Source organism: Pelecanus crispus, chromosome 6, assembly GCF_030463565.1.
Source record: "Pelecanus crispus isolate bPelCri1 chromosome 6, bPelCri1.pri, whole genome shotgun sequence".
In the NCBI taxonomy this organism is placed as follows: Eukaryota; Metazoa; Chordata; class Aves; order Pelecaniformes; family Pelecanidae; genus Pelecanus; species Pelecanus crispus.
Window position 1 is genome coordinate 1,827,459 of NC_134648.1, and position 63,125 is coordinate 1,890,583.

General features: G+C 69.0%; 8 protein-coding genes and 1 pseudogene across 14 annotated transcripts; 4 read left to right on the forward strand and 5 right to left on the reverse strand.

The window, feature by feature from the left end:
- Positions 1-2,746: 2,746 nt before the first annotated feature.
- On the forward strand, positions 2,747-8,961 carry PLEKHG3 (pleckstrin homology and RhoGEF domain containing G3). Its single transcript, XM_075712237.1, has 16 exons — positions 2,747-3,028; positions 3,132-3,232; positions 3,343-3,412; positions 3,525-3,571; positions 3,638-3,788; positions 4,470-4,604; positions 4,698-4,880; positions 4,990-5,082; positions 5,170-5,256; positions 5,388-5,421; positions 5,508-5,615; positions 5,734-5,859; positions 5,949-5,987; positions 6,117-6,124; positions 6,235-6,426; positions 7,294-8,961. The coding sequence occupies exons 1-16, from the start codon at positions 2,747-2,749 to the stop codon at positions 8,959-8,961; spliced, it is 3,324 nt and encodes a 1,107-aa protein (XP_075568352.1).
- Positions 8,962-11,420: 2,459 nt separating this feature from the next.
- On the reverse strand, positions 11,421-30,538 carry SPTB (spectrin beta, erythrocytic). Of its 2 annotated transcripts, XM_075712261.1 has the most exons (36): positions 30,524-30,538; positions 26,233-26,430; positions 26,001-26,152; positions 25,605-25,778; positions 25,402-25,487; positions 25,239-25,319; positions 25,020-25,135; positions 24,695-24,807; positions 24,432-24,619; positions 24,232-24,349; positions 23,385-23,543; positions 23,007-23,309; positions 22,683-22,833; positions 21,725-22,592; positions 21,509-21,646; positions 20,668-21,427; positions 20,379-20,581; positions 20,211-20,301; positions 19,993-20,139; positions 19,613-19,876; positions 19,202-19,417; positions 19,026-19,115; positions 18,649-18,924; positions 17,540-17,670; positions 17,059-17,263; positions 16,604-16,978; positions 16,247-16,491; positions 16,020-16,158; positions 15,859-15,943; positions 15,562-15,758; positions 15,348-15,457; positions 14,910-14,988; positions 12,891-13,060; positions 12,637-12,810; positions 12,502-12,544; positions 11,421-11,579 (listed from the first exon to the last, which is right to left on the reverse strand). In XM_075712261.1, exons 2-36 carry the CDS (start codon positions 26,378-26,380, stop codon positions 11,421-11,423), a joined length of 6,954 nt encoding a protein of 2,317 aa, XP_075568376.1. In that variant the 5' UTR covers positions 26,381-26,430; positions 30,524-30,538. The 2 variants fall into 2 exon arrangements, with proteins under 2 accessions (XP_075568376.1, XP_075568377.1); XM_075712262.1 differs by lacking the exons at positions 11,421-11,579; positions 12,502-12,544; positions 12,637-12,810; positions 12,891-13,060 and having other exon boundaries at positions 14,734-14,988.
- A 1,687-nt stretch (positions 30,539-32,225) lies between these two features.
- Positions 32,226-34,009, forward strand: CHURC1 (churchill domain containing 1). 4 transcript variants are annotated; one of them, XM_075712339.1, is made up of 5 exons: positions 32,226-32,264; positions 32,367-32,502; positions 32,661-32,663; positions 32,888-32,958; positions 33,565-34,009. In XM_075712339.1, the coding sequence occupies exons 1-5, from the start codon at positions 32,226-32,228 to the stop codon at positions 33,655-33,657; spliced, it is 342 nt and encodes a 113-aa protein (XP_075568454.1). In that variant the 3' UTR covers positions 33,658-34,009. The 4 variants fall into 4 exon arrangements, with proteins under 4 accessions (XP_075568454.1, XP_075568453.1, XP_075568452.1 ...); XM_075712338.1 differs by lacking the exon at positions 32,661-32,663 and having other exon boundaries at positions 33,565-33,662; positions 33,774-34,009; XM_075712337.1 differs by lacking the exon at positions 32,661-32,663.
- Positions 34,010-34,682: 673 nt separating this feature from the next.
- GPX2 (glutathione peroxidase 2) lies at positions 34,683-35,359 on the reverse strand. The gene is made up of 2 exons (XM_075712306.1): positions 35,135-35,359; positions 34,683-35,033 (listed from the first exon to the last, which is right to left on the reverse strand). Exons 1-2 carry the CDS (start codon positions 35,357-35,359, stop codon positions 34,683-34,685), a joined length of 576 nt encoding a protein of 191 aa, XP_075568421.1.
- Positions 35,360-37,355: 1,996 nt separating this feature from the next.
- Positions 37,356-41,471, reverse strand: RAB15 (RAB15, member RAS oncogene family). The gene is made up of 7 exons (XM_075712309.1): positions 41,348-41,471; positions 39,385-39,445; positions 39,179-39,239; positions 38,999-39,076; positions 38,817-38,906; positions 37,591-37,656; positions 37,356-37,511 (listed from the first exon to the last, which is right to left on the reverse strand). The coding sequence occupies exons 1-7, from the start codon at positions 41,469-41,471 to the stop codon at positions 37,356-37,358; spliced, it is 636 nt and encodes a 211-aa protein (XP_075568424.1).
- A 3,786-nt stretch (positions 41,472-45,257) lies between these two features.
- On the forward strand, positions 45,258-49,360 carry FNTB (farnesyltransferase, CAAX box, subunit beta). The gene is made up of 12 exons (XM_075712274.1): positions 45,258-45,338; positions 46,271-46,335; positions 46,582-46,654; positions 46,935-47,026; positions 47,476-47,622; positions 47,735-47,818; positions 47,931-48,017; positions 48,095-48,224; positions 48,363-48,495; positions 48,811-48,922; positions 49,015-49,129; positions 49,250-49,360. Exons 1-12 carry the CDS (start codon positions 45,258-45,260, stop codon positions 49,358-49,360), a joined length of 1,230 nt encoding a protein of 409 aa, XP_075568389.1.
- Positions 49,361-50,601: 1,241 nt separating this feature from the next.
- Positions 50,602-53,431, reverse strand: MAX (MYC associated factor X). Of its 3 annotated transcripts, XM_075712311.1 has the most exons (5): positions 53,369-53,431; positions 53,162-53,188; positions 51,738-51,845; positions 50,905-51,028; positions 50,602-50,815 (listed from the first exon to the last, which is right to left on the reverse strand). In XM_075712311.1, the coding sequence occupies exons 1-5, from the start codon at positions 53,402-53,404 to the stop codon at positions 50,628-50,630; spliced, it is 483 nt and encodes a 160-aa protein (XP_075568426.1). In that variant the 5' UTR covers positions 53,405-53,431; the 3' UTR covers positions 50,602-50,627. The 3 variants fall into 3 exon arrangements, with proteins under 3 accessions (XP_075568426.1, XP_075568427.1, XP_075568428.1); XM_075712312.1 differs by lacking the exon at positions 53,162-53,188; XM_075712313.1 differs by lacking the exon at positions 51,738-51,845.
- Positions 53,432-53,986: 555 nt separating this feature from the next.
- UNC93B1 (unc-93B1 regulator of TLR signaling) lies at positions 53,987-56,792 on the reverse strand. The gene is made up of 11 exons (XM_075712281.1): positions 56,694-56,792; positions 56,468-56,609; positions 56,228-56,381; positions 55,992-56,153; positions 55,788-55,917; positions 55,609-55,702; positions 55,383-55,507; positions 55,122-55,304; positions 54,767-55,040; positions 54,402-54,520; positions 53,987-54,274 (listed from the first exon to the last, which is right to left on the reverse strand). Exons 1-11 carry the CDS (start codon positions 56,775-56,777, stop codon positions 53,987-53,989), a joined length of 1,755 nt encoding a protein of 584 aa, XP_075568396.1. The 5' UTR covers positions 56,778-56,792.
- Positions 56,793-60,035: 3,243 nt separating this feature from the next.
- The window catches only part of LOC104030677 (aldehyde dehydrogenase family 3 member B1-like), an 8,806-nt pseudogene continuing 5,716 nt past the window's right edge, over positions 60,036-63,125 (forward strand).

Consider the following 63,125-nt stretch of genomic DNA (forward strand, 5'->3'; position numbering starts at 1 on the left):
GGGGTGGAGGATCCTGGTGAGCCGTGGGGCAGGGCTGTGGGTGCTGGGAGATGCCTGGGGCAGGCACCCATGGGGCTGGGGGGGACCCTGGGCCCAGCCGGGGGTGCAGGACAGAGGCTGCGGCGCGTGGGGTGACCCCTGGGTGCGTGCCAGGGGGCTGGGACCCCCCGCTGCGTGTAGGGTGGGGGTGCCCTGTGCCCCTCCGGCAGGATTAGGTGGCTCCCGGCCACGCAGGACACCACGGGTGCCGGGCACTAAGAGGCTTTGGCAGCCCCGTGGGGTCGATGCCACCGTGTCCTGGGAGCACGGTACCACCGGCACGGGCTCCAGTCCCGCCGGGATACGGCATCGCAGCTATCGTGGTGCGGGGTCACTCCGCCAGGACGTGGGCACCCCCGTCGTGCCGGATCGCCTGCGGCACTGCGATGCCGTGGGCAGGGATGCCAGCACCCAGCTTGTCCCCGCTGGGCACCGGCGGTGCCAGCCGGGGCCGGGAGCGACGGCCGTGGCCGCGCCGAGCCGTGGCAGCTGGGCTGGAGCCGGCAGCGACCTTCGCCGTTCCCAGGGCCGCTGGGATCCTGGAAAATGCCTGGAAATGGTGAACCGCCTTCCCTTATATGGCTCCACCGGGCTGGCCCTCCTCCGGCCCCGCTTGGCCGGCTGCCCAAGCCAGCACCCCCAGCCTGCCCGCCCTCTCCTCTCCCGGCGTGCCGTGCCATGCCGGGGCCCTGGGAAAGCGCCGTGGGCTGTGCCTTGCTCCCCGTCTCTGGCGCAGGAATGTGCAACCAGGCCGGCGGTGCCGCGGTGGGGAGAAAATCCCACCTCCCTTGCGCCGGCACCGGTGGCTCGGCACAGCCCCGACCCCTGCCTCAGTTTCCCCAATGCTGGGGAGTTTTGGGGACCCACCGTGCTGGAGCTGGCCGGCAGCCCCCTGGCATCCTTGCTTGTGCCACCAGCAGCACCCGGGGGCCGCATCCAGCTCGGCACGCCGGCGGGGTGTCCCGGTCCCCACGGCGGGGCTGGGGGTGCTGGGGGTCTCCGGCAGCCCCCCGCTCCGGGGGGAGCAGCCGTCCTGCCACGGGTGAAGGTCGGGGCTAATCCCCACCTGGAAGGCGGCGGGCAGGAGCCTGGGGGCTCTGGCCGGCCGCGTGCCCACCGTGGCGGTGCCGGGGGGGTAAGAGGATAAACCCCCCCCCTGCCCCGTGGGGCGGGCCGGCGGTGGCCGGGGGGCCGAGGCGAGTGGCCGCCGTCCCTGTGACGTGGGGCCGGCGCCGTAATCCCGGCGCGCTGAGCGGATTACGGCGACCGGAGGTGGCCTTCGGGGACGAGTCGCGGTGCCCGCAAATCCCTGGCCGGGCGTCACGTGAGGGACCCCCCACCGCCACCGGGGAGCCGTCCCCCTGTGCCAGGCAGGGCGTGAGCCGTGCCCCTGTCTCCCCCCCAATGCCACCCCCGCGTCCCCTCTTGTCCCCCCGCGGGGACCCGGTCATGGGTGGGGATGGGGGTCGGACCCTGCCGTGGGTGGGGGCTTGGGGTCTCCTGGCCCCGGTGTCCCCGGCGGTACGGGGTGGCCGTAGGGCTGGGTGCCCCCCCCCCAGTGCCAGGGTTCCTGTGGGGCTGGGTCCCCCCCAGCCCGAGGTGGCCGTGGGGCTGGGGCAAGGCTGAAGGATTTGGGGATTGGGGGGGGGCTGCTCCCCAAATCACCCAGAGCCGGCTGCCCCACGGCAGAACCAGCTGCGCCGGCACCTGGGGACCCGGGCTGCGGCACAGCCTGGGGATACGGGGCTGGGTCCGACTTGGGGGGCCCCGCGGTGGGTTTTTGGGGTGCTCCTGGCTTGCGCGGGAAAGCCGTGGGGAGGGCGGCGGAGCGAGGCCGCGCGCCATGGCGGGTGCAGGGAGGAGCTGGAGGGAACCGGCCTGACCGGTTCGGTGCCAGCACCCCCAGTGCCGGGGGGCTCAGGCGGCCCCGCTGCCGGCACGTGGCCCGGCTGAAGGTCACTGTCCCCGGGGCCACCCGCCTGCCGGGGTGAGTGGGCTCGCTGCCCTGCCGCAAACCGTCCCTCTGCCAAAAAGCATGGCGGTAAGCCCTCGCCGCTCCGGCACGCTTTGCCGCTGGCGGTCGGTTTTCGGGTGCCCCAACTGGGTCGGTGGCACCGAGCGGTTTCGGTGGCACCGAGCGGTTTCGGTGATATGGGAGGATCCCGGTGCCGTGGGCGAGCGGCCGGTGGCACCGGTGGTCCGGAAGGGTGAGCTGGTGCTGAGCTCACCGGGAAGGTGTCCCGCGGGCGTGGCGGTGACGCACGGCCCCGGCGCGGGGTGCCGGCGGGTGGGGGCTCAACGCGGCGATGGCGCTGGTCCCGCTCCGGCACCTCCTCCCGGAGCACGGCCCCCGGCTGCTGGGGTACATTACCCGGCTCTGGGGTAAGGGCGGGGGGGGCGAACCCCCAAATTTGAGGACCTCCACGGGTGGGAGGCCTCGGTGGGCTGTGCCAGGATCCGACTGGGCCGTATCCGGCCTTGGCCGATCCGTAGCCGGGGATTTTGGGGTTGGGGGATGCTGGAACCCCCCGACTGGAGTGTTTGGCCATCAGGTCAACCCCGGGGGCTCTTCACCGTGAGGAGGTGCGAGCCCCCCTTGGCCCCAAACGCTGCTGGGACCTCGGGGGGTGTCCGCACCCCCTAACCACCCCCCTGTCCACCCTCCCCAGACCTGCCCTGTGCCCTGCCGGTGCCGGGGGATGCCGGCATGCCGGTGCCCACCTGCCTGCAGCACCCTGCCCTGAGCCCGGTGCCGGAGCCCGGCCACGCCATGGAGGAGCCGGCCGGCGGCGGGGCCGAGCCGTGGGCCGAGGGGCTGCGCAACAACAACAACAACGCTTCCCTGGGGGGGTGGCCAACCGGCCGCGGCGGGCACCCCTTGGCACCTTTCGGCGGCCCCGGCGCCGAACCCAGCTACCTGGGGCGGGTGGTGCTGGAGATCGTGGAGTCGGAGCGCACCTACGCCCGCGACCTGCGCAGCATCGTGGAGGTGAGTGCCGAGGGGGGACACCCCCCGCCATCGGATGGGGTTTGGGGGGAGCCAGCTGGTTGCACCGGTGCCGCCGCCGCCGCCAACCGTGGGTGCTCGGTAGGGTTACCTGGGTAAGATCATCGACGCGGAGGAGCCGGTGCTGCGGCCGGAGCAGGTCAGCGCGCTTTTCGGCAACATCGAGGACATCTATGAGCTCAGCAGGTGGGTGCTCCCGGTGCCGCCGGGGCGGCGGGCACAGCCGGTGCCACCCCATCCCGCGGCTGGGGCCGGGGGGGGGGCTGCCATCACCCCGTCCCCTCTGTCCCCCCTAGCACCCTGCTGCAAAACCTGGAGAGCTGCGCCAGCGACCCCGTGGCCGTTGCCGTCTGCTTCGTCACCCGGGTAAGGGCGGGCGCAGCGGGGGGCACCGGGGGGCACGTCACCGGGGGGGGACATCACTGAGGCAGGGACACGGGGCTGTGCCGGGCTCTCACCGCGCTCCCCTTGCCCGCAGAGCCAGGAGTTCACCATCTACACCCAGTACTGCAACAACTACCCCAGGTGAGTGAGGGGGGCACGGGCGGGCAGGGGCGCGGGCAGGGGGCTGAGCCCGCTCCCTGCCCGCAGCTCGGTAGCGGCGCTGGCTGAGTGCATGAGGAGCAAGCCGCAGGCTCGGTTCCTCCGCGAGTGCCAGGAGCGGCTGCGGCACGCGCTGCCGCTCGGCGCCTACCTGCTCAAGCCCGTCCAGAGGATCCTCAAGTATCACCTACTGCTCCAGGTGAGCCGGCGCCCGGCGCGGTGCGGGCACGTGGCAAGGCGTGGCGTGGGCAGCCACGCGGGGTACTGGCACCCGGCGTGGTCTGGGTGCCCGGCATGGCGTGGGGATGCGGCAGAGCACGAGTTCCTGGCACGATTCAGGCAGCTGGTGTGGCACAGGCACCCGGCACAGCCTGCGCGCCTGGCATGGCACGTTTTCTGGCGTGGTCCGGCTACCTGGCGCAGCACGGGTACCCGGCATGGCACAGCCTGGGTGCCTGGCATGGCACCTTTCCCTGGCACAGCCTGGGCACCCGGCATGGTGTGAGCTCACGGCATGGCACAGGCGCTTGGCATGGTCTGGGGGATGGCGCGGCACAGGCACCCAGCATGGCACATCTCCCTGGCATGGCCTCATCGCCTGGCTTTGCGTGGGCACCTGGCATAGTCCAGGCACCCGGCATGGTATGAGCTCACGGCATGGCGCAGGCGCTTGGCATAGTTTGGGGCATGGCACGGCGCAGGCACCCAGCACGGCACATCTCCCCGGCACAGCCTGGTTCCCTGGCACGGCGCGGGCAGCCGGCACGGCACATTTCCCTGGCACAGCGCACACACCCAGCGTAGCACGTAGCCCGCTCCCCACGGCGTGGCACCGAGCACCGCGTCGGTGCCGCCGCGACACCGCGTCCTTTACCGGCAGGAGATCGCCAAGCACTTTGAGCACAAGTCGGGGGACGACTACGAGGTGGTGCTGGAGGCCATCGACACCATGACCTGCGTCGCCTGGTACATCAACGACATGAAGCGCAAACACGAGCACGCCATCCGCCAGCAGGTAGGCGCCGGCGGCGCGACGGGCGGCACTGGGCTGGCACCGCCGCGGCGGCGGGTGGCCGGTGACGCTCCCGTCCCCGGGGGACCTGGGCAGGAGATCCAGTCGCTGCTGCTGGGCTGGAAGGGGCCGGACCTGACCAGCTACGGGGAGCTGGTGCTGGAGGGAACCTTCCGGGTGCAGCGGGTACGCCACGAGCGCGCCGTCTTCCTCTTCGACAAGACCCTCCTCATCACCAAGCGCCGCGGAGACCATTACGTCTACAAGAGCCACATCCCGGTCGGTGCCGGGGGTCCGGGGGGTGCTGGGGATGGGGGAACCGAGGGGGTGCCGGGGATGGGGGGCTTGGGGGGGGGGTGCATGGGGTGCTGACGGCCTCTCCCCGCAGTGCTCCTCGCTGATGCTGATCGAGAGCACGCGGGACTCGCTCTGCTTCAGCCTGGCGCACTACAAGCACGGCAAGCAGCAGCACAGCCTGCAGGTAGGGGGGCACGAGGTGGGGGGCACCTTAGGGAACCCCTGCCCGGCCCCACTGCCCTCCCTGTTGTCCCCCCACCCCCAACCCCAGGCCAAGAGCGTGGAGGAGAAGCGCCTGTGGACCCACCACATCAAGCGGCTGATCCTGGAGAACCACCACGCCATCATCCCCCAGAAGGTGAGGGCAGGGCGGGACGGGCACCGCGGTGGCACCGGGGTCCCACCGGCACGGCGAGGCGGGGCGGCGGCCACACCCCGGCTTCACCCCCCCCCCCCCCGCCGTCTCTCTCCATCTTCCCTCCGCCCCAGGCTAAGGAAGCCATCCTGGAGATGGACTTGTTCTGTGAGTGCCGCCAGCGCCCCGCGGTCCCCTCCCTGCCCTCGCCTGTCCCCTCCCTTGCCCCCCAGCGTCACCCCCTGTGCCCGCAGACCCCCCGCGCCTGCCCCGCTGCAGCCCTGAGCACCTGAAGAAGAGCTGGTCCTGCCAGCCCCTGGGTGACACCGCCGCCGAGCCGCGCCAGGGCCGCCGGCAGTCCGGTGAGAGCCGCGCACCCCCGGCATCCCCGCCGCCGTCCCTTCCCCGGGGCGAAGCCGCGGCCGGGTTGCGCCGGTGCCCGCGGGGACGGTGGGCTGACGGGTGTCTCCGTCCCCGCAGAGCCTTTCCAGCACCGGGACCGTGCGGACACGCTGCCAGACCAGCTGCACGGGCACACGGGGCGCAGGCAGTCGGGTGCGGACGCCGGCGGGGACCGGGGACCCCAGTTGGGGTGGGGGGGGCTGGGTGCCGGGCTGGGGATGCTGGGGATGGGCTGGGGGACACGGGGACGATACCACCGTCGCCCAATTTGGATGCCTGGCTTCTCCCCGCAGAGCCCGCCAAGCAGATCCTGCGGCAGCTGGGCGAGCAAGGTGAGCCGGCACGGCCGCTGGCACCGGTGGGGCGGGCAGAGGGGGGCCGGGGGCTGGGTGGGCAGGTGGGGGTGCATTTTGGGTGCTGCCCACCTCCTAATCTCCACGTTTCTCTCTCCCGGCTGGCAGGGCTCAAGGTAAGGCTGGGGCGCAGGGCGGGTTGGGGTGCCCGGTGCCCCCCAGCCCTGGCACGCCGCTTGCCGGGGGGGGGCACAGGGTGCTGAGCCCAGTGCTCGCCCCCGAGTAGCATGCTGGCAGCGACGGGGCTCTCCTGGAGGTGGGGGAGCCCCCCCTGCACCCCAGAGCCTGGGCAGCAGCTGAGGGCGTAGTGGAGGAGGAAGAGGAGGAAGAGGAGGAGGAGGAGGAAGCTATGGGCAAGGACTGCCAGGAGGAGCTGCCCAGGGCCGGGGAGCTGCTGGTGGAGCCCCAGGAGGAGCAGGTACCCGCTCCGGCCCCCTAAACCCCAGGGAGGACCCCCACTGTGCCCTGCCACCCAAGGCACCCCGCTATCACTCCTGGGGCACCCCATGTTGCTCCCAGGGCACCCTGCATCACTTCCAGAGCACCCTGCATTGCGATCGGGGCACCCCACTTCACTCCTGGGCACCCTGCATCCTTCCTGGGCACCCTGCATCCTTTCTGGGGCACCCCACATCACTCCTGGGTACCCCATGTTGCTCCCAGGTCACCCTGCATCACTTCCAGGGTACCCCAATGTGCTCCCAAAGCACCCCGCATCACTCCTGGGTGCCCTGCATCCTTCCTGGGGCACCCCACATCACTCCCAGGGCACCCTATATCACTCTTGGGGCACCCCGCATCCTTCCTGGGGCACCCTGCATTGCTCCCAGGGCACCCTGTATCACTCCCAGGGTACCCCGTGTTGCTCCCAGGGCACCCCCCATCACTCCTGGGTGCCCTGCATCCTTCCTGGGGCACCCCACATCACTCCCAGGGCACCCCATGTTGCTCCCTGGGGCACCCTGCATCCTTCCTGGGGCACCCCGCATCACTCCCAGGGTACCCTATATCACTCCTGGGGCACCCTGCATCCTTCCTGGGGCACCCTACACTGCTCCCAGGGCATCCCATATCACTCCCAGTGTACCCCATGTTGCTCCCAGGGCACCCCCCATCACTCCTGGGCACCCTGCATCCTTCCTGGGGCACCCCCCATCACTCCTGGGCACCCCGTGTTGCTCCCTGGGGCCACTGTGGGATCCTCAGCTGTGGCTTGGCCAGTCCTGCTCGGAGCAGCCGGGGGGTCCCCTCCAGCCCCTGACACCCCACATTTGCTCTCGCCCAGGCTGGGAGGCACCCGCCGGTGCCGGAGGGACCCAAGCGGCCGAGCAGCTGGGGGCCGGGGACCTGCGAGAAGGTCAGTGCGGCCCTGCAGTCCCTGCCCAGGAGTCCCGGGGCACCCAGCACCCACCTGCCCACCCCTCCGCAGGCCGACAGTGCCGTGGAGCACCCCGAGGGGCTGGGGGCACCCGAAGCCCCGTCCTCGGCAGGGACCCCAGCACCGGTGCTGCCCGGCGGGGAGGGGGAGCCGGAGCACGCTGCGGAGGATTTGCAGGGGTTGAGCAGTGAGGAGGAGGAGGAGGAGGAGGAAGAAGGAGCCGCCAGCAGCATCCTGCCGCCCTCGGTGCTGGACCAGGCCAGCATCATCGCCGAGCGTTTCGGCGGCGGCGGCAGCTTCTCCCGCCGCAGTAGCCTGGCGCTGGAGGGGCCGGCGGGGCGGCCGGCCAGCTGCAGCGGCAGCGTCCTCAGCCTGGACGGTGGCCCCCCGCTCGAGGCCGGGGAGCCCGGGGACTCCCGCAGCACCGTCCCCTCGCCCGAGCCCCTCGCCGGAGCGCGCCGGGAGTCGCTGCTCTCCAGCCGGGACCGCTTGCTCCTCGACAAGATCAAGAGCTACTATGGCCACGCCGAGCACCAGGACGCCGGCTTCAGCGTCCGCCGCCGCGAGAGCCTCTCCTTCATCCCCAAGGGGCTGGTGCGAAGCTCCGTCTGCCGCCTCAATGGACTCCCCCGGCCCCCGGCGAGCCCCGAGCCCCCTGCCCAGCCGGCGCCGGAGGGGCCCGAGGTATCGCCGGAGGGGCCCACGGCATCACCAGCGGGGCCCATGGCATCGCCGGAGGAGCCGTGCCGGGAGAACGGGCTGCAGGCCCCCGAGCCGCTGCTCATCCTGGAGGAGGACGACGTGGGTGCCGTGGGCGAAGGGCTGCCGGCCGGGTCGCCGTCGCGGCGGCGGCTGCTGCTGACCCCTCCGCACGCCGGCACCAAGGTGTACCAGCTGGCGCGGCAGTACAGCCTCCGCATCAAAAGCCGCCGTGCTGGTGCCCGACGTGCCCCGGCGCAGCCGGAGGAGAGGGACCCGTGTGCCAGCACCCCCTTGGCTGTGCCGCGGGGCCGGGGACCGGCGGCGTTGCCCTCCCCGGGTGCCCCCCGCAGCCCCCCGAGCCCTGGCAGCGCCGAGCCCTTCACCTGGCCCGACGTGCGAGAGCTTCGCGCCCGTTTCGGCGCTCCGCGGCCCCCGCCGGTGAGCCGCAGCCGCTCGGCGCCCGAGGGGCCGTGCCGGGGTGGCCGGCCGGCTGAGAAGGAGCGGGGCAGCGGCCGGAGCCGGAGCGCCGAGGCGGCGGGGGGGTCCAGCACCCCCGGGCCGGTACCGGCGCGGCATGGCAGCGACGGGGCACTGTGGGTGGCAGCAGAAGCCCCCCTGGGCTCCGGGCAGCAGGTGCTGGTGCTGGAGCGGCTGCCGCCCCCCACCGAGCCCCCCACCTACGTACAGATCCGCTCGCCCACCACCCGGGAGAAGATCTGCTTGAAGGCGGTGGTGGAGCGCTGCAAAGCCTACCAGGCCTCCGAGGAGTACCGGCGACGCTGCCCCGAGCCCCCCGACGCCTCCGAGCCCCCTCGCCCCGGCCTAGTCAGGGACCTGCGGCAGAAATTTCAGACCCTCGACGCCGCCAGCTAGGTGGGTGATGGGGACCTTCCCGCGGACCCCAGGGAAAGGAGCACCCCATGGACCCCCAACCTGCCCGGGAGGAGGAGCACCCCATGGACCCCCAACCTGCCTGGGAGAAGGAGCACCCTATGGACCCCCAGCTTACCTGGGAGACAGAGCACCCTGTGGACCTCCAACCTGCCTGGGAGAAGGGGCACCCCATGGACCCCCAGCTCACCCAGGAGAAGGGGCACCCTGTGGACCTCCAGCTTAGCTGGAACAAGGGGCACCCCATGGACTCCCAACTTGCCCAGGAGAAGGGCACCCCATGGACCCGCAGCTTACCTGGGAGACAGAGCACCCAATTTACCTGGGAGAAGGGGCACCCCATGGACCCCCCCCAGCTCACTTGGGAGACAGAGCACCCTGTGGACACCCAACTTACCTGGAAGAAGGGGCACCCCATGGACACCCCCCCCCTCAGCTCACTTGGGAGACAGAGCACCCTGTGGACCCCCAACTTGCCCAGGAGAAGGAGCACCCCACAGACCCCCAGCTTACCCGGGAGAAGGGGCACCCCATGGACCCCCAACCTACCTGGAAGGAGGGGCACCCCATGGAGGCCCAGCCTGCCCAGGAGAAGGAGCACCCCACGGACCCCCCCAGTTGCTTGGGAGAAGGAGCACCCTGGGGACACCCAACCTGCCCAGGAGAAGGAGCACCCTGTGGACCTCCAACCTACCTGGAAGAAGGGGTACCCTGTGGACCCCCCCAACTTGCCGAGGAGAAGGAGCACCCCATGGACCCCCAGCTCACCCAGGAGAAGGAGCACCCTGTGGACCTTCAACTTATGTGGAAGAAGGGGCACCCCATGGAACCCCCAACTTGCCCAGGAGAAGGTGCACCCTGTGGACCCCCAGATTGCTTGGGAGATGCAGCACCCTGGACACACTCAACCTGCCCAGGAGAAGGGGCACCCCATGGACCCCCAGCCCACCTGGGAGTGGGAGCACCCCATGGATCTCCAACCTACCTGGGAGAAGGGGCACCCCATGGACCCCCAACCTGCCCATGAGAAGGAGCACCCAATGGACCCCCAACCTGCCCAAGAGAAGGGGCACCCCATGGACCCCCAACCTGCCCATGAGAAGGAGCACCCAATGGACCCCCAACCTGCCCAAGAGAAGGGGCACCCCATGGACCCCCAACCTGCCCATGAGAAGGAGCACCCAATGGACCCCCAACCTGCCCAAGAGAAGGGGCACCCCATGGACCCCCAACCTGCCCATGAGAAGGAGCACCCAATGGACCCCCAACCTGCCCAAGAGAAGGGGCACCCAATGGACCCCCAACCTGCCCAAGAGAAGGGGCACCCCATGGACCCCCAGCCCACAGGAAAAGGGGCACTCTATGGACCCCCAACCTGCCCAGGAGCAGGGGCACTCCATGGCCCCCCAGCCCACAGGGGCACCCCGCACCCCTCCCCGGCGCCCAGCACCGCGCCCGGCTCGCTTTCACATCTTTATTAGAAAAAAAAAAAAAAAAACCAACCCAAAAAACCCCAAACTGAACCAAAAAGTTCCTCTCTGGTCGCCCACTCTCCCCCCCACCCCAGGGTGGCTCGGCTCGGTCATGGGGTGCGGGGGGGGGGGGGTCCCCCACCCCGGCAGCACCGGTGGGGGCACGGGGTGCTGGGTGCGGGAGAGGGGCGAGCAGCGTCCCCCGTGCACCCACGGGCCGACGCTCTTTGGTTGGTGCCCGTGGGGGCCGGGGCTGCCCCCTCTGCACCCACACGCTGCGGGGGGGCGGGTTATGGCTTCGGGGAGGGGGGGGGGCACCCACAGCAGCCCCCTGCGTGGGTGCTGCGTGGGTGGGGGGGCATGCACGCGTGTGGGGCACGCACGCCCCGTGGCCGTGCGTGCGGAGGGGGTGGGTGCGCCTGCATGCAGGGACACACGTGTGCACACGTGTGCATGCAGGGACACGTGTGTGTGCGCACGCGCGCGTGGGGCTGCTGCGCACCCCTGGGCGCACACGCGTGTGCACATGGTGCGCGTACCCAGGGACGTACGTATACATCTGTGGTCACCTCCGCGTTGGCGCGTGCGTACCCTTAAGCGTGGAAATGGCTGTATATATATAAATACAAAAATATATATACACACACACACACACATGTGCACACAGGCACGTGTCGGACGCACACGGGCGCGCTCGTGTATGTGCCGCTGTACGTATACATAGACGTGAGCCCCCGCGGGCGCTCGTGGAGGTGAGGGGGGGGTGTGCACCTATACGGGCCCCTATAGCGTATCTATATGGGCCCCGAAGCCTTGGCACCTGCCCCTATAGACCCGGCCGTATGTACGGGGGGGGGGGGCACACGCGCAGGTCCCTATGCACGCGTGGCCGCCGGCACCGCCGGTGCGACGGGTGCCCGGGCACGGGGTGGGTGTCCCCGCCGCCCGCCGCCGCGGAACAATGGGGGGTTATTTCTTTTTTGGGAAGAAGCTGAACCGTTTCTCCTTGTCCTTGCGGGGCAGAGGGGGTTCGGGGGGGGGCAGGGGCAAGCTCTGCGCCTTCCCCTGGCTGCTCCGGCACTCGGTTATCGCCGCGCTCAGCCCCTGCAGCCAGGCCTGCAGCTCCTCCTGTGGGCAGGGGCAGGGGCTCGAGGGGGGCTCCCCCGGCCCCCCAGCACCCTTCCCAGCCACCCCCTGTCCCTCGGGGCAATGCCGGTTGCCCCACGATGGCCCCCTGCGTGCCGCCAGCGTCCCACCGTGTCCCGATGGCCACCCCACGGGCAGTGCCAGCCACCCCCTGTGCCGCTGGGCGCTGCAGCTGGTCCTGGGCACTGCTGGTCCCCAATGTGTCCCCCTGGACATCTCTGGCCACCCCTGTGTCCCCCAGGCATCATCAGCCACCCTGGGTCCCCCTGGCTCTGTTGGCCACCACCACGTCCCCTGGCCACCACCAGCCACCCTGGGTCCCCCTGGACACTGCTGGTCCCCCCATGTCCCCTGGGCATGGCTAGTGTCCCCTGGCCACCACCAGCCACCCTGGGTCCCCCTGGGCACTGCTGGTCCCCCCATGTCCCCTGGGCATGGCTAGTGTCCCCTGGGAACCACCAGCCACCCTCTATCCCCCTGGGTACCATTGGCCACCCTGGGTCCCCCTGGGCACTGCTAGCCACCACCATGTCCCCCTGACCACCGCCAGCCACCCTGGGTCCCCCCCGGGCACTGCTGGTCCCCCCGTGTCCCCTGGGCATCTCCAGCCACCCCCATGTCCCCTGGGCATGGCTAGTGTCCCCTGGGAACCACCTGCCACTCTCTGTCCCCCTGGGTACTATTGGCCATCACTATGGTCCCTGGCCACCACCAGCCACCCTGGCCACCACCAGCCACTTTGGGTCTCCCTGGGCACTGCTGGTCCCCTCTGTGTCCCCTGGCCACCACCAGCCACCCTGGGCACTGCTGGTCCCCCTCTGTGTCTCCTTGCCATGTCCAGCCCCCTCCCCATGTCCCCCCATCACCGCTGGCCACCCCGTGTCCCCCCAAGGGTGTCCCTCACCTCATCCTTGCCGTGGAAGAGCCACTCGCTGCCATTGCTGAGCCTGGGGACAGAGCGCGGGTGCCGGTGGGGCGCGTGCCACCCCGTGCCGTGCCACCCCGCACCGTGCCACCCCGCGCCGTGCCAGACCCTCACCTGAGTTTGAAGACGTGCTTCTTCTTCTTGTAGCCGGCGGCCACCTCGCAGAGGGCGTCCCGCAGCCCCAGGGGCTCCTCGCCGTGGCAGGGCAACCCCAGCGCCCGGCTTTTGGCGTCCTTGAAGAAGGCGAGCTGGCCGCCCCGCAGCACGCAGTACCGCGTGCTCCACGACCTGCCGCCACATCGCCCCGTCAGCTCAGCACGCGCCGGCGCTGCCGCCACCACCGCTGCCGCCGCCGCCGCCGTGCCTACCGGTTGGATGCCCGTTTGGTGGCTGCCTCCAGGTCGTGCTTGCGGCCGAGGTAGCCCTCCAGCTGGATGCTGCAGCTGCGGGCTGGCAGCGTGGCCGGCTCCTCCGACTCCTCCCGCGGCAGCCGTGGGCTCGGCCACGCCGGCTCCTCATCGCCCGTCGTCCGCGCCAGCTGCCGCAAAGCAACAGCCCCGTTACGCCGCGGTGTCACCTCCTGCCACCAAAACCCGCATCCTGCCGTCGCGTCCCCTCCCTCCGCACATGGGGTCCCCTGTCCCCAGCGGGGGCTCACAGTCCCCAAGCCGGTGGCGGGTGCCAGCCGGGGGTGGGTCACCCCCGGCTCTCAGTGCCGGTGACCCCACCAGCTCCAGTATGCTGGTGGCTATGGGAGGACCCCAGCGAGCTCTGGGACCCACACTCTGGGTGTCAGGGCCCCCCCCAGATTTGGGGTGATGGGGTTGAGCCGAGCCAGGCAAGCACCCCTGGAAGCCACCCTGCTGTTGTCCCCCGCCCAGGGGTCTTGGGGACAACGGGGGATGCCAGCGGGCAGACGGCTCCGGTCAGGGGCCACGGTGCCCGGCAAAGGGGATGCTTGCCCAGGGGCAGTGGCTGGGTGCCACAGGACGGGGGCTCGGCCAGGGTGGGTGCAGGGCCGGCGCACGGCGATCCCGGGGTGCCTGTCCCCTCCTCCTGCACCCGGGGACGGCCCCAGCCCCACGCCGCCGTGTCTGCCGGCACCATGGGGAGCACGGGGAGGTCCTGCCGTGTGTCCTGCCGAGAGGGATGGGACTGTCCCTGGCAGCTGGGAGGTGACCATGTCCCCAAGCAGGCAGGGAAGGATTGTGTCCCCGAGCAGGCAGGTGGTAGTCTTGCCCCCAAGCAAAGGTGGCTCCTGTCCCCAAGCAGGTGAAAGCGGCCGTGTCCCCAAGCAGGCAGGAGGGGACCCTGTCCCCGAGGAGCCAGAAGATGCCCGTATCTTCAAGCAGGCAGAAATGATCTTGTCCCCGAGTAGGTACTCAGGGATTCTGTCCCCAGGCAGGCGAAAGTGATCTTGTCCCCAAGGAGCCAGAAGCTGCCCATGTCCCCAAGCAGGCAGAAGAGGCAGAAGGCGTTCCTGTCCCCAAGCAGGCAGAGCAACCGGAAAGCAATCCTGTCCCCGAGCAGGCAGAAGGAGCAGAGCTCGGCAGCGAGCACAAGGTGGCTGGCACACGGGGTGACGATGCCCCAAGGGTGGCAGTGCCCCGTGGGGTGACGATGCCTCACAGGGTGACGATGCCGCGTGGGGTGACGATGCCCCACGGGGTGCCGATGCCTTGCAGTGTGCTGATGCCCCGTACAGCGATGGTATCTCTTAGGGTGACGATGCCTCGTGGGGTGACATCCCCATAGGGTGACGATGCCCAAGGGATGACGACGTCCCAAGGGCCACGTGCTGTGGGGCCAGCCAGCTACGCCGCTGCGGCGCATCCGTGGGCAGCTCTGCCCAATGTCCCTTCCGTGCCGGAGCAGAGCCGGCCCCGCTCCCAGGGCTGGGTGCTCAGAAAGCCAGCTGCCACGTGGCCGGGGCCGCGCGGTGTCCCCGTGGGTTTCTCCCGGGATGCACGCTGCCTCGCCGACAGCAGAGGACGGTGGCTGGGATCTGCCCGCCCCAGGGCAGACGCTCCAGCTCTGGCTGCTGTCCCGATCCCAGAGACACCCGTGCACCCATGGGTGCCAACCTCTGCCAGCTGCCCCGAGCCTGGTCCCGGGGAGCAGGGGTGCTCCGAGCCGCTGCAGAGGCCCCGCGGCCGCCCCAGGAGCCGGGGTGAAGGGGAAGGTGCAGCACCTGCGTGCCCACCCGACCTTTTGGGGGTCATTTAGCATTTATTCAACTCAAGGCAAGGAACAAGGCAAGGGCTGGGGGTGCGGGGAGCTGTCGGCATGCCACGGTCACGGTCATGGGGTCTGCCAGGAGTCTGTGGGACATGCAGGGAGACTTTTTTTGCTGCTGGGGAAGGAGAAAGCTAAACTTGACAACTGACCGGCTCTGGTCCGTCGGCTGTGGGCGGAGAGGCATCCCTCATGCTCACACCCTTCCTCTTCTCCTCCTCCTCCTCGGACCTGCGGCAGGGAGGCAGCCTGCTCAGCGTCCCCGGCAGAGCGCGGCACCCCCAAAATCCCCATCCCAGCCAGCTTGCCGGGGAAACGCAGCCACGGTCCCGCAGGGACCTGAGCCTGGCTGCTGCTCTCCCGTCGCCCCCAAGGGATGAAAGCCCCGGCACGGTGGGGCTCAACCTTCATCTCAGCTCTTCACCTGCATCGATTTACTGCTCCGAAAGGGCAAATTGCTAAAAAAAACCCCTTAATGCTTTGAGAAGACGAATGCTGGAAACGATGCCCAGGAGCCGGCCAGGTGCCACAGGCTGCCCCTGCCCAAGATGCTGCCGCGGCCGCCTGGGGACGGCACCAGCATCTCTTACCCGGCCTCCAGCTCCCCGTCCAGATCCAGGCAGTAGTCGGGAGCCTCGGAATGCATCACCCCATCCCGTGCCAGCCCCTCGTGCAGCGTCCGCCCGCCCAGGAGCTCCAGCTGCCGGGGAAGGGGGGGAAGGCGTTAGGGGCTGGCGGGGATGTGGGGTGGGGAAATTGAGGCAGGGCCGGGACCAGGCATGCCCCATCCCAAGCCTTCCTCACCGTCGTCAGCTTCCTCAGGGCAGCGATGCGCTCCTCCCAGGTGGCCGAGGACTTCTCAAAAGCCTCGTGCCGCTTGAGCAGCTTCTCCACCGCGTCCACCGTCTGCCCGTAGTCGCTGCTGGCCAGGTAGGGCTCCTGCGCCATCAGCCACGACTCGGCCACCGAGGCGTCCCGGGAGAACTGGCACACCTCCAGCACTGCGGGCAGGGACGGGCAGCGCTCAGCCCCCTGCCGCCACCGCCGCCACCACCCCCCCGGCCAAGCCGCGGTCCCCTCCGGCACCGCCGGCGCACTCACGAAGCCGCAGCCGGTCCCAGCGCCGCTCCCACATCTCCATCATGGCTTTCCTCTTGTCCACCAGCTCCATCAGCTTGGCCTTGATCTGCGAGGGGACGCCGTCAGGCAGGGTGACCCCGGTGCCACCGTCCCCACCGCGCCCCGGCCCCAGCTGCCCTCACCTCAAGCGAGTCTTGGTGCTTGCGCTGCAGCAGCTTCTTGCCCAGCTCGACGCAGGCAGCAAAGCTCTTGCCCCGGGCGTCCACCTCAGCCCTGATGCTCTGGTGATACTTCATGAGCAGCTCCACCGAGGAGACGTCCCTGGAGACAGAGAGATGCCGGCGTCGGTGGTGGCATCGGTGCTGGATCCCAGCAAACGGCGCCGGGTGCTCGCCGGGCGCAGCCATACCTGGGTTTCTCCTGCGTCTCGATCTGCCGGATGGTGCTCTCCATCCAGGAGAGCAGGTCCCGTGCCATGCTGAAGAAGCGATGCTTGTCGGCCGTGTCCACCAGCCGGGCCCGGCGCCCGCTGCATGCTTCCAGCAGCGCCCGCAGGGCTCGTGCCACCTCCTGCTCCTGCTCCTGGATGCCGGCCGCCTTCTCCCCGGCGTAGGCGGTCTGCAGGCGCGCCGCTGTCTCCCGAAACTGCTGCACCTGCCCGATGGAGCCAGAGAGCTTGGGGGGATGCCGATTGCCGCCGGGAGGATGCCGATTGCCGCCGGCGGCACTGCCGAGCATCCCTGCCGGCTCCGGGGTGCAGCCTCACCTGCGCCTCCAGCAACTGCAGGTCACGCTCGAAGGCACTGTGCATGCGGTGGAAAGCCTCCACCGTGCCAGCATCCTCGCCCAGGTCCTGGGGCAGCTCCTGGCGCCGGGCGGCAATGAGGGCCAGCAGCTCGGCGCCATCGTAGAAATACTTGTGCAGGTCGTAGGAGGCGGCGAGGAGCTGCATGCGGGTGTCGATCAGCTCCAGGAGGTCGGCCCAGCTCTCGTTCAACCCGTCCTTCCACTCAGCCATGGTAGCCGCCTCCGTGTGCCCCGCGTCAATAAGATCCTCGATGGTCAGGTTCACCCGGTCCACGCGTTCCTGCCCCACGCTGCCCGTCTCCCGCGCGAACTCCCGAAACTTCTCCCGCAGGAGCTGCACAGGGGAGATAAGAGTGGAGTTTGCCAACCTAAAACCACACGCCAGCACTGCCACGCCTGCCCTGGCACCCTCACCGTGACGTGGTCCAGGTCCTGCCCCAACTCCTGGGAGGAGGCGACCACATCGCGCTCGGCGATCCATTGCTCCAGGTCCTCCACCTCCCGCTTCAGCTGGAAGAGGTGGGACATGTTCTCCAGGCGCCGGCGGCGCTCCTCAGCCGCCTCCTTCAGCCCCGCGTAGTGCTTGTCCACCTGGCCCTGCAGCCGGATGATCTGCTCCCTGCGTGGCCCCGGCACACAGACACCCCAGTTCTCACCCAGGAAAAGACGCCCCTGACCCATCCGTGTTGCCAACTGGGTGGGTTTTTTTTGGGGGAGGGACCCACTCTGTGCTCCCCGCATCCCTTTGCCACCACCTCCCCGATGCAGCCGGGCCAATGCCGCCCAGCTGGAGCAGCCAACGACACCAGAGCTCCAGCCAAACCACCCACCCACCTCGGTGCAGAGGGCACGGGGCTGCCCCGAGGGACAGGGGACACGCAACAGTGGCACCTACCCCTCAGGGTGACCAGCAGAGAGCAGCTGCTGAGCCCTCCCCGCCAGCGCCTTGATGGTTTGGCCGTAGTCCTCGATGGACCGCTGCTGCCGGACCTGTCTCTTCAGCATCACCAAGCCGCTCTCCTCGTCCTGCGGCACGGCAGACACCAGTGTCCATCGGCACCCGGCATGGCCGTGGGACGGGGACCGGGGTCCAGCCCCTGCACCCACCCTGCGGGCATGCCCTGCCTCTGTCCGGTGCAGTGGGGAGCAACGGCGAGCTCAGCAGGGTATGGCATGGCACAGATAGCATGGCGTGGGGTGGTGCGTCATGGCACGGCTTGGCACAGGATGGGATGGCGTGTAATGGCATAGCATGGGATGGATTGCCACGGCCAAGCATGGCATGGCACGGGATGACCGATAATGGCTTGGCATGGGGTGGCGTGGATGGCACGTAACGGCACAGCATGACATAGCACGGGGTGGGGTGTAATGGCATGTAATGACACAACATGGCACGGGACGGACAGCGTGTTATAGCACAGCATGACATGGCATGTAATAGCATGGCATGACATGCCATAGGATGGCATCTAACGGCATGGCACGGGATGGATGCCATGTATCATAGAATCATAGAATCATAGAATCGTTTAGGTTGGAAAAGACCTTTAAGATCATCCAGTCCAACCATTAACCTACACTACCAAGTCTACTCTAAGCCAATCAAACCATGTCCCCAAGTGCCACATCTACCCGTTTTTTGAACACTTCCAGGGATGGTGACTCCACCACCTCTCTGGGCAGCCTGTTCCAATTCTTGACCACCCTTGCCGTAAAGAAATTTTTCCTAATTTCCAACCTAAACCTCCCCTGGCGCAGCTTAAGCCCATTTCCTCTGGTCCTAATGGCACAGCATGGCACGGGATGGCGTGTAACGGCACGGGATGGCGTGTAATGGCACGGGATGGCGTGTAATGGCACGACACAGCATGGTACAGGATGATGCTTAACAGCACAGCATGGCATGGCCTGGGTCGACATAGGATGTCGCAGCACGGCAGAGCACGGTATGGCACAGAGCCCTCCCAAAACACGGGGGCACCCTGCGGAGCCACCCCTCACCTTCGGCTTCTCCTCAGCTCCCATGAAGAGCTCCTGCTCGCTGACCCAGGCCTCGGCCTCACCGGCGTCCAGGTAGTACTGCTGAGCCTCGCCGGCCTCCCGCAGCCGCTGGCGCCGGGCAGCCGCCTCTGCCTGCAGCGTCTCCCACAGCCCTCGCAGCTCCCGCACCCGTGCCTCCAGCTCCCGGCTCAGCTCGCCGCCGCTCGCCGCCGCCTCGCCCCGGCTCAGCACCTCGGCCAGCCGGGGGGCATGGCCCGCCAGCTCCTTCTGCAGCGTCTGCCGGCAGGGTGGGCGGTCACGGCGGGGCTCACCCATGGGATGGGTGGTCCCAAGGGACCGGCCGGGGCGGTGGGTGCCACCGCTGTACCCAGGCTCACCTCGTTCCTCTTGGCCAGGCGCTGCACGCTCGGGAGGTCGGTGCCATGCTCTGTCGACCTTGCCAGCGGCAGCCGCTCCTGCACCCACAGCTGCGGGCAAGAGCACCTGCTGAGCGCCATGCAGCACCCACGGGTGTCCCCGGCACGCCAGACCCCGCCACGGTGAGGATGCTCACCGTCTCATCCTCCAGATCCCGCCCAAGCTGGTACATGGCCTTGGCGGTCTCCAGCTCCTTCCTCCTGTTCCCCAGTGGCTCCAGCAGGTTGAGGAATCGCCGCCGGAGCCTCTGCTCATGCTCGTCGGCATCCGGCACATCTCCGGCAGGGGTGGGCCCCTGCCACTGTAGCTCCTCCAGCTCCTTCATCCGTTCTCCCACTTGCTCTTCCAGCCTCTGGAAGGGAAAAACCACGTGAGCTGGGGGGCAGAGCCGGGCCAGGAACCAGCCAGCCCCGTTTGGGGACAAGACCCGGCATGGCAGACCTCCCACCCCAAAAGCGGTGGCAGCGCACCCCTACCCAAAGGAACGGGTGAGGTGCCAACACCCTCCCACCCCCCCAGCCGCTCAGCGGGCAGTGCCACCACCCACCGTCTGCCTCTTCAGCAGCAGGTTGGTGGCGGTGAGGTCCTTGGGCTGCTCGGTGGCACGCAGCTCTTCCTCCGCCCGCCCCAGCCAGCTCTCCAGCTCCTCGTAGCTCCGGGCGTACAGCATCGAGCGGTTGGCCTCAAAGAGCCGCCGGCCCTTCTCCTCAGCGGCGTCGCGCAGCCCATTCCACCGCTCCCGCAGCTTGTCCAGCTGCCGTGCCACCACCTCGCTGTACTGTGGCTTGCGGCTCGCCAGCTCCTTCCCCTCCTGCCGGCAACACCAAAGAAGTTGGTGGTCACCGTAGCGCGGCTCCATGCCGGCACGGGGACCTCCCACCCAGCCGGCGGGCAGCGAGGCTTCCAGGCACCGGTGCCGGCACCCACCATCTCAAGCTTCTCCAGCCAACCCTGGTTGCGTGCCAGCTCGGCCATGAACGCCTGGTGCTTCTGCCACTTGCCATGGAGACCGTGGACTTCACCGTAGGAGGCATCCTGCGCCGTCAGCATCTTTTCCTCCACCCAGGCGTCAAGCTGCGGGCGAGGGGTGTCAGGGATCGGCCGGTGGGGACCCCCTGGCGCCACCAGCCGTGCCGCGTCCCTACCTCCCGACAGCTCTGCAGGAAGGTCTGCAGGTCGTGGTTGTCCTGCAGCAAACCCGCTGCCTCCTCCACCTTGGCCACAACAGCCCCATGCCTGGCAGGGAGACCGGAGACGGGCAGCATCAGCCCCGCTGCCCGCACGCCGCCCTCCCGCCTGCCCGCCGGACTCACCGCTCCTGGAGGGCCTGGCACTTCTCGGCGATCTTCTCGGCAAAGATGTTCCCCTCGGCCATCAGCTTGGTGCCGGCGGCCACCGTCTCGGGGACCTTCTCGGCGCTGCTCTCCACGCCCGCGCGGAAGTCCTGGAAGCGGTGCAGAGCGGCGACCGAGCCCTCCAGCGTGGCGGGCAGCTCCAGGTGGGCCAGCGTGTACTCCTGAGGGGGCACGGCGGGGGGTCAGCGCCTTTTTGGGGCACCCATGAACCGGGGACCCCCGCTGGGACCCCGCCTTGGGCACCCACCTGGTTGGTGAGGAGGATCTCCGCCTGCTTGGCGTCGCGAAGGAACTCCTGGAAGCCACGGCACTGGGCGAGGAAGCGGTGCCGGGCTTCTGCCATCTTGCCCAGGGTGGCCCAGCCAGCCTCCACGCCGCGCAGGCGCTGCCGCAGCCCCTCGTACTGGGGGTCCGTCTGCTCCCCCACCACCCGCTCTCCTGCCTCCACCAAGGCGTCGAAGGCGGCCGCGTGCCCTTCCGCGTCCTGCCGGGCGGCTTCGTGCCGCTGCAGCAGCTCCTCCGCCTCGGCCAAAGAGGCCGGCACCTCGTCGGCGGCCGCCACGGCTTTCTGAGCCCCGAAAAGCCAAGCCTGGAAGTCATCCAAGTCCTGCAGGAAGTGCCGGAGCTGCCCGGCTTCCCCCAGGGAGGCCGCCTGCTCCCCCAGGGCCTCCTGCAGCTCCTGCCAGGCGGCCACCACCGCCGCCAGCCGCTCGGCCACCTCCCCGGCCACCTCGGGCCGTTCCTTGGCCAGCTGTTCAGCCTGGGAGCGCAGGACAGCCAGGCGGCCCTCGGCAACCGCCAGCTCCCTCTCGATGCCATAGAGCTTGCGTTGGGTGGCCAGGATGCCGGCCAGGTCCTGGCCCAGCTCGGCGGTGGCCTCGACCGCCCGAGCTTTGCTCTGCAGCCATTGCCGGGTCTCCTCGCACTCCAGACGGTAGTTGAGGAAGCACAGTGCCGAGCCCACCGCCCGGCGACGCTCAGACACCAGATCCTTGAACCGGCTCCACCTGCGGGGCAGAGGCGAGGATAACGGGGGATGTGGCTGATGGGGACCAGCCCAACCGCCCCGGCGTCACCCACCACCGTACCTCTCGTTGAGCTGCTCCCGGCACTGCCGGACCTGGGGGCTGCGGGGGTGCCCGCTTGCGAGCAGCCCGTCGGCTGCCTGGTTGACGGCGGCGACCTGGGAAGCCACTGCGGCCATCTCCTGCTCCAGCCCATCCAGCCTGCGGGGACGGCCGGGCTGAGAACGGGCCACACCTCGGGACACAGCACAGCAGCACCGCCGCGGCGGGAGCCCTTACCTGTGCTGCGCCACGTCCAGGTCCTCCAGCGCCTGAGGGACCTCCCGCTGCCCCAGCCAGGTCTCCTTGGCCCCCATCCAGAGGTGGCAGGCTTCACTCTCCCCAAAAACGGTGTAGAGGTCAAGGGTGTCCTGCAGCTGGCAGCCCCGCCGCTCGGCCAGGGCGGCCACCTCGGCATGCAGCTCCCGCAGGGCCACCAGCCAGCTCTGTGCCTCAGGGCCGGCCCGCAGCTCCGGGGGGAAGCCCTCGGCTTGCCGGGCCAGCCCGTCCAGCTGCTCCCGGGCAGCCGCCATCTCCTCCAGCAGCTCCTGGTGCTGCCGCAACAAGGTGCGGGTGTGGGATTCGTCCTGGCCCAGCTCCTCGGCGGCCGCCCGCCGGCGGGCATCCCGCAGCCCTTCCGCCAGCTCTTCCGCCTCCGCCTGGAACTGGAAGAAGCCCTCGGCCTCGCGCAAGCCTCGCCGGCGGAAAGCCGCCAGCTCCTCCAGCTGCGCCCACATTGCCCGCACCGCCGCGCTCCGCTCCCGCAGCTGGCCGGCCGCCTGGCCCGCCGCCGCCAGCCCCTTGCCCATTGCCAGCGCCCGCTCCAGCTGGCCACCCCGGCTCCGCAGCTCGGCCTCGAAGGCGGCGTGCCGGCGCTGGAGCAGCAGCACGCCTGGCAGGTCCTTCCCAAAGTCCAGGGAGGAGTAGAGCTGCTCCTGCTCCTTGATCCAGCCTTCCGCCTCATCCAGCTCCCACAGGCAGGTCCAGAGGGACCGGGACTGCTCCAACAAGGCTCTCCTCTGGGCCATCAGTGCCTGCAGCTCCTGCCAGCGCAGCTCCAGGTGGCTGACACGGTCCCGGATGACTTTAGGGTCGCAGGGACGGTAGCCTGGCCAGGGAGCGGGGCAGGTACCTATCAGCAGGGCGTCCCGGCTTCCTGCGGCTGTGCCGCGGTCCTGGGGCATCCTGGCGTGCCTACCCGCAGTGTTGGCGAAGCGAAGGGCAGCAGCACTGACGGCCCGTGTCTTGTCTGCCTGCAGGGCCATGTCACCCTCCAGCAGCCGGTGGGTCTGCAGCAGCTCCTCTGCCTCCAGAAGGTGCTTCCCGGATTCGGGCGATGTCAGCTGTACCTGTGGGAGAGCCCTGGCCGTCACCCACCACCGGCTCCAGCAGATGGAACCACCCAAAAGCCACCATCAACATGCCAGCATCTCACCTGCCTCCCCAGGGGGGTCCCACCAACGCCCTGCCCGGTGGGAGCAAGGCACCCCACCCATGGTGGCACCCAATGCCCGCAGCTCACCTGGACCTCATCCATCCAGTCGATGCTGTGGAGCATCTCTTGGAAGAGGTGCTGCAGGGTGAGGTTCATCTCCAGGCGCTGACGCCGGGCAGCCAGCAGCTCCAGGAGCTCCTCCCAGAGCCGCAGGATGTTGTCCTTGCGCCTGTTGATGCGCTGGATGTCGTGGTAGCCCTCCACCTCCAGCTCCTTCGCCACCGCCTCGATGGCCTGCACCCGTTCCTTGTAGGCAGCCGTGTCTGTCTCGATGGCTTCGTGCTTCTTCTTGGCCGCCTCCACTGCCGGCAGGTCCTGGCCAAAGTTGTCCTGCCCCAGCACAAAGCCCATGGTGAGGCTCCGGTGGGGTGCCCCGGTCCCTGGGGTAGGTGTCCCCAGTCTCACCTGGGCCACCAGACGCTGATTTTCGCTCAGCCAGGCCTCCCGCATGGCCGCTTTGCGGTCAAAGCGCCGCGCCAACTGCTCCAGCTTCTCCTGCCGGATGAGCTCGGTGCGCAGTGCCAGCTCCCGCTCATGCTCCGCTTTCTCCAGCTGCTCCCAGGCCTGGGGGAAGGCAGTGGCGCCGGATGGGAGTGGCACCCATGCCCCTCCACCCACCTGCATCTTGTTCTGCTGGTGAACCCCAATGTGCCCCATGGCTGTGGGAGGGTGGCTGGAGGAAGCCAGCCTGCCCTGGGATGGACCCGACCTGCCCCAGGATGGACTCGATGTGTCCCAGGATGAATCTGAACTGCTGCGGGAGATGGACCCAACCTGCCCTAGAACCCTTCCCAGGATGGACCTGAACTGCCCCCAGGAGATGGATCCAACTTGCTCTAGAGCAGACCCAATTTGCCTTGAGATGGACCCAAACTGCCCCAGGAGATGGACCCAACCTTTCCTAGGACCTGAACTACCCTGGGATGGAACCAACCTGCCCAGGGAGATGGACCCAACCTGCCCTAGAACCCTTCCCAGGATGGACCTGAACTGCCCCCAGGAGATGGACCCAACTTGCTCTAGAGCAGACCCAATTTGCCTTGAGATGGACCCAACCTTCCCTAGGACCTGAACTACCCTGGGATGGACCCAACCTGCCCCGGGAGATGGGCCCAACCTGCCCTGGGACAGTAAAGCCCCCAAGGACACTGGGGGAAGAGCTGTCCCCAGATTGCAGGGTGCCGCGGGAGCAGCCGCGTGTCCCCGTGGCACAGCACGACACATGGCCAGGCTGCCGGGATGGGCCCCGTACCCGGTTGATGTCAGAGACCAGGCGCCCCTCGTGTGGGGTGTAGACACGCTGGTTGTTGGCTCGCATCCGTGACTGGATGGTGAAGAGGAGCACCTCCAGGTTGCCCTTCTCCTGAAACCTGCCCCAGAGAGAGCTCAGCCCAGGGCACCCGTAGGTGCTCACCACCACTGTGCGGGCACAGGGGGCTCGGAGGTGCTTACTTGGGGGGCTTCTCCACGGTGCGGTAGGTGCTGAAGGCTTGCAGCTGGTGCTGCACCCCGGCCAGCGAGTTGGCGAAGCTGTGGCTGTTGAGGAAGGCGATGGTCTGCTCGATCCAGGTGAGCAGGTTGGAGGCCAGCCCCCCGTAGCCCTCGATCATCCGCTCCGTCTCCTTGGCGTGCTCGATGACCTGTGGCAGGGCCAGCGGTGAGCACTGGGTACCGGCACCCCAGCAGAACCCCCCTGCCCCAACGCCGTCCCCTACCTTGCCCAGACGCCTGCCTTCCACCTCAAGCACCTTCATCTTGGAGAAGTAGTGGTAGAAGGCCACCACGTAGGTGATGATGGACTTCTCGTCGGGGTTCTCTGTGAACACATCTGCCCGGTGCGAGCGAGACTTGTCAGTCCTGACCCAGCCTCTGCATTGCCCCAGTGGCAATGGGCCACCATGGCTTCATGAGGTCCCCTCTTGCTCCCACCCAGACCCACTTCCACGGGGTGGAAAGCTCTCTGTCCCTCCATGGGGCCTGGGTGCATCCCAGGGCACAATGGGGAAACTGAGGCAGGAGGGTCGGCAGCAGCAGCCTCACCTTCAGGGTCAAGGAGCGGGGTGATGCCCAGGTGCCGCTCTGCCACCCTGAACGCATGCTCCAGGTTGTGCCGGGCATTGGATTTGGTCAGGTTTTGGAAGTCAACCAGCTCGGGCCTGGGGACAGAGGGCGTGGGATGGTGGTGGCACAGCCGTGGGACATCCCCCGGTTGCCACCGCCGCCCCAGCACGTCCCGGTGCCCGCCGTAGTGCTGCCTACCTGTGCCTGTGGATGAGGGCGTTGAAAGCCAGCCCGTCCTTCCAGCTCGAGGTGAAGTTGGTGACGTTCACGTGGGGATACCTGTGATGGGGACAGGGCATCACTGTCACCCTCTGGGCACCCCCTGACCCTGGTGCCATGGGGTGCGGGTCCCACCACCTACCCTGCCGTCTTCATCTGGCACCAGAGCAGCAGTGCATCCCTGGCAGAGCGTGTCTCCCGGCCTTCCTGCATGATGATGTCCTGGATCTGGGGGCAGAAGGACATCCCGGGGTTGAGGGAGGACATCCACGGAGGAGAGCTCCCGCTCGGGAATGAGCCATTGGGTGCTGAGCTGAGGGGTGCCCCCCATCCACCCGGTCCCACCTGGAAGCGGAGGATGATGGTCCAGATGAGGCCGAGGACGAGGCGGTGGTTGCCGTCCACGATGTCGTGGGAGCCCATGTTCTCCAGGTGCACCCGCTGCTCCTTCAGGAACTGCAGCGCCTTGTCCACGTTCTCCAGGCAGTGGATCCGCATCCGGCCCTTGGTGGGCTTGGGCTGGGGCACAACAGCGCTCAGCACCCTCCCCTCCACGCTGGGCACCCCCACCCCTGCCCCGGGGACGCCGCTGCTGCCACCCCAACCCTGGTGGAACCTTGGTCAACACCAAGGTCAACAGCCTTGGTTGAGCACCAAGGGTCTTGGGGCATGGCGGGGCATGGCGGGGCATGGCATGGCATGGCATGGGTCCCAGGGTCCCCAGCTGGATGGGATCCCTACCAGAAGCTCTCCTGACAGCACCTCCAGCAGCTTGATGAGCATCCGCCCGTCCCGGAGGTCCATGTAGAGGTCTGAGATGCGGCAGGTGACGCGAGCCAAGTGCGAATTCACCCACTTGGTGAAGGTTTTCTTCTGCACGGCCTCCCGCTCATCTGCAACGAGAGCGGGCACGGTGGCACCGGCGCTGGGGACAACCCGGGAGGACTGAGGGGACCCGAGACCCACCCCTGACCTGCCAGCGCTTTGATGCGGGAGCGCTCAAAGAGGCGCGCCGAGCTGTTGTCGTTGTCCAGCTCATCGTCGGAGGCGTCCCAGCGGACGTTGATGCGGCTGTACTGCTGCTGCAGCTCCAGCTGCTCGTAGTCGTTCGCCGAGGTCATGGTCCCGGCGTGCCCCGGCCAGCTGGCCGTTGGCTACCGGCAACAGGCCCCTGGGGGAGAACGAGGGCCGTGGGCATCGGCATCGCCGCAGCAGCTCGCCGGCCCTGCCGCGCACGGGGATTTGCGGCTCAGAGCTGCTGGTTAAGCCGCTCAGAGGGATTTAGCCTCGTCCCCACCCAGGTGTTGGGGGGCACCTGGGTGCTGCACGCTCGGGGGCTCGCCCCGCTGGCACGGACCCCCGCGCCAAGATGTGCCAATGGCTACTCATGGCAGTGCTTCCCGGCCCGGGTCCTGCCTGCCCACCCCGCATCCCCGGCTGGCCGGGCCAGATCCCCAGGGGTGTCCCCCCGCCCAACCCTGGGTGTCCCTGGGGGCAGCGGGTGCTGCTCGCACCCACCCCGACGCCTGCGCCGTGGAGGGGCTTCACCAGCACCCGTGGCAGAAAGCGGGTGACAGCTGCCGGCGGGGGGGCCACCCGCCCCCAGAGACATTTGAGACACAGATAGGACATGGCCGGTATCTAAAAATGCCTGCGAGCAGCTGTCGGCAGCCGGGCCGGGCGGGAGGAGGCTGCTGGGGCCCCCTGAGGGGTGCGGGGAGCCAGGTTGGGGCTGCCCACGGCCAGCACCCTGTCCGGGACCCCCACCAGCACCCCAGAGCTGCCGGGAGCCCCCGGCTGTGGGTGCACAGCACAGGCGGAGGAAACCCCCGGCACCCCCAAACCCTTGGTGTCCCCCGGGACCCCCAGGCAGCCGGCGGGCAGGAGGGCGTTATCGGGGCAGGCAGGGCTGGGCTGGGCCCCATCTCCACACCCTAATCGCAGCCGCGCAGGCAGGGCTTTGGCAGGGGAGCCAGCGTGCATGCAAGGGCACGAAGGAGCGTGCAAAAGCCTGCACGTGCCAGCAAGGACACGCAGGAATGGGCCAGAGCGTGCAAGAGCGTGCACGTGCGAGCAAGGACATGCGGGAGCGTGCCAGAGCATAAACATGTGAGCAAAGACAGGTAGAAGCGTGCCAGAGCGTGCGTGTGTAAGCAAAGATATGTGGGAATGTGCCAGAGCGTGCATGTGTGAGCAAGGACATGCGAGAGCGTGCCAGAGCACGCACATGTGAGCAAAGACACGTAGAAGTGTGCCAGAGCGTGCAAGAGCAAGCGCGCATGAGCAAGGACGTGTAGGAATGTGCCAGAGCGTGCAAGAGCATGCACATGCAAGCAGGGACATGTGAGAGCGTGCCAGAGCATAAACATGTGAGCAAGGACATGCAGAAGCATGCCAGAGCATGCATGTATGAGCAAGGACATGCGAGAGCGTGCCAGAGCGTGCAAGAGCATGCATGTGTGAGCAAGGACATGCGAGAGCGTGCCAGAGCACGCACATGTGAGCAAAGACACGTAGAAGTGTGCCAGAGTGTGCAAGAGCATGCGTGCATGAGCAAGGACGTGTAGGAATGTGCCAGAGCGTGCAAGAGCATGCACATGCAAGCAAGGACATGTGAGAGCGTGCCAGAGCATGCACATGTGAGCAAGGACATGCAGAAGCATGCAAGAGCATGCATGTATGAGCAAGGACATGCGAGAGCGTGCCAGAGCACGCACACGTGAGCAAGGACATGTAGGAGCGTGCCAGAGCGTGTAAAAGCACGCACACGCAAGCAAGGACATGCAGGAGCATGCACGTGCAAGCAAGGACATGTGGACGCATGCAAGCGCGTGCAAAAAGGCACACGAGACCGTGCAAGGCCGTGCAAGCGCGCACAGGAGCGCGCAAGAGCGGGGCCGGCAGCGCTCCGTGCCGTAGCTCTGTGCCGCTGCCAGCCAGCGCAGCTGGCACGGGGCTCGCCCTCCTGTCCTGCGGCAGAAAACCCCTGGGGAAGCCCAAATTTGGGGACCTCCACCCCAACAGCTCAGGAACCTGCAGCCGGTCTTGCCTGGGCGCTGCGAACGGGCTGGGCGCGCCGAGTTGTGCCAGGTCTCCGTGGCACGCCGCAGCCCGGCGCTGCCAACCCACCACGACAACAGCGGGACCAGGGCTGCGAGCATCCGAGGAAGAGGAGCAGGAGGAGATCGCGCTGCAGGGAGCCACGGCGGGGCCCAAGGGAGCTGCTAGCGTGCATTTCGAGCGCGGGTGCTCGCCGATCCTTTAAATCTCCCTCTGCCGCACCGGCGCCTTCCAAACAGCCCTGTCTGGCACAGCCACGCCACCGCCGGCACCCGCCGCCCGGGGATTGTCATTCCGCCCGCTTGGCAAGAGGAAAGCCGGGAGTGCCGGGGTGCCGGCCCCGCTGCAAGCATCCTGCGGCCGGGGCCAGGGCAGCGTTGCCTTCCCCGGCCGGCGGCTCAGCGCCGTGAATCAGCACTTCCCGGCGAGGGGCTGGCACCGTGCCGCTGCCGAGGTCCCCCCGCCGGGCCCGGGTGACATCCCCCCTGCACCCCACGGGCGGCCGGGCCAGCAGTTTGGTGCCCGCCACCCGCAGCACCCTCGAGCCCCCTCCCCGGCACAGCCCTCGCCACCGCAGCGTGCTGCCAAAAGACTAGCTGCTGGCGCACGGGAGCTCATCGGGGTCCCCCAAAACACCCCAAAATAGCCGCCGCGTCACCCCCGCCTGCAGCGTGGCGCGTCCGTGGGGCACCCGCTGTCCGGCATCGCCCCGGCTGCTTCGCTTCACCAATTAACGCTTTTATTTTGCATCTCCACCAAGCCAGCAGTCAGCCACGCTCCCGGTGCGGCTGGCCCCGGTGGGAAGGGGCAGGAGGTGGGGGGCATCCCCACGGCCCCCCGACAGCCGCCTGCCTCCCAGGCACACGGCCAGGGCCGGGAGCAGATGGCCCCGCTCGGCACGGCTGCTCGGCACAGCACGGGCTCGTTGGGCACGGCACGGCACAGCTCCTCCGGCCGGCGATGCCCCGCTCCGGCTCCCCGGCCACACTCTCACCCGGCGGGCGAAGGTTTGTGTTTCCCCAGGGCCGGCGTTGGTGCGGATGCCGGCCGTGCCAGGACTGTCCCATGTCACCTAACCCACCAGCGCACCGAGCGGCGACGCACACACGTGCTGACACTCCACAGACATTTTTGGCTATAAATAGGCCTCCCCTGCGCACGGTGCGGGCCAAGCCCCACTCCCTTCTTAGGAGCTGCCCCCCTACAGCTCCTCGCCTACCCCAAAATCACCAGCTGCGGCCCTAAAAACACCCGATAGCTGCAAAATACAGCTCAGGGGGGCCGTGCTGGCACCCGCCGGGGTTGCAGGGGCTGCCTTTGCCTGCCACCCTCTCAAAAGCTCCTCGTTGACTTAACCCAGCGGAGCGAAGGGCGCCACAATCCCCTGACTCCGGGAGCTGGAGATTTGCAAAGGCAAAAGCCGCCCTGAAAGGGGAGCTGGGAAATCAGCCCTGGGTGGCCCCCGGCTTATTGGGGTGCGGGCAGGAGCTCCCCCATCCCAACACCCGCCCGCGAGCATCCTCCCACCACCACGCCGGGACGAGGGGGGCCAAGGGCACGGCGGCCAGAAAACTCTTCCCAGTAACTCCAGTTACCCCAGTTGCTAAAACTGGTGGTTGAAGCGGGCTGGGCAACGTGCCCCGCGGACACCCACCGCATGGCACCTCCGGAGCCGGCTCGCCCACCGCGTCCCACCGGCACATGCCCGGCGGTGCCGGGAGCAGCCAGGACCGGTGCGGGAACCCCACTCGGGATCAGCACCCCAGGGAAAAGCATCCCCAGGGTGTCCCCAGAAAGTCACCGCCGCTCGCCCGCCCCGTCCTTCCCGGCGGCCACGCGTCCCCCGTGGGGAGAGCAGCCCCGGGGGGACACGGGGTGACATGCCCCCTCCCCCCCCCGCCGCCGCAGGGACAAGGGGGGTGCTGAGCCCCCCGGAGGGACCCCCGCACCCCGGCCAAACTTTGCTCCGCACCCGCAGCCCCCCCCCCCCGACCCCAGCCCCCCCCGGGACCGTGCCCGGTGCTGCACGGAGCCAGCAAACCCGGTGTCCCCGGGGGCGGGCGGCGCGTCCCGGTGCCCCCCACTCCTCCCCAGGGGGAGCGGAGCCTCCCGGTGCCCTCCGGTCCCCCCCCACCCCCGCTTACCCCGGGGGGCGGCGCATCCCGGTACCGGCCGGCGGTGCCCGGGGCGGCCGCGGCTCTCACCTGCACGGGGCGGCGGGCGGACGAGCGGCGGCGGGCCCGGGGCCGGAGCCGGGACCGGAGCGGGGCGGGGGGGGAGCGGAGCCGCCCTTTGCCGCGATATAAATAACATTATCTGTGCACGCAGGGACATTCCTGCCCCGGCCCAGATAGCCCCGCTCCCCCCCGGGAGGGCCGGGCGGAGGCGGGCGGGGACGAGCCGCCCGCCCCGCAATGCAGCACAGCGGCCCCCCCCGGCCGCCGCCGCCACCGGCACCGGCAGCTACCGGGCGCCGAGCGGCGCCGGTGCCACGGCCGGGGCTCCCCGGCGAGCCCCCGGTAATGCGGGCCGGCCCCGCTGCCCGCCCCCCCCGCCCCGGCGAAACCCCCCAGCTAGCCTCCGGCCGGCCCCCGCAGCCCTTCAGCTAGCCCCGGGCATCCTCTGACTAGCCCCGGGCATCCACCGGCTAGCCCGGGGTGTACCTCAGCTGGCCCTGGGGATCTCCCAGCCAGGCTTGGGTGCCCCCCAAGTAGCCCTGCCCTGTCCCCGCTAGCTCGGGTGTCCCCCAGCTCTCCCCAAGTACCCCTGACTAGCCCTGGGGGTCCCTCAGCTAGTCCCAGGCACCCCCCAGCTAGCCCTGGGGGCCCCCCAACTAGCCCTCGGCACCCCCCAGCTAGCACCAGGAACTCCACAGATACTGCCAGGTGTCCCCCACTAGCTCAGGTGTCCCCCAGCTAGCCCCAGGTGTCCCCCCAGCTAGCCCCGGGCACTCCACAGACACTGCCAGGTGTCCCCCACTAGCTCAGGTGTCCCCCAGCTCTCCCCGAGTACCCCTGGCTAGCCCTGGGGGTCCCCCAGCTAGTCCCAGGCACTCTGCAGATACTGCCAGGTGTCCCCCAGATAGCCCCGAGTACTCCTAGCTAGCCCTGGCTGTCCCCCAGCTAGTCCCAGGCACCCCCCAGCTAGCCCTGGGCGTCCCCCAGGTAGCCCAGGCACTCTGCAGATACTGCCAGGTGTCCCCAGCTAGCCCCAGGTGTCTCCCAGGTAGCCCAGGCACTCCACAGATACTGCCAGGTGTCCCCCACTAGCTCAGGTGCCCCCCAGATAGCCCCAAGTACCCCCAGCTAGCCCCGGGTGTCCCCCACTAGCCCAGGCACCCCCACCATTAGCCCTGCTTGCCCCCCAGCCGGCCCCAGGACCTCCCCAGCTCAGTGCCGGCTACCCAAACGCTGGGCTGGCAACCCGCAGGGGCCGGCTCCGAGCCCCCACCGTGGCCACCCCACCTCGGGCCAGGCGGTCCCGGGGGGGGGGGGCTCCATAGGGGCACAGCCCCGCCCGCCCCCGCCTCATCTTAACTCTGCCCACGGCGGGGGCCGGGGGCGGGGGCTGCCGCAGGCCCCGCCCTCCCCGGGGCAGGCCCCGCCCTCCCCGGGGCAGGCCCCGCCCTCCCCGGGGCAGGCCCCGCCCTCCCCGGGGCAGGCCCCGCCCTCCCCGGGGCAGGCCCCGCCCTCCCCGGGGCAGGCCCCGCCCTCCCCGGGGCAGGCCCCGCCCTCCCCGGGGCAGGCCCCGCCCTCCCCGGGGCAGGCCCCGCCCTGATACACACGAACGCCTCGAATCCCCGCCCACAAGGCGTGGCTACCACCCCTACACACCACGCCCTCGGCGCTAAGCCCCTCCCCCGCGGCGGAAGTCTCGCGAGATCTGCCAGGCGGCGGCGGCGGCGGGATGTGCGGGGGCTGCGTGGGCACCGAGTACCCGGAGCGGGTAGGCCGCGGCGGGCGGGGGGCGGCCGGGCCGGCCCCGGTGCCAAACCCCGGTCCCGGTACCGGTCCGGGGCCGGGTCCCAGCCCCGTGCTGCCGCCCTAGGGTACCACCTGCCTGGAGGGCGGCTCCTTCCTCCTCAACTTCGTGGGCTGCGCGCAGTGCGGCCGCCGGGACTTCGTGCTGCTCGGCAACCGCGCCGCCGGCCTGCACGGCGGGGAGGAGATCGTCACCTACGACCGTGCGCCGGGACCGGGCCGGGGGGTTGAGGGGTGGCGGGGGTGAATGTGGGGAGGGAAGATTTGGGGGCCCGATATTGGGGGGGGGGGTGATGCTCTTTGGGGAGGTGACGCCCGGGGGGGGACCTCAAGGTTTGGGGAGCTGGGGGGTGGCAGGGAGCTGGTGGCCATTAAGGGGGGGGTGGGTTTTGGGGGGGAAGTTGAGGGGTTTGATGCTTTGGGATCCACCCTGGGGACTTGGGGGGGGGGGGGGGGTGTCAGCGCCCCAGGGGCTGGGGGCACAGGGGGTGGGGGCTTGTCCCCGAGGGACTGAGGGGAATTGGGGGATACCCCAGGGACACCCGTGTCCCCTCAGCCCCTTAACCCGCCGTCCTCTCTCCTCCACAGACCTGTGCAAGAACTGCCACCACCTGATCGCGCGCCACGAGTACACCTTCAGCGTGGTGGACGACTACCAGGTACGCCCGGGGGAGCGCCTTGTTCCCCCGCAGCCCCTCTCCGCCTCCAGAGACGTCCTAAGCCGAGCCCCGGGCTGTTCCTCTGCCTCCGGACTTCCAGCCCCACCATGCCCTGCACAGCCCTGCTGATTCCCGCCTGCCCTGGCAGCCGCAGGAGCAAGCCGGGCGGCTTATGGAGGCGAGCCGTGGTGCCGGCCTCGGAAGTTTTCAGAGCCACAGCCCCATGCTCGGGGCTACCTGGAGCCTCCTGGCACTAGTCCCTGCTCCGTGGCAGCCCAGCTCACCTCTCGCCTCCCGCGCAGCCCCTGCGTTGGGAATGTCAGTGATGCGCGCGGCCCGGAGCAGCAAAACGTGGCTGCGTGGTGGAGGGCCCTGCGGCTTTCCGAGCCCTCCTTCCTGGCACGTTTCCTATTCAGCAGCTAAACGCTGGAAAATGGGCTCGGGGGAGCCGGTGGGGCTCATCCTGAGGGATGAAACGAGATCCCCCTGGGTCTGATTGCAATCGAGGATCAGGTGCCGGCTCTGGCTCGGGTTTCCCTGTGGGAGAGCGGGGTTGTGGCAGCCGCGGCTGCTGCGGCAGCTCCCCTCCCTCCTGTCCCACCGCAGGAGTACACCATGCTGTGCCTGCTGTGCGGCCGGGCTGAGGACTCCATCAGCATCCTGCCCGACGATCCCCGGCAAATGACCCCGCTCTTCTGAAGCCGGTTTGTATCCCGGCACGAATCCCCCCGCGCCCCGCTGTGCAGAGCTGCGGCGCCGGGAGATCCCTGGGACCAGCCCAGTCCCTTACGTGCTTCTCTTCTCCAAATTTCCAGCCTGGATGTGGCGGGCGCCCAACGCCGGATGCTCCCACGCGCTCGGCGGCAGCTTAGCCGTGCCCGCTGCCCTGCGGCTCCAACCCTGGCTGCAGGGACGGGGTGAAGCACCCCGGGCTGAGCCCCCCCTTGTGCTGAAGATGTGAAAGGGGTCCAGCATCACCCCCAAAAAGGGGTCCAAAAGGACGCCTCAGGAGCCCGCGTGTGTGAGGGCAATAAAAACGCAATGTGTTACAGCTCGGTGGTGCAGGCGGGAGCGTCTGGGGGTGGGCTTCGGCCCCCTGGCCTCCCCATAGCTGGGGAAGGGTGTTGGATGCAGGGATCGGGATGGGCTTTTCCCTTCCTGGAAGCCCGTGGGATTCCTCCCCCTGTAGCATTATCTGACCCAGCGTTCTCCCAAACCCTACTGGGAAGAGCCCGAATTATTTTCGCTCCCCCCGCAGGGGCTGCGTGGAGCTCGGGTGGGGTCCCTGCATCCCGCCCCGGGGCCCACGTCCCCGGGGGGTGTAACCCAGCCGCGCCGGGGGATGCATGTTCCTGGGGCGGGAAGGAGCCGGGTGAGCCGCGGCTGCCAAAAATCACTCCCTTGGGGTGGGGTGCCGCCGCTGGCACCCAGCCCCAGCGACGCCCGCAGGGAGCTCGGTGCCGTCGGCCTGGCACCGCTCCATCCTTGCGCTGCCGGATCCGGCACCTCGGGCTGCTTCCCCCCCAAAAAAAAAGCCACGCAGATGCGGGTACGGTACGCTCCCTCCGGCTCATTTTATTACCACCAACCTGCGCTGCCCCAGCCCTCTGCCTGCATCGAGCCCCCTCCCCGCAGCAGTTTCGGAGGGGGCCGTCACCCGGCAGAGAGCTGGGGCTGTCCCGGGGTGGGTGGCAGCCGGTGGCGGGGGGACGCCGGAGCCGGCCCTACTTGGCCAATTTGAGGAGGCGCTGGATGTCGGGCTCCAGCTGGGCGGTGGGCGTGCGGGGACTGTAGCGCCGGAAAGGTTCCCCCTCGGGACCCACCAGGAACTTCTCAAAATTCCAGGAGATATCGGAGCGCCGCACCGGGCTCCAGGTGAAGAAGCGGGGTTCAGCCATCAGGTGTGCCGCCTCGTCGGCCGGCGCGGGCAGGTGAGCCTTCAGGTAGGCGAAGACGGGGTGGGTTTCCTGCCCGTTCACCTGGCACTTTTGGAAGAGGGTGAAATTGGGCTCAAAGCCGCCCCCCGGCCGCACGTGCTTCAGGATGTTGAGGATTTCCTCGTTGGCGCCGTTCTCCTGCGGCGGGGAAGGACAAAGCCGCGACCGTGCCGCGTTCTTTTTTTTTTCACCCCCCCATCCTCGCACCCAGTGCCGCGCATCGTGGTGCGGCGACTTACCTGGTAGCCAAATTGGTTGCAGGGGAAGCCCAGCACGACCAGCCGCCGGGGATAACGGGCTTGCAGCTGGTTGAGCTGGGTGTAATCCCGCACCGTGGTGCCTCAGAGGGACGCCACGTTCTCGATGAGGACCACGCGGCCCCGGAAAATGTTGAAGTCCACCTTCTCCCCCTGCAAGGAGGTGGCACTCAGGTCGTAGAAGGACTTGGCGATGGGGACGGCCATGGCTGCGGGCGCGGCTGCCTTCCCCACGCGCGCGTGCCCGTCGGCGCGCCTTAAGGGCTGCCCGGCGCCCACGTGACGCGCCGGTTCCAAAGGTCTCCTCGCCCCGTCGTGACTTGGCAGAAACCGGAGCCGTCCCCACCCGTCCCACCCGCTGGCACCCACCCCAGCGGGGAAGGAAGAGGCACCGGGGTGGCGCGGGGCCGAGGCGATGTTTCCTACCTGCCTCAATAATTCATGGCGCGGCGTCAGCGCTCCTCCCCGTGCCCGCGAAGCGCGGGGCTCGGCGCCCTCCGGGCTGATGCCGAGGGCTGGGAGCGCCCGTGGGCGTGCGGGAATAACGGGGTTCCGTGGGGCTGCGCAGGGTGGAGGAGGTGGGCGATGGGAGGGGATGGGTGCCCCCGGCGCGTCGCCGTCCCCGGGGCTGCCGTGCTTGCTGCTGCCCGCTGCCTTCGGCCCGGTGCCCACCGGTGCCAGAGCCAGCATCCACCCTGGCACCCATCTGCTGCGTTGCCCGCCGGTGGCCTGGTAGCCAGCAGCGTCCCCATGCCCGGCACCATCCCAGCGCCCACCCATCCCAGTGTCCACCCATCCAGTGCCCGCCGCTGTCCCAGTGCCCACCATCATCCCTGTGCCCACCCATCCTTGTGCCTGCCACCGTCCCAGTGCCCACCTGATCCCTGTGCCCACCCATCCCTGTGCCCGCCCAGCCCAATGCCCACCACCATCCCTGTGCCCAGCCATCCCAGTGCCCACCATCATCCCAGCACCCACACAGTCCAGTGCCCACCACCATCCCAGTGCCCACCATCATCCCAGTGCCTGCCACCATCCCAGTGCCCGCCACTGTCCCAGTGCCCACCCATGCCAGTGCCCACCCATCCCAGTGCCCGCCACTGTCCCAGTGCCCACCCATCCAGTGCCCACCCAGCCCAGCACCTGCCATCAGCCCAGTGCCCACCCAGCCCAGTGCCCACCACTGTCCCAGTGCCCACCCATCCAGTGCCCGCCCAGCCCAGCGCCTGCCATCAGCCCAGTGCCCACCCAGCCCAGTGCCCACCACTGTCCCAGTGCCCACCCATCCAGTGCCCACCCAGCCCAGCGCCTGCCATCATCCCAGTGCCCATCACTGTCCCAGTGCCCACCCAGCCCAGTGCCCGCCATCATCCCAGTGCCCACCCATCCCTGTGCCCATCACCGTCCCAGTGCCCACCCATCCAGTGCCCACCCAGCCCAGTGCCCGCCATCATCCCAGTGCCTGCCCACCCCAGCGCCCGCCATCATCCCAGTGCCCACCCAGGCTAGTGCCTGCCTATCCAGGGCCCACCACCATCCCAGTGCCCACCCAGCCCAGTGCCCACCACCCTCCCGTTTGACCGCGCTGGCCCTGTCCCTGCCGGGTCCGGCTCCTGTGCCCCCGCGGGGTCGTTCCCACAGCCGGGCCCGAGCCGGCAGCCCCACCGGGCACCGTGCCCCACAGACCCGTCCCCCAGCCTGGAAAGGGGACACCGTCCCCACGGAGCCACCTCAATTATTGATGCCCGCTCGGGTTGCTGCACCACGGCTCTGCCCACGGCCGCTGCCCCGCGGTGCTGGGGGCTCCGGAGGGGCGCAGCCATCGTGCCGCCGGCACGGCACCGTGCCTGCAGCAGCACACGAGCCACCGGCCGCCTCCAGCATCGCCTTTATTCTGCAAACCGCGTGGGTGTGTAAAACCGGGGTGGTGGGGGGCCCCACGGGCATGGGGGGGGGCCCCACGGGCACAGGGGGGCACAGAGCACCCACGAGCCCCCCTCCCGTGCACACTGAGGGGGAGCATGGGTGCCAGGGTGGGGGGCACCCCTGCGACACTTGCCTGGCCCCCTCCATCCCCGGTGTGGGGGTCCCAGCTCACCCCCTCCATCGGGGCCACCCCAATCCCGCACCTGCCACGCCCCCCCCCCCCCAAAAAAAAACCAAAGCCTGGGGTGGGTGTGGGTGTCCGGGGGGGGCCCAGGCTTCAGCACCAGCAGGTTTTGGGGGTGTCCTCGCTCCCCAGGGGTTGCTGCTCGTCCTCCTCCAGATGGGCCAGGGCGGGGGCGCGGGGGGGACCCCGCAACCCCTCCAGCTCCTTGCGATGCGCCTGCAGCACCAGCTCCGTCAGCCGCGTGAAGGACTGCAGGGAAAGGGGGGGGGGGGGGTGAGCCTGGGGGACCCCCCTGACCCCCCCATCACCCCCCCCCAGCCCCCCGCACCTCCTTGATGTTGAGGTTGCTGCAGGCGCTGGTCTCGTAGAAATCCATCCCGTACTCCCTGGCCAGCTGCAGGGCGAGGGGCCGCCGGCGGCACCGTGATTTTTGGGGGGGGGGTCACCCCCCCACCACCCCCCCACCACCATGTGCACAGCCAGGCGTGGACAGATGGACAAACTGTGCTGCGGGGTGGGGGGGGGCTGGCGTAGGGGCATCCCCTGGGGCTGGGCACTGGGTGCAGGGGTCCCTGGGGGGGGCACTGGGTGCTTTGGGGTGCAGGGCACCATGCTGGAGGTGCGGGGGGGGGGTGGGGGTCCCTGGACACGCTGGGGGGGAGACAGGGAGGCGTAAGAGCAGCCCTGGGGGTGCACAGGGAACTGGGGGGGGGTGGTTCCTGGATGCACTGGGGGGGATTGGGGGTCCCTGGCTACAGGGAAGACTGCAGGAGGGTGGGGGGGGTCCTGGCCATCATTGGGGCAGGGGGGGCTGGGGACTTTTGGGGTGCAGGGGGTCCCTGGGCACAGGGAGGGTTGCTGGGGTCCCTGGGGAGTGCAAGGGAGGTTTGGGGGGGGACTTTTGGGGTGCAGGGGGTCCCTAGACACAGGGAGGGTCATTGGGGTGGGTCCCTGGGGAGTGCAAGGGAGGTTTGGGGGGGGACTCTTGGGGTGCAGGGGGTCCCTGGGCACAGGGAGGGTCATTGGGGTACCTGGGGAGCGCAAGGGAGGTTTGGGGGGGGACTCTTGGGGTGCAGGGGGTCCCTGGGCACAGGGAAGGTCATTGGGGTCCCTGGGGAGCGCAAGGCAGGTTTGGGGGGGGACTTTTGGGGTGCAGGGGGTCCCTGGGCACAGGGAGGGTCATTGGGGTGGGTCCCTGGGGAGCACAAGGGAAGTTTGGGGGGGACTCTTGGGGTGCAGGGGGTCCCTGGACACAGGGAGGGCTGCAGGAGGGTTGTTGGGGTCCCTGGGGAACGCAAGGGAGGTTTGGGGGGGGACTCTTGGGGTGCAGGGGGTCCCTGGACACAGGGAGGGCTGCAGGAGGGTTGTTGGGGTCCCTGGGGAACGCAAGGGAGGTTTGGGGGGGGACTCTTGGGGTGCAGGGGGTCCCTCGGCACAGGGAGGGTTGCTGGGGTCCCTGGGGAGCACAAGGGAGGCTCGGGGGGGGCCCTGGCCATACTGAGGGCGCAGGGGGGTCCTGGCCCCCCCCGGGGGCACACGCCAGCCCCCGCTCACCTGCAGCCCTTGCTCTTTGGCCACTTGCCTCTTGTGCTCCTCGTCCGCCTTGTTCCCGATGAGGATTTTCTGGACGCCGTCGGGCGCGTACTGGGGAGGAGGGGGCGGCGTGAGGACCCCCCCCCCCCCCCCCCTCTTCTTCTTCACGGCGGGGACCCCCTTCCCCACCCCTGCACCCCCACCTCGTCCACGTCACTGGCCCACTTCACGATGTGCTGGTAGGAGCGCTCGCTGCCGATGTCGTACACCAGGAAGATGCCCTGCAGGAGAAAGGGGAGGGGGCGGCCATTTACACCCCCCCACACACACCGTGCCTCAGTTTCCCCTCTCCTGTGCGCCGGGCCAGGACCCCCTGCCCGTACCTGCGCCCGCCGGTAGTACTGCTTGGTGATGGTCTGGTACCGCTCCTGCCCTGCCGTGTCCCTGCGGCCGGGGAGAGCGGGTCAGCGCCGGCGCCCGCGGCACAAGTTGGTCAGGGCTCAGCCCCCACCCTGAGGTGCGGGGAGCAGGGTGCAGACCCCCCCCCTCAGTCCCCCTTCCCTCCCTGGGGCCTGGCGCCGGCACTCACCAGATCTGTATCCGCACCTTAATGCCGTCCACTTCGATGGTCTTCATCTTGAAGTCGACGCCTGGGATGGGGAGAGGTTACCGGGTGCCCCGGTGTCCCCCCCGGTCCCGGGAGCTGCCGTCACCAGGGTCCCCCCCGGTCCCCTCACCCTCTCCCGGCCCACCCCAAGCCACGCCGTGCTGCCAAACCAGGTGCCAGGGCTCACCCGTGCCCACCCCGTGCCCAGAGCTGCAGCCCGGTGCCCCGGTAGCAGCCGGGTGCCAGGGCCCACGCCTGGTCCCGGGCCTTGGCAGGCAGCCCCGGTGCTGGGTCACTGTGTGGGTGCTGGCCCCGCTGCCCCGGTGGGTGCTCCCGGTGCTCCCTGTGCTCCCAGTTTCGCTGTGCTGTGGCTCCCCGGTGCCGCAGCTCCCCGGTGCCCCTGGTTTCCTGGTGTCACGGCTGCCCAGCGCACCCCATTCCCAGGTGCTGTGGCTGCCCGGTGCCCTCAGTTTCCCAGTTTCCCGGTGTCACGGCTCCCCAGTGCTCCCAGTTCCCAGGTGCTGTGGCTGGCCGGTGCCCCCAGTTTCCCGGTTCCCCGGTACCGTGGCTCCCCAGTGCCCACGGTTTCCAGGTGCTGGGCTGCCCGGTGCTCCCGGTTCCCCCATGCCACGGCTGCCTGGTGCTCCCGGTTCCCTGGTGCCCACAGTTTTCCCGTTCCCCAGTGCCCAGGGCTCCCCAGTGCCCACGGTTTCCCAGTTCCCCGGTGCTGCGGCTGCCGGTGCTCCTGGTTTCCCAGTCTCATGGCTGCCCGGTGCTCCTGGTACCACGCTCCCCGGTGCCCATGGTTTCCCGGTTCCCTGGAGCTGCAGCTGCCCGGTGCTCCCGGTGTCCCAGCTCCCCGGTTCCCCGGTGCCCACAGTCTTCCCATTCCCCGGTGCCACGGCTCCCCAATGCCACAGCTGCCCGGTGCTCCCGGTGCCGCGGTTCCCCGGTTCCCACGGCTCCCTGGTTCCCCGGTGCCCACGGTCTCCCAGTTCCCCGGTGCTGTGGCTGCCCGGTGCTCCCCATGTCACGGCTCCCCAGTTCCCCGGTTCCCCGGTGCTGCAGCTGCCCGGTGCTCCCGGTACCACAGTCCCCTGGTTCCCCGGTGCCCACGGTCTTCCCGGTCCCCGGTGCCCACAGTTTCCCAGTTCCCCGGTGCCGCGGCTGCCCAGTGCTCCTGGTGCCACAGTTCCCTGATTCTCCGGTGCCCACGGTCTTCCCGGTCCCCGGTGCTGCGGCTGCCCAGTGCTCCCGGTGCCACAGTTCCCTGATTCCCCGGTGCCCACGGTCTTCCCGTTCCCCGGTGCTGCGGCTGCCCAGTGCTCCCGGTGCCCACGGCTCCCCGGTGCCACGGCTGCCCGGTGCTCCCGGTGCCCACGGCTCCCCGGTGCCCACGGCTCCCCGGTTCCCTGGTGCCACGGCTGCCCGGTGCCCACAGCTCCCCGGTGCCACGGCTGCCCGGTGCCTACAGCTCCCCGGTTCCCCCGTGCCACGGCTGCCCGGTGCTCCTGGTGCCCACGGTTCCCCGGTGTCACAGCTCCCCGGTGCCACGGCTGCCCGGTGCTCCCGGTGCCCACGGCTCCCCGGTGCCACGGCTCCCCGGTTCCCCGGTGCCCACGGCTCCCCGGTGCCACGGCTCCCCGGTTCCCCGGTGCCCACGGCTGCCCGGTGCCCACGGCTCCCCGGTTCCCCGGTGCTGCGGCTCCCCGGTTCCCCAGCTCCCCGGTGCCCGCGGTCTCCCAGCTCCCCGGTGCCGCGGCTGCCCGGTGCTCCCGGTTCCCCAGCTCCCCGCTTCCCCGCTGCCCACCCTCCTCCCGTTCCCCGCTGCTCCCGCTTCCCCGGGCTCCCCCCGCTTCCCCCGCATCCCGGCTGCCGCTGGCGGCGGGTGCCCCCCGCTGCCCCCCGCTGCCCCCCCGCAGCCCCCGGCCCGGTGCGGCGGTACCGATGGTGGAGATGTGGGCGGGGTGGAACTGGTTGTCGGTGAAGCGGCAGAGCAGGCAGGTCTTGCCCACGCCCGAGTCCCCCAGCAGCAGCAGCCGGAAGAGCACGTCGTACTGCTTGGCCATGCCGGGCCGGGCCGGGCCGGGGCCGCCGCTACCGGGGCCGGGAGCCTCTGCGATGCCGCCGCTGTCGCCGCCACCGCCACCGCCACCGCGCCGGGCCGGGCCGGGCTGGCACCGGGGCGGGGCGCGGGGCGGGGGCAGCGGGGATGCACCGGGGGTGCTGAGGGGAACGGGGCGGGGGGATGCACCGGGGGTGCACCGGGGAACGAGGGGGAGGATGCACCGGGGGTGCACCGGGGATGCACCGGGGAACGAGGGGGAGGATGCACCGGGGGTGCACCGGGGGTGCACCGGGGAACGAGGGGGAGGATGCACTGGGGGTGCACCGGGGATGCACCGGGGAACGGGGGGGAGGATGCACCGGGGGTGCACCGGGGATGCACCGGGGAACGAGGGGGAGGATGCACCGGGGGTGCACCGGGGAACGAGGGGGAGGATGCACCGGGGGTGCACCGGGGAACAGGGGGCGGGGGGGGCACCGGGGAATGTTGTGGGGAACGGGACGGGGGCAGCGGGGATGCACCGGGGGTGCACCGGGGAACGGGGGGGGCGGGGGGGAGGGCGGCACCGGGGAATGTTGTGGGGAACGGGGCGGGGGCAGCGGGGATGCACCGGGGGTGCACCGGGGAACGGGGAGGGGGACACCGGGGATGCACCGGGGAACGGGGGGGGCACCGGGGAATGTTGTGGGGAACGGGGCGGGGGCAGCGGGTATGCACCGGGGGTGCTGAGGGGAACGGGGAGGGGACACCGGGGATGCACCGGAGAACGGGGGGAGGATGCACCGGGGGTGCACCGGGGATGCACCGGGGAACGGGGGGACACACCGGGGAATGTTGTGGGGAACGGGGCGGGGGCAGCGGGGATGCACCGGGGGTGCTGAGGGGAATGGGGCGGGGAGGGTGCACCGGGGGTGCACGGGGGAACGGGGAGGGGGACACCGGGGATGCACCGGGGGTGCACCGGGGAACGGGGAGGGGGACACCGGGGATGCACCGGGGGTGCTGAGGGGAATAGGGCGGGGGGGATGCACCGGGGAACAGGGCGGGGGACACCGGGGGGGGCACCAGGGAACGGGGGGCGGGGGGGACACCGGGTATGCACCGGGGGTGCTGAGGGAACGGGGCGGGGGGACCGGGGACGCACCGGGGGTGCTGAGGGGAAAGTGGGGGGGACACCGGGGATGCACCGGAGGATGCACGGGGGAACGGGGGGGGACACCGGGGGATGCTCCGGGGCAGCGGGAGGGGGACACGGGGGTTCCGGGGGGGGGGGGGGGTGCACCGGGGGACACGGGTGGAAACATCCCGGGACGCCCCAGGGACCCCCCCAAGGAGAGCGCGGGGCACCCACGGGGGAAGGGCCGGGGTGCAGCAGGCCCCGGGGTGACACACGGAGCTGCAGCGGGGGAGCCCGCAGCACCCCCCGGAGGGGCTGGGGGGCACCCAGGGGTGCAGCGGGGACACCGGGGTGGCCCCGGGGGCGGCGGGACCGGAGCGGGGCAGGGGGCTTGGAGGGTCCCCGGGGCAGAGCCGGGCAGCCGCAGGCGGGGCCGCGGTGGGGAGAGGCAGTGGGTGCTGGGGGCGGTTCTGGGGGCAGATCTGGGTGCTGGGGGGGCAATTCTGGGTGCTGGGGGCAGTGCTGGGTGCTGGGGTACAGTGCTGGGTGCTGGGGTGCAGGCCAGGGTGCAGTTCTGGGTGCTGGGGGGCAGTGCTGGGCGCTGGGGTGCAGTTCTGGGTGCTGGGGTACAGTGCTGGTTGCTGGGGTGCAGTTCTGGGTGCCAAGGTGCAGTTCTGGGTGCTGGGGTACAGTGCTGGGTGCTGGGGTGCAGGCCGGGGTGCAGTTCTGGGTGCTGGGGTACAGTGCTGGGTGCTGGGGTGCAGGCCGGGGTGCAGTTCTGGGTGCTGGGGTACAGTGCTGGGTGCTGGGGTGCAGGCCGGGGTGCAGTTCTGGGTGCTGGGGGGCAGTGCTGGGTGCTGGGGGGCAGTGCTGGGTGCTGGGTACAGTTTTGGGTGCTGGGGGGCAGTGCTGGGTGCTGGGGTGCAGTTCTGGGTGCAGTTCTGGGTGCTGGGGGGCAGCTCTGGGTGCTGGGGGGCAGTGCTGGGTGCTGGGTGCAGTGCTGGGTGCTGGGGGGCAGTGCTGGGTGCTGGGTGCAGTGCTGGGTGCTGGGGGGCAGTGCTGGGTGCTGGGGAGCAGTGCTGGGTGCTGGGTGCAGTTTTGGGTGCTGGGGGGCAGTGCTGGGTGCTGGGGGGTAGTGCTGGGTGCAGCGCTGGGTGCAGCGCTGGGTGCAGTTCTGGGTGCCAGGGTGCAGTGATGGGTGCAGCACTGGGTGCAGCTCTGGGTGCCGGGGTGCAGCACGCAGCAGACGAGGGTGCAGCGGGGCAGCGCTGCAGCACCCCGTGTCGCAGCCCCGCGGCCCTCACGCGCCACCGGGCGCTGAGGCCCTGCCTCGTGCGAGGCAGCGCCGCGGCACGGGGCGACGACACGGTGCCGCCGTCTGATGACGTCACGCAGCACCGCGGCCCGATGACGTAGCACGCCGCCGCCATGCAGCGCTCCGGTGCGATGATGCGGTGTGGCAGTGTGATGACGCAAAACCCAGCGCGGCAGCGTGAAGGTGTAACACAGTGTGGCAGCGTGATGATGCAACATGGCGCATCAGCATGATGATGTAACATGGCGCGGCAGCGTGACGATGCAAAACACCGCAGCAGCGTGATGACGCAACATGGCATGTCAGTGTGATGATGTAACACACCGCGGCAGCGCGATGATGCAACACGGCATGTCAGTGTGATGATGTAACAGCGCGGCAGCGCGATGACGCAACACGGCATGTCAGTGTGATGATGTAACACAGCGCGGCAGCGCGATGACGCAACACGGCATGTCAGTGTGATGATGTAACAGCGCGGCAGCGCGATGATGCAACACGCATGTCAGTGTGATGATGTAACAGCGCGGCAGCGCGATGACGCAACACGGCATGTCAGTGTGATGATGTAACAGCGCGGCAGCGCGATGATGCAACACGCATGTCAGTGTGATGATGTAACAGCGCGGCAGCGCGATGACGCAACACGGCATGTCAGTGTGATGATGTAACACAGCGCGGCAGCGTGATGACGCAACACGGCATGTCAGCGTGATGATGTAACAGCGCGGCAGCGCGATGACGCAACACGGCATGTCAGCGTGATGATGTAACAGCGTGGCAGCACGATGATGCAACACGGCACGATGATGCAACGCGGCACGTCAGTGTGATGATGTAACGGCGTGGCAGCATGACGATGTAACACGGCGCAATGATGCAACACGGCGCGTCAGCGTGACGATGTAACACAGCGCGGCAGCATGACGATGCAAAACCCAGCGCGGCAGCGCAATGATGTAACGCAACGCGGCAGCGTGACGACACAAAACACGGCGCGGCAGCGTGGTGACGCAACAGGCGGCGCGGCAGCGCGCCGCGGCACGATGACGCGAGGCAGCGCGGCGACGACACCATAAGGCCGGGCGAAGCAGCGCGCCAAGCGTTTAGCCCCGCCGCGACGTCACGGCGCGGTGACGCAGCACGCTCTCGCGCGCCTCAGCCGGTTCCCCCTCTTCCCACCCTCCCCCGCGCATGCGCGCCCGGCGGCGGGGCGGGGCTCGGAGGGAAGGGGCGGGGCCAGGCGGGGAAGGGGCGGGGCCAGGCGGGGAAGGGGCGGGGCGAGGGGCGTGGCCGCGTGTCCCCGCCCGGCCGCCGTCGTCCCGCTGCCCCCGCCGGCGGCAGCCGCCCGCAGCATGGCGGGAGCCTCCCCCTCCCCGGGCGGGCGGCGGCGGCTGCGGGACGACGGGCTGCGCACCGCCACCTCCGCCGAGCAGGTGCGGGGCGCCGGGGCGGGGGGGGGGACGGACAGCCGGCTCCGGGGCCGGGCGCGGTGAACCGGGCTGGGCTGCGGGGCTGGGCGGCCCCCGCCCCGCTCGCCGGCCCCACGCCGGGCTTGGGGGGCGGCGGGGGGGGGCGCCCACCGGCGGCCGTGGCACCCTTGGGCCTCCTCCGCGGGGTGGGCGAGGGGGTCCTGGGGGACAACCAGCCCCCCCCCCACGGCTGATCCCACCCCGGCGCTGCCGACGCTCTCCCGTGGGCACCGGGACGGGCCCTGACGGGGTGAAAGGCGGCGGCGGGGGTTTCTTAATCCACGGGGTTCCCGCTCGCCTCCGGCCCGGCGCGGTGCCCGCGGGCGAGGCCGCCCATGCCGCCGCCGCTCCTCGCCCACGAGGCTGCGGAGATGCCCCCAACGATGCCCGGGGTGGTTATTTGGGCATCCAGGAGGATTATCCCGGCTTGGGACGGCCCCAGCGGCGTGTTAAGTTCAAGTCTAAAACAGGGGGACGGTGCCGCGAATCCCGGGTTTCCCAGCAGCGCCGTCCCGGCGTTAGCGGGAGGCCGAACTCCGTCGCTAAAAACGGCTGCGTTTGACAAGCGACGCCGCGCGGTGCTCGCGTCCTCGCCTAATCCCGGGCGCAAAAGCTCCTCGGCAGCTCCCGCTAAGCCGCTCCGCGAGCAGGCAGGACCCCAGCGGCTTTCGGTCGCTTTGCTTTGCCCGGAGAAGGCGATGCTGCCGGTCACGGGAGCGGCCGTGAGCCGGATAAAGCCCTGGGATGGGGCAGGACCCTCCCCAGCCTGGCAGAAAGCCGGGGGGCTCGGCGGGGACTGAGTTTGGGAAGGGCAGAGCCGCTTCCCGGCGCTCACCGCCGTCTTTGTCCCCCCCCTGCCCTCACCCCCTGCGCCTCCACGCCGCGACCGGCGGCAGACCAAGGTGGAAGACATCGTGCAAGAGGTCTTCGACGCCTGCAAGACGAACCATCACGCCTCACAGTAAGTTCCCGCGGCAGAAACTCTCGGTAACAATAATTAACTCCCTCCCAAATTGGCGACTCCAGCGCCCGCTGAGACCCGCAGCGAGGGCCTGGCCGCTCCTGCGGCGTTGGCGTGGGATCCCGCTCCTTCTCCCAGACGCAAGCGTCGAAGGACGCGTTGGCGTCGGCTCAGGGCTCGCGTCCCCTCAAGCTGTCCCGGCTGCCGGCGCTTTGCCGGCTGAGCCCTGCCCTGCCTGTCTTCCAGATTCGTCCTGCAGCGGGAGAAGCACTTCCATTACCTGAAGAGAGGCCTCCGGCAGCTGACCGAAGCCTACGAGGTACCTGTGATGCCGGCGGTGCTGCCGGCTCCCCGCTCCGCCCTTCGCCCCGGGGCCGCTGCCGGAGTTGTCACCGGGCGTTTGCCGGCCCCGGGGCAAAGGCAGCGGTTCTTAGTGTCCCCTTGGGTCACGCTCACCCCCGCCGTGATGCTCCGGAGCAGCAGCTCTGAGGCTTCTCCTGCCTGTACGCTCTCCGGCGGGAGCTCTGCCTGCTCCTGCCTGCACCCCAGGCCCTGCACCGCTCCCCGGCCGCCCTGACCGTCCCCTCTGGTCCCCGCAGTGTCTGGACGCCAGCCGCCCCTGGCTCTGCTACTGGATCCTGCACAGCTTGGAGCTGCTGGACGAGCCCATTCCCCAGTCGGTCGCCTCTGAGTAAGTGGCACCGGCGTGGCAAGAGCTGGGTTGGGGGGACCGCAACGGCAGCCTGGGGTCCCCCCGCCACGGATCCGGCTGCGGCCGGAGGCCCCGCGCGTGATGCCGGAGGTGCCACCTCCCGCTGTCCCCGCGTGCTGGCAGGAGCAAAGGAGCGCTTTGTCTCCCCGCCGCTGTCAATGCCGCCCATTCTTCCAGCCAGCGCCTCGTGCTCCGGTGTCTTGTGATGGACGGAGATGGGGGGGAGAGAGAGAGATAACCCCCGGGGGGGGGAATTGGGGGTTTAACGGGGGCCAGGCTGGCCCCTGTCCCACCGCGAGCCACGGAGCCCCCGCCACAGAGCGGGGCGAGGAGGGGGTCTCCCTCATCCAGGTGCCAAAAATCACCCCACCGGGTGCTGGGGGGGAGCACCGGGCCCTGTCCTCACCCTCCGCCTGCCCCCTCCGCAGCGTCTGCCAGTTCTTGAGCCGCTGCCAGAGCCCCCAGGGCGGCTTTGGGGGGGGTCCCGGCCAGCACCCCCACCTCGCCCCTACCTACGCCGCCGTCAACGCGCTCTGCATCATCGGCACGGAGGAGGCGTTCGGCGTCATCGACAGGTACGGTCAGCACGCCGGCGGTGCGGGGAGGGGGTCTGGCCAGCCGGTGCGGTGCCGGGGGCGGGGGGGGGCAGGATTCGTGCCCCTCCTCGCAGCCCGCTGGCTCACGCAGGAAGAAGCTGCTGGAGTACCTGCACTCGCTGAAGCAGCGCGACGGCTCCTTCCTCATGCACGTCGGCGGCGAGGTGGACGTCAGGTGGGCTCCCGCTGCGGGGAGGGAGGGGGGAAACGGCTCTGCCGCGCTTCCAGCCGGCTGGGTGCCGCGGCGGGGAGCCGGTGCCGCGGCTCTCAGCGCCCGTCTCCCGCAGGAGCGCCTACTGCGCCGCTTCCGTGGCCTCGCTGACCAACATCCTCACGCCCGCGCTCTTCGCCGGGACGGCCGAGTGGATAGCGAGGTGAGAGCCGGCGTACGCGGGGACGGGGGCCAGCCCCTCGCGTCGGTGCCAGCGTGACCCCGCGCTGCCCCGCGCAGGTGCCAGAATTGGGAAGGCGGCATCGGTGGGGTGCCGGGCATGGAGGCCCATGGTGGGTACACCTTCTGCGGCATGGCAGCCTTGGTCATCCTCAAGAAAGAACATTTGCTGAACCTCCGGAGCTTGCTGGTGAGTGACACCACGCCTGCAGCCCTCTCGGCTCGCCCGGTGCTTGCCGGGATGGGGCAGGGTGGGTTTTAGCTGGTCGGCGATGCCGGGGCAGTCCCCGTCCTCGCACTGGCACCCGTTCCCCTCCGTCCCGCGCAGCACTGGGTGACTGGCCGGCAGATGCGCTTCGAGGGCGGCTTCCAGGGCCGCTGCAACAAGCTGGTGGATGGCTGCTACTCCTTTTGGCAAGCCGGCCTCCTGCCCCTGCTCCACCGCGCTCTCCACGCCAGGGGTGAGTCGGCTGCGGGGGGGTGCTCCCGGCTTTCCTCTGTGCCCCCCAAAACGGCATCTCCAGGGGTGGATGAAGGTGTTTTAGCGAGGGAACGAAGTGCAGAGTAACTCGGGCGTCCCCATCTCCCTGTTCTCCAGGGGGGCTGCTGAATCGTGGGGGGAATTCGTATTTTGGATTTTTATTGGCAGCAAGGCTCTGCCGGGCAAATGCCTCGGTGGTTCCTTGGGGTGTGCGCAGAGGCCCCGGGGAGGGGGTTGCCACCTTCCCGGAACGCCCCCCCGCCAGGCATTTCACCGGTTTTCCGGTTTCCCCAAGGCGACGCGGCACTCAGCATGGCATGCTGGATGTTTGACCAGTCGGCGCTGCAGGAATACATCCTCCTGTGCTGCCAGTGCCCGGCCGGGGGGCTGCTCGACAAGCCGGGCAAGTGAGTACCAGCTCGGGGAAGGGGCAGAGGGGGGGTGCCTGGTGCCCCGAATCCCCTGCTCAGCACCCTGATATCCACCACCCCCCTCCCAGGTCCCGGGATTTCTACCACACCTGCTACTGCCTGAGCGGGCTGGCCATCGCCCAGCACTTCGGCAGCGGCGAGCTCCACCACGAGCTGGTCCTGGGTGTCCCCGAGAACCGGCTGGTAGGTGCCGGGCATTGCCGGGAGCTGCCGGGGCAGGCAGGGCTGAGCTGCCTGGCCTCTGCCTGTCCACGCCGCCAGAAAAGGCATTAACCTCCTTGCTTTCTCTCTTTGCTCTCGCAGCAGGCCACGCACCCCGTCTACAACATCACCCCGGAAAAGGTGGTGAGAGCGGTGATGCACTTCTTGCAGCAGCCTGTGCCCAGCCTGGAGCCGGCGGCCGCTGCCGACTAAGCAGGGGGGGTCCCGCTGCCCCCCCCCAGACTGTGCGGAGCGGCCCTGCCCGGGGCCGGCGGGCGAAGCTGCCGTGGTATCTCGGTGCGGACGGGCAGAGCGAGGTCCTCAGGGTGCTAGCAATACCAAAAAACCGGCCTGCCCCGTGGCCGCCGGCTCCCGCTGCCCCCCACCGCCGTGCCGGGCGCCCTGCCGACCTCGCGGCAGGAGCCGAGCTGGTCGAGGGGGACACGGGCTGCGGCAGAGCTTTTGGCATCAATAAACCAGAACCGACACCTGCCGTCTGCTGTGCGCGGGGAGGGCACGTAGCTGCCACCGCCTCTGTGCCACCGCCGGCGGCCCTAGGGACGCGGGGCAGGAGGTGACACTGAGCTCGGGTGGTTTCCAGCCCCGGCCAGGGGTGCCACCTCCCCTCCCGCCCCAAGAACACGTGGCTACCACGGGGAAGAATAAAATAAGGGTGGTGGGTTGGTGGGGTTTTTTTTTATTATTTATAGTCTTATAGTAAAGGGAAGCCTTAACTTGCAAGACAACTCTGGGCAGTATGTACAACATACCTTAGATCCATGGAATGAATGGCATCAAAACGGGGCTGGGGGGGGGTCACCTACGGGGCGGGGACAGGACTCGGGGGTTCAGAAAATGCCACGGAGGTGGGGGATGGGGGGGGAGGCGAGGGAGGGAAAGAGGAGGGGGCAGGACGCACACGCAGAGCACCCAGCCCTGCTCCCCTGGCTCTGCACCGCGGAGGGAGGGGTGCAGGCGCTGCCCCCCGGCTCTTCACCGGTGCTGGGGGCAGGTGGAATTGCACACGCAGAAAATAAATAGCGAGACCCCCCAGCGCTGGTGGGGGCGAGGAGGGGGGGGGCAGGCGCAGCTCCCCGCGGGGCCTGGCCTTTTTAGGGGAGCACAGGGGGGGCTGCCCAGCTCCTGCACGGCCTCACTCTTCAGCTCAGGACTGCCGTGGTCCCCGGGTATAAATAGAAATGCTGTATAAAATCCAAGGGGAGAGGGGCTCACTGGTTGCGGGAGGGCGATGGGGACATCTCCTCGCGGGCCCCCCCGAATCTCCCCCAAGTCTGTCGGGCGGGCGCTGCGAGGCCCTGCCTGGCCGGCTCCCCCCGGGGCCGTTGCGGTTAGAGCGGGGAAAGGGCCGGGGAGGGCTGGGAAGCTGCAGTCCAAGAGCCTCTACGAGAGAAGGGAGAGAGTCCTTACGCAGCCGGCGGGCGGCCGGACGGCCGACAGCAGCGGGGGGCCGTGGAGGTGCCTAACTGGCCTCCATGCGCAGCTTCTTCCTGCTCTGCGGCTCGTCGGGCTCCGAATCGGAGCTGGAGTCGGAGCCGCCGTCGAAGGCGGAGATGGTGCTGCCCTTGGGGTTGGTGTAGAGGCTGTTGTCCGTCGAGGGGTAGTTGGCCTGCAGCTGGGCGCTCGACCGGGCCTTCTCCAGCGCGCGCACTGCAAAGCAGGGCCACCGCGTCACCCCCGGGCTCCGGTACGTGCGTCCCCCCCAGCCCCGACTCCCGTGGGATCTCCCCCTCGCTCACCTTGCTGCTCCAGGAGAGCGTTCTGCCGTTTGAGGTCGTCGATGTCCTGCTGGTGCGTGTGGTTTTTCCGGCGCATGTACTGGATGTACTCTGTGGCTTTGTCCAGGATTTGGGCCCGGGATGCCTGTTGCAATAGTGGGAAAAGACAGAGGCGAAATAAAGACCTAGCCCTGGGGTTACTGACGGGGTTTTGTCTGCCCCGTCCCACCCGCAGGACAGCAGAAAGGATTTTGCCGTTGCTCTGCTGTTCCAATGTCACCGGGCGAACCAAAACCCAGCTCTTGTCCCCACTGGGGACCACCGTGGTGGGGCAGAGCCTCGCTGGCACCAGGAAGGGTCGTTTCTGGACCCTGCTGATGGCGCTCAGCTTGGGCCGAGAGAGTCGGCCCCAGCCAAAACGTCCCCGATGGTGGCATCCTGAAACGAGAAGCCACTGTCATGCACGAGGGTGCCGACAGCCTCACTGCTGCCCGTGCAGCCGCCAAGCAAAGTGCCGCTATTCTCGCTTTATTCTCGCTCCATTCAGAGCTGCCCCGCAGCTGAGCCCAGATGATCCAGCTGCACGAGGTGGATTTGCCCTCTCGGCCTTCCCAAAAAACCAGGCAGAGGCTGGGCCTGGGTATCTCGGTCCGGCAGCGAGCGGGCAGGGTCGGGGTGCACAATGTGCCCCCAGGAATGCTGTTTGGCAGGCCCTGCGGGCAAGGAACCGCAGCTCGGCCCTGCTGCCGTGCCTTCCCGTTGTTGCCGTGGAAATCCCCGTCCGGCCTCAGCGTTGCGGGCTGGGATTCCGGGTGGGTGTGTGGCCGGGCTCCCGCCACGCTCCACAAACTCACCTTCTCTCCTTGGAGGGAGGGGACGGAGTCCCGCAGGCTGTGGAAGCTGTCCTTGATGTGGTCCCTGCGCTTGCGCTCCAGCGCGTTGTGATGAGCCCGTTTGTCAGCCTGAGAGGGAAGGGAGAGGGGAAGCCTGAGGGGATGGCACCAGGGGGGAAACCACGACCTGCTCCCATCTCCCGTGGGTGCTGCAGGACAGCCAGAAGTGAATGTGAAAAGCCTCGTTAGCGTTTTGGCAGCCGTTGCGCTTTGCCCGGCGGAGAGGCCAGGGCAGGAGGAGCCAGGCTGCTGATCTTCACCCCAAAACCTTGTGCTGGCAGCTCCAGACAAGGTGCCTGGAGCTGGTGCAGGAGCTCAGCTGAACCCCAGAGCCCTCCTCAGCTGGGCGGCACGGTGCCTCTGACACCTCCCGCTCTACCTCAGCAGTGGTGCAAGGGCGTGGGAAGGAGGTGGCTCCGGTTGCTTTCATTTTCCCCCGGCCCATCGGAGCAAGCAGGAAGCTTCCTGCTGCCGGGGCAGCCCTGAGCCCCGCCGGGGGTGCAGAGCTGGGGACCGGCACAGCCCCAAGGGAGGGTGGCACCTCCCAGTCCTCTGTCCTGTACCCCCCCAGGACACGGCCCCCTCAAATAACCAGAGAGAGGCCCCCCCTTATCTGCCCTCTGCCAAGAAACACAGCCCCCCACGGTCCCCCCACGTATACACCCCCAAGATGTGGCCCCACACGGCCCCCCTCCCAGGGACAGCCGCCCCTCCACAAATGCCCCCAAAAGACCCGACATGGCCACCCCCCAAAGACGCAAACTCCGTGTCTCTCCCCTGCCAAAAGAGATGCACCCCCCCACACCCCCCGGAAACACCCCTATTCTCCCCCTCCCCAAAAGAGCCCCAGCCCCACAGGTTCCCCCCCACCCAAAAGACACAAACGCCATGGGGGTGTGTGTCCCCAAAGAGCCCCATCCCCACAGCCCCCCCCATCACACATCCCCCTTAAAAGACACGGCCCCTTAGGGGTACCCCGTGCCCCCCCAAGCCCCAACCCCACAGCTCCCCCCCGCAAACACCCCCCTCAACTGTCCCAAGCCCCCCCAAACCCACAACCCCACTCCCCCCTCCCCAAAAAGCCCCAAACCCCACTGGTGTCAGCCCCCTCCCCAAGAGCCCCAGCCCCACAGGTGCCCCCCTAAACACACGCCCCCCCCCCCCGCCTCAAGAGACACGGCCCCACAGGTGTGTGTCTGTGTCCCCCAAAACCCAGCCCCACAGCTTTTGCCCCCACAAGAGCTTCAGCCCCACAGGGCCACCCCTAAAGTGTGTCCCCCCCTCCCCCGAAAAGCTCAGCCCCCCCCACCCCCGCGCAGGCGCACTGCCCCCACCGCCCCTCTCGCCCCCACGTGCTCCCGGTACCGGGGGCGGCAACGACGTACCGCGGACTGAAACCTCGGCTGCTCCTCCTGAGGGGACAAGGCCGGCGGGGAGGAAGAGGATGGCGGTGGCGGGGGTGGGGGGGGGCACCGGGAAACGGGGCCGTGAGAGGTGGGGAAGGAGAGAGAGAAACCAAACGTTACCCTCCGCCGCCCCTTCCCCGGTACACCGGAGGGGGAAGCGGAGGGGTGTGTGTCCCGGTAACTCACGTCGCTCTCCACCTCGATGTCATCGTTGTCGCTCATCGCTACCGGCCGGGTGAGCCGCGGGCCGCGCCGCCACAACAACAGCCCGCAGCGCGCATGCGCCGCCGGCGGCACACATGATGGCGGCCCCTCCTTGCCCCTCTGCGGCGCGGGGGATTGTGGGTGATGTATTCCCCAGAGTGAGGGCGGCCCAGCCAATCAGCTGGGGCGGGGACTACAACTCCCGGCGTGCACCGCGCCTCGGGGCGCGGTGCACGCCGGGAGTTGTAGTCCCCGCCCGCTGGGTGGCATTGCTGCCTGCTTCCCCTCATGGAGGGCGGCGAGGCCGCGACGACGCGAAGGCGGAGTACGGCGGCAGCGGGCACGGAGGCAGCGGGCGGGAGACATTTTATTGAGCCATAGGGGAGCAAAAGGAAGCCGGGCCGGCTTGGATGTGACACCTCAGGGGGCTGCAGGCCTGTGGGCCTGTCCCAGAGGGTCTGATGGCCTGGCCTGAGGGGCACCTGTGGAGGTTTGGGCCCGCTGAGGGGGTTTGGGCAGCGCCAGGGAGGGCTGCGGACACCCCCCATGGTTCGGAGAGCAGAGGGGGTCACCACAGAGGTGGGGCAGGACAGGCTGTCTCTAACCCAGCTGCTCCCCATCATCTTTTGGCAGCTCGTCCCCGCTGGTGGCTTCCGCCGGGTGCTCGTTGTCGTCGTCGTCGTCATCCTTGCTGCCGCTGCCGTCGTCGCCCTCCGAGCCGGTCTCATCCGAGTCGTCCTCCTCCAAGTAGCGGTAGCCGCGCATCTTGTGGCGCGGGCGGGGGATGCGGGGCAGGCGGTACGTCACGTGCTGCGCCAGCTTGTGCTCCATCCAGAGGTAGGCCCCCACCGCCACCGCCAGCGTCAGCAACATGATGGAGAGCTTGGCCTGCGGGAGGGCAAAACGGGGGAATCGGCATGGCGCTGTACCCCCTCTCTGAGCCCAGCAGGCCCCGGAGGCGATGACCCCAGCTGCGGGGCACTGCGAGGATGGCTGCCCACGCGACCACGCTTACCTTCATGGGCAGCCCCGACCACAGGTAGACGGTGAAGATCGCCAGGGCCTGCCACCAGTGGTAGATGGTGAAGATGAAGTCTTGGCGCGTCTTGTCCTCATACAGCATGCCCAGGAGGACTGCGTCGAAGGGGATCGGCTGTCAGTATTCCCCTCCCGTGCCGGTGTCCCATCTCGGGGCACTGTTAGCAGGACCCAGCCGCAGTGGGTCTGTCCTGCTCCTTGTCTGTGGGTCCTTGTCTGAGTTGGGGACCACCAGGTTGCAGTGCCAGGGGACACGAGGAGAGGAGGCATTGGGGAGCTGGGGACAAGCTGGCTGTGCCAGGGGACAAGAGAGGCTGCGTGGGGGACTTTCCCGGTACTCACTGCTAATGCTGGTCTTGTTGAGGGCGCTCCCCGTGCCCCAGAGCACGGCTATGGTGTAGAGCAGAGGCGCCTGGACCAGGTGCCGGGGCTCGGGTGCCCAGCAGAAGAGAGTCACCAGGAGAGTGGCGTGAATGAGGGCTCCGGCCAGCAGCGGGATCTGCCGCCGCAGGCGCAGCATGCAGAGGGCCAGGCTGGAGCAGGCCGAGGCGGAGAAGCCGTAGGCCATGAGGAGGTACGCCAGCTTCTCCAGCCCCAGGGTGCACACACCGTAGTTCTGCAGCAAGGACAGGTTCAGCGTCGCCTGGACAGGGCTGTCCCTGTGTTGTCACCCCCCTGCCCCGTCCCCGCGCCCTACCAGGGAGAAGCCAGTGCAGACGAAGAGCACCTCAAAGCCGCTGTAGATGAACAAGGGGAAGAGGTGGCGCAGGCGGTAGTCCCGCATGTGCTTGAAGGGCAGCTGGAAGATGTTCCCCCAGCCGATGCTGCGCAGGTCGATTTCTTCTGTGGGCCGATACGCTGAGCCGCAGAGCACCAGGACCTGCCGTGTGGCCGTGGGTGAGGCGCTGCCGGTGTCCCGTCCCGTCCCGTCTCATCCCCTGCCCGCCCCGGCGCTCACCACCAGCATGGCGAGGAAGGCGGCTGCCATCAGGGCGCTCTCCACGATGATGAGGTTGATGCTGCGGGGCAGGCTCTGCAGCACCGTCTTGTTGAAGCCGGGCAGCGTGCCGTGGCTCAGGGTCCCTGCCGGAGGGGCACACGCCACGGCTCAGCCCCAGTCGGGGAGGTCCCCGTGCCACCGCGCCATCCCACGCCGCTGCGCCGTCCCGCGCCCATGTGCTCACCGCAGTGCTTGACCCCGAAGAGCGTGTGGTTGAGCTGGTAGAGGTAGTTGTTGAGGAAGAAGAGCATGGGCATCTGAGCGCAGACGAAACTCAGCTGCAAGACATAGAGCAGGAGGAGCTCAGCGCCGAGCTGCCTGGCACGGCCCCCTGCCCGTGCCGCACGCCCCGCCCGCGCTCACATGGAAGCAGGCGTAGAAGATGGTCTGGAAGACGACGACGTAGGCGTTGCAGGCACCCCGCGGTGCCCGCTGCTGCTCCTGCACGTGCTCCTCCTTGTAGTTGACGTACTCGTAGTACTTCTGGGCCATCCTGCGTAGCACAGCGGGTCAGCTGGTGCTCCCCGTCCGTCCCCCATCCGTCCATCCATCCCCCCCGCTGCCTACCGCGTGATGTAGTTGCCCATGGAGGCCCAGAGAGGCACGATGGCCACCCCGATGGCCACGGCGGAGGGCACCAGCGTGTAGTAGCGCTCCCAGTAGTTGCTGGAGACGAAGAGGGCGTAGATCCCCACCGCCAGGAACATGGCCCACTTGGTGCCGAAAAACCTGCCGGGGCAAGGAGGGGGAAGCGTGGGCGCCCGTGCCGGTGTGCCGGCGGGGGAGCGCGGGCGGCGTCGTACCTGATGAGGACGGGCGTGTAGAGCAGCGCCGCGATGGGGGTGACGTTGATGCCCATCAGGACTTTGCGGTCGATGTCCTCCAGCTGTATGTTGCTGTACTTCACCTCCCGGTAGGTCTCGTCGTAGTGCAGGATCAGCTGCATCTGCAGGAGGCCTGGGGGGGGTCCAGCGGCCGTCACCCCCTGCCCCGTGCCCCCCAACACCATGGTGGGGGGTCCCCGGGGAGGGGCAGGACCGTACCCAGGTAGACACCGTAGATGAGCATGCCGGCCAGGCTGGCGGCCAGCACGTTCTTGACCACGCCGAGGCGCTTGCGGCGGAAATACTTCTGCTCCTCCTCCTCCTCGTTGTAGTCGGGGTGAGCACCCACAAAATCGTCCAGCTGCGGGTGACGCTGGCCGTCAGCCCTGGGGATGGCCACTGAGGGCCCGGCCCCCGCAGGTGTCCCCCCCGCCCCCAGCCTCACCTGCGTCTCCATGCCCTCGGTGCCCAGCCCGTCACCTGCCACCGTCTTGGCCGCATCCTGGTAGCAGCTGGGGTCTTTCTCCATCACTGCCTCTTTGGGGGGGGGCCCTGGATGGTGACAGGGGTGGGGGGACCCTGTTGACACACCCGAGCCCTGCACCCATGTGTCTTGTACCTCCAGAGCTACACCCATGGGCCCAGCACCCCAGGACCCTGCACCTGTATGCATTGCACCCCTGTGTCCTGCACTGTGCACCCTTGCACCCTGCACCCCCACACCGTGCACCTGTGTGCTCTGCACCCCTGCACCCAGCACCCCCAGACCCTGCACTGCTGCACCCAGTACCCCCAGACCCCGCACCCATGTGCTTTGCACCCGTGCCCTGCACTCCAACACCCAGCACTCTGCACCCTTGCACTCTGTACCCCAACACTGTGCACCCATGTGCCCTGCACCCTGCACCCCCAGACCCTGCACTCCTGCACCCAGCACCCCCAGACCCTGCACCCCTGCACCCCGCACCCCCAGACCCTGCACCCAGCACCCCCAGACCCTGCACCCCTGCACCCATGTGCCCTGCACCCCGCACCCCCAGACCCTGCACCCAGCATCCCCAGACCCTGCACCCCTTCCTGCACCCAGCATCCCCAGATCCTGCACCCAGCAACCCTGTGTCCTGCACCCCAACACCCAGCACTGTGCACCCCTGCACCCCTACACTGTGCACCCATGTGCCCTGCACCCAGTTCCCCCGACACTGCACTCCTGCACCCAGCACCCCCAGACCCTGCACCCAGCACTCCCAGACCCTGCACCCCTGCACCCATGTGCCCTGCACCCCGCACCCCCAGACCCTGCACCTCTGCACCCAGCACCTCCAGCATCTGCACCCAGCACCCCCAGACCCTGCACCCAGCACTCCAGACCCTGCACCCCTGCACTCATGTGCCCTGCACCCAGTTCCCCCAGACCCTGCACCTCTGCACCCAGCACCTCCAGCATCTGCACCCAGCACCCCCAGACCCTGCACCCAGCACCCCCAGGCCCCGCACCCAGCCCCGTGCTCCCCGATACCCGGTGCGGAGCCGCGGGGGCGGGGCGGGCGACTCTTCCTCTTTCGGATGGGGCGGGCGGGCGGGACGGGGGTGTTTAAAGGGGCCGCTCCCGCACCCCCAGACCCGGCACCCTCCGTGTCCCGCACCCCCACGCCCGGCACCTCCCGTGTCCCGCACCCCCAGTGTCCCGCACCCCCAGGCCCGGCCCGCACCCCTTGTGCCCCCCACCCGCGCCCGTCCTCAGCACCCTGACCCCCCCGCAAACAGCACCCATCCCACCCCAACCTGCGCAGCGCCCCGACCCCCCCTGCACAGCACCCTGACCCCCCCCCCCCGCCCCGCACAGCACCCATTGCACCCCGCCTTGCACAGCACCCACCCCAACCCGCACGGCCCCCATCCCACCCCCTGCGCAGCACCCTGCTCCCCAGCACCCCTGTCCCCCCCCCAGCACCCCTGTCCCCTCCTCAGCACCCCTGTCCCCCCCCCCCCAGCACCCCCAGCACTCCCACCAGACCCTGGTGTGGGTGCTGCCTGCTCGGGGTGCCCGGTGCCTGCCCTGGGCCCTGCTGCTCTCGCTTCCCCTTCCCGGCCTGGGCGATGTGGCAGGGTGCCCGGGTTGGGGGGGACAACACCCCCCCCCCCCTCCCCGTTTTGGGGATGTAGGGCTGGTTTGGGGGGTGGCGGGGTACATGCCTCTTCCCCGCGTCACCCAAAACCCAGGGCCGGGAGGGTGCCCAGGCGCGTGGTGACACCGGGGTGCCCGCAGCCATGCAGCGCCGGTGCCCCGGGGCAGGGTGGGGAGACTTCGGGGTGGGGTGGAGGGGGTGAAATCTCCATCATGGGGAGCAGGGGCAGGATCCGGCCCAGCCGGTAGTGGGGGATTCTTGAGAGGCGGTGGATGAGCAGCCAGCGCCATGTGGGGAGGGTGCTGAGGCCGTGGGTCCCGTGGGATGGCGGGGGACATGGCGGGGGGACAGCCCCCGCAAAGGCCACGGCGGCTGCCGGGGAGCAACACCCACCCCACGGCCCCCCTCGCCCTGGGCGAGGGCAAGAGGAGCCACCCTGGGGTGCCGGGGGGAGAGGGCCCTTCCCGGGGGCGCAGGGTCCGTGGCCCTGAACCCGAGCGCTGGTGGGCAGCGAGGCAGGCTGTGGGTGCGACCCCCCCAGCGTGTCTCCCCGCCCCCCGGGGCCGATTTGGGTCCCCAGCACCGTGCAACCCCCAGCTCTGCAGCCCCCTCTGCTTGGGCTCCGGGGATTCCGATGGAGAGCCGGGCCCCTGGTTTTCCCCATCCTCAGGGGCTGTGTGGGACATCTCCTCCCCGGACACCTCCCAAATTGGGATGGGGGGCTCTGGTACCCCCCCACGAGCTCGTTCTGGGTACTGATGCACTGCTGGCCCTTGCGGGTCTCTCCGGTGGACATGTGGCATCCTCCGTGGGGGCAGGGGCTGCTCGGGGACGGCTGTGCCCCCCTGCGAAGCCGGCGCTGGCTCCTGGCTCTGCCCTGGCCATCATGGCCAAGCTCACAGTGCCAATTTGGGGTGCTGCCGGGGGGGGGGGGGGGGAAATTCCCCCTTCCCTGGGGGTGGGGGGTGGCCGCTGTGGGTCCCCGGGGAGCGTGGCTGCAGGGGCCGAGCCCGGGGTGCAGTGGCGGGGTGCGTGGGGCTGGGCTGCTGCCCTTCCTGTTTACAAAGCGGGGTAATTAGGCCCGGGCGGGGGAGCAGGTGTGTGGGGAGCCGGCTTTGGGGGGGGCTGCGTGCGGTGCCCGGCAGGAGGAACCGGTGCTGGTGGTCAGGGCTGGGTGTGGGATGAGCTGAGGGCTCAGCCGGCCGGCACCGGGGTGGGAGTGGGCAGCGCTACGGACAGACAGGGGACCCGTGGCGTCCATCAGGGGTGTCTGTGGGGTCCCCATGGGTCAGGGGGGTCCCGGGGAGCAGGATGATGGGTGTCTATGGGATCCTCGTGGGTCAGGGTGGTCCTGGGGAGCAGGATGATGGGTGTCTGTGGGATCCTCATGGGTCAGGGTGGTCCCAGAGAGCAAGGTAAGGGCTGTCTGCAGGGTCCCCGTGGGTCAGGGTGGCCCTGGGGAGCAGGGTGAGGGGTATCTGTGGGGTCCCCGTGGGTCAGGGTGGCCCTGGGGAGCAGGGTGAGGGGTATCTGTGGGGTCCCAATGGGTCAAAGTTCATGGTGGTGGTTTGGTGGCCATGGGAGTTCCCCGGTGCCACTATCCCATGGGGGAGGTCCCATCCCATCCCATCCCATCCCTTGTCCCCACTGCCAGCCCCATGGAGGCGGGGCACAGTCCTGCCCGCCCCTGGCCGTGGGGCCTGGCCACCGGCCCCACAGCATTTAGGAGGAGCACCCTGAGCCTCGGCAGTGCCAGCCCGGCTTTGCGCTCCTCTGGCTACCACTCAGCCCCCCAGGTAGGCACCGTGGGGCCCTGGGGACCGGACCCCCACTGCGTGGCACTCAGCTGGGCTTCTCCAGCCCCACGCAGGTGGAAGCTGTGGGAAGCTGGGCACCTCGCTGGGTGGGCTCCCTCGAGGAAGGGTGGGTGCCTTGGGCATGGAGAGGGGCAGGGGGGGCAGATGTAGGGCTGCAGCTCTGTCCCCCAGCTCTGGGCTTGTGCTGGTGGAGCGATGCTGTGCCCAAAGGTGGGCTGGGCTGTGGTAGTACCGGTGCTGGCTCATACGGCCCCACACCGGGGTCCCTGGGGATCCCAGGGGTCAGCCTGGGATGCTGCCCCGCACCAGGGTCCCTGGGGATCCCAGGGGTCAGCCCGGGATGCTGCCCCACACCAGGGTCCCTGGGCATCCCAGGGGTCAGCCCAGGATGCTGCCCCGCACCGGGGTCCCTGGGGATCCCAGGGGTCAGCCCGGGATGCTGCCCCGCACCGGGGTCCCTGGGGATCCCAGGGGTCAGCCCGGGATGCTGCCCCGCACCGGGGTCCTTGTGGATCCCAGGTGTCAGCCCGGGATGCTGCCCCGCACCAGGGTCCCTGGGGATCCCAGGGGTCAGCCTGGGATGCTGCCCCCACACCGGGGTCCCTGAGGTCCCCGTGGGGTGACCCTGCATTGGGAAGGCAGCCCAGGCAGCTCCGTGGCTGGAAGCCGGTGGCCATCCCTGAGCGCGGTGAGGGCCCGGAATCCCAGGCATCCCCTGCCAGGCACACCGGAGCCTCCGGCAGCCGCGCCGGGCTGAGTCACCCCACAGCCAGGACAGCCCCGAGCTTGGGGCACAGCTGTCTCGCTGCGGGGTGACTCCTCTTGGGGTCGAGCCGGCATCTCTGGCACTTCCAGCTGGGACATAACCCGCTCCGTGTCTCTCCCCAGGGCCACCACGTTCTCTGTGAAGACCGGCAGCTCCTTTCCACAGCTTGGCATGCACCAGCCCCTTGAGCCCCCTGGGCAGCAGCCCCCGGGCTACGGCAAGTGCAGCCCCGTGTGCAGCGATGCCGGGAAAGCCGGCGGGTGCAGCGCAGGCAGCGGGGGCAGCGGAGGCATCGGGAAGGGGCCGGTGATCTGCAGTGCCGTATGGTGAGAGCGAGGGGCTGGGGGCTTGCGGCTGGGGGCAGGAGGGAGACGGGATGGTTGGGGTGAGGTGGGCAGGGGATTCTGTGGCGGTGCTGGGGTGGTGGGGTTGGTGCTGATGAGGGATGCTGGGGGACAAGTTTGGGGTCCGTGGGCCACCATACACCAGTGTGGCCCAAGGGAGGAGACAAAGGACTGCCGGGAACACAAGGAGCCCTTGCTCTCAGCAGCAATGGGAAGACCCAGATGTCCAGGCTCCCTGCCCTCTCCCCAGGGACTCTGGGGCTCCAGTTTGATGCTGGACTGGCGTGAAGCGGAGCTGGGTGTGACGTGGAGCTCCTCTCCCTCATCACCTGGAGCACGAGGGGCTGGGACGGGGTCGGGATCCCTCTGACATCCCTGTCCTCACAGCGGGAACCCTTACGCGGGGCTGGTGAGCCACCTGCGGGCAGCCTGGCTCTCGGGGAAGACGCGGCCCATGGAGTACCGCGTGGCCCAGCTGGAGGCCCTGGGTCGCTTCTTGGATGAGAAGAAGCAGGACATCCTGGAGGCCACCGCCTTGGACATGGGCAAGGTGAGAGGGGGCCGGGTGCTGGCCACCAGCGTTCCATCTTCAGGGCTCCGCATACCCCCTTGTCTGGGTCTTGCATCCTCCTGGGTGCAGATGTGGGGGTCTGGGCATGGGGATCCCCTCGTCAGGGTCCTAGATCCCTCTGGATGTGCTCCAGGGCTGGTGTGGTGCACCCGTAGGCGCTGGGTCCCTGCAGAGCTCTCCACAGGCGGGGTTAGCCACAGCCACACGTAGGGACCACGCCGCCGGGCAGGCTTGGTGCTGCTAACCCCGTCCTCAGTGCACTTAAACTGAGCAAAACCCCCACTGGCCAATGCGAGGTGGGAACCTCAGCGTTACCGAGCTTCACCCGCCGCGTCCGCCCCACACATCGACTCCCCGGTGGCTTCATGCGACCTCCGCAGAGGGTGATGTCCTGGGGTACTCCTCACCAGCCCAGTCGCACCCGCGATTACCAGCGTTGTGCAACGTGCTGGCCTTGCACATTCCTCCCAGGGCTGTTCAGGGCCGGGGTGGCTTGCTGACCTCGCAGGGACTGGTTTCACTGGCATGGCACCGAGCCGTGCGGTGGCACAGGGCGGGACCTGGATGTGGCTCTGGGTTTTGTGGCACTCTAGGAGCAACCGGATGGTCTGTTGAGAAAGCGGGAGCATCCCTGCCACAGCAGTCTCAGCTCATCTCTTCTCAGAATCATAGAATTGTTTAGGTTGGAAAAGACCTTTAAGATCATCCAGACCAACCATTAACCTAACATTACCAAGTCCACCACTAAACTGTTGGTTCTCTGTTGGTTTGTTCTCTGTTGGTTGCTTCAGCACCCTATTCTCCCCCTTTTTGCCTTCCTGACGTGTGCAGACTACCGCATGCTTTGGTCATGCGGCATTAGGAAATGTTTTGTGAGGGATGGCTTGTCCTGGCGCAGCATAACTGGTCTTATCTGGTAGTGGTAGCATTCAGACCCAAAGGACTTGTGTTTGTGGGTGTATCAGCGCAGCGGCCGTGCCCTCAGACACGGGTTTCAACGTCGTGACATTTCCCCAGGCTTGTAATTGCCTTGTTTGTTTGTGGTGAGGGCCTTCTCCTTCAGCCAGGGGTTGATAGGCATCAGCACTCGAAGTACGTCCTTCATCTCTCCTAATTGTATGTAATTAGAGCTGGTTGTCTAGTAATATGCTTGTTATGTAGTCGGGCCTTCATAGTTAGATGGACAGTTCATCTGGTCTTACGCACCTGAGGTGGGTACCTCACCTCCAGGGATGCCGGTTTCTCTCCAC

What these genes read in the sequence shown, in the direction of transcription:
- PLEKHG3 (XM_075712237.1), top strand. Translation starts at nt 2,747, where the DNA reads ATGCCGGTGCCCACCTGCCTGCAGCACCCTGCCCTGAGCCCGGTGCCG. An exon ending in TACTGCAACAACTACCCCAG is followed by an intron (nt 3,572 to 3,637) that starts GTGAGTGAGGGG and finishes CCCTGCCCGCAG; the next exon opens with CTCGGTAGCGGCGCTGGCTG. An exon ending in CCAGGGCCGCCGGCAGTCCG is followed by an intron (nt 5,616 to 5,733) that starts GTGAGAGCCGCG and finishes CCGTCCCCGCAG; the next exon opens with AGCCTTTCCAGCACCGGGAC.
- SPTB (XM_075712261.1), bottom strand. Translation starts at nt 26,380, where the DNA reads ATGACCTCGGCGAACGACTACGAGCAGCTGGAGCTGCAGCAGCAGTAC. An exon ending in TCCTGCAGAGCTGTCGGGAG is followed by an intron (nt 20,140 to 20,210) that starts GTAGGGACGCGG and finishes CCTCGCCCGCAG; the next exon opens with CTTGACGCCTGGGTGGAGGA. An exon ending in AAGCACGTCTTCAAACTCAG is followed by an intron (nt 12,545 to 12,636) that starts GTGAGGGTCTGG and finishes CTCTGTCCCCAG; the next exon opens with GCTCAGCAATGGCAGCGAGT.
- CHURC1 (XM_075712336.1), top strand. Translation starts at nt 32,226, where the DNA reads ATGTGCGGGGGCTGCGTGGGCACCGAGTACCCGGAGCGG. An exon ending in GCACCGAGTACCCGGAGCGG is followed by an intron (nt 32,265 to 32,366) that starts GTAGGCCGCGGC and finishes CTGCCGCCCTAG; the next exon opens with GGTACCACCTGCCTGGAGGG. An exon ending in GGAGATCGTCACCTACGACC is followed by an intron (nt 32,503 to 32,887) that starts GTGCGCCGGGAC and finishes TCTCCTCCACAG; the next exon opens with ACCTGTGCAAGAACTGCCAC.
- RAB15 (XM_075712309.1), bottom strand. Translation starts at nt 41,471, where the DNA reads ATGGCCAAGCAGTACGACGTGCTCTTCCGGCTGCTGCTGCTGGGGGAC. An exon ending in CGCCCACATCTCCACCATCG is followed by an intron (nt 39,446 to 41,347) that starts GTACCGCCGCAC and finishes TCCCCATCCCAG; the next exon opens with GCGTCGACTTCAAGATGAAG. An exon ending in AGTACTACCGGCGGGCGCAG is followed by an intron (nt 39,077 to 39,178) that starts GTACGGGCAGGG and finishes TTTCTCCTGCAG; the next exon opens with GGCATCTTCCTGGTGTACGA.
- FNTB (XM_075712274.1), top strand. Translation starts at nt 45,258, where the DNA reads ATGGCGGGAGCCTCCCCCTCCCCGGGCGGGCGGCGGCGGCTGCGGGAC. An exon ending in GCGTTCGGCGTCATCGACAG is followed by an intron (nt 47,623 to 47,734) that starts GTACGGTCAGCA and finishes TGGCTCACGCAG; the next exon opens with GAAGAAGCTGCTGGAGTACC. An exon ending in GGCGGCGAGGTGGACGTCAG is followed by an intron (nt 47,819 to 47,930) that starts GTGGGCTCCCGC and finishes CGTCTCCCGCAG; the next exon opens with GAGCGCCTACTGCGCCGCTT.
- MAX (XM_075712311.1), bottom strand. Translation starts at nt 53,404, where the DNA reads ATGAGCGACAACGATGACATCGAGGTGGAGAGCGAC. An exon ending in AGCCGAGGTTTCAGTCCGCG is followed by an intron (nt 51,846 to 53,161) that starts GTACGTCGTTGC and finishes CTTCCCTCTCAG; the next exon opens with GCTGACAAACGGGCTCATCA. An exon ending in CCTCCCTCCAAGGAGAGAAG is followed by an intron (nt 51,029 to 51,737) that starts GTGAGTTTGTGG and finishes CTATTGCAACAG; the next exon opens with GCATCCCGGGCCCAAATCCT.
- UNC93B1 (XM_075712281.1), bottom strand. Translation starts at nt 56,777, where the DNA reads ATGGAGAAAGACCCCAGCTGCTACCAGGATGCGGCCAAGACGGTGGCA. An exon ending in CATCTACGGTGTCTACCTGG is followed by an intron (nt 56,382 to 56,467) that starts GTACGGTCCTGC and finishes GACCCCCCCCAG; the next exon opens with GCCTCCTGCAGATGCAGCTG. An exon ending in CAACAAGACCAGCATTAGCA is followed by an intron (nt 54,521 to 54,766) that starts GTGAGTACCGGG and finishes CCTTCGACGCAG; the next exon opens with TCCTCCTGGGCATGCTGTAT.